This window comes from Dioscorea cayenensis, chromosome 19, assembly GCF_009730915.1.
Source record: "Dioscorea cayenensis subsp. rotundata cultivar TDr96_F1 chromosome 19, TDr96_F1_v2_PseudoChromosome.rev07_lg8_w22 25.fasta, whole genome shotgun sequence".
Lineage (NCBI taxonomy): Eukaryota > Viridiplantae > Streptophyta > Magnoliopsida > Dioscoreales > Dioscoreaceae > Dioscorea > Dioscorea cayenensis.
In genome coordinates this window covers 17,302,902-17,374,990 of record NC_052489.1, presented here as the reverse complement: position 1 = coordinate 17,374,990, position 72,089 = coordinate 17,302,902, and the positions used below count along the sequence as shown (strand labels likewise).

Below are 72,089 nucleotides of genomic sequence, written 5' to 3'. Positions count from 1 at the left end.
CCAAAAACCCTAGATTCACGATCCATACAGGGTGCATATGGCCCCCATACTGGGTAGTATAGAAATCTGGGCAGACACTCCAAATCAATCTGCTGCTACAGTGCATACGACCCCCATACTGGGTAGTATGGTGGTAGTATGAAAATCATGTTTTCTTCTCTTTTCGTCCAAATGATATCTTTTTGATCTCCATGGCTTCCTTATGCCCTACAAAGCAAATAATAGACGATTAAGCGCAAAACGGGCATCAAACCTCACAAAATGCATGCAAAGTGAATACGATATATACATGAAAATATCTACATTTAGACACTTATCAAATATCCCCACACGTAAGCATTGCTTGTCCCCAAGCAAACAACTCATGAGAAACAAAGAGACTGAGAAGTGGCTAAATGCATTACCTCTGGCATCAAGTAAATATAAGACTCCAAAAGCAATTGACAATGATACATAGATGTTGAGTCATAGTCAATAAGCATAATAAAAATATCTTGTTTCACCCCTTATATGTTTGTGTCGTGTAAGTGAATCTTATATCTCATATGCCATGATCTGGTCTAGCCTAAGGACTTCAATCAGTACAGCTCTAGATGCTAATCACTCCACTTACAAAGAATACTAAGTCTTAAACTACTAAGTGCTACTTCAATGGCCAAATAAGATCCTTCTAATTCTATACCTTGAAACTAAGTCCACTTTCTACTCAAAACCTTTGGTAGGTACTCAAAAAGATCACTAGGGTTTTTATTTTCATTTCATCATTCATTTCTTTTTTTTTTTTGAGTCCGACTAACGTAGACTGCATCAACATCATTTTTAAATCTTTCTGGAGGGTGCACATGCTGGTTAGGCACAAGAGCCACCCAACTACTCGATTACAGTCTACATAGACGCATTCATGCTTCAATAGCAGAGGAATACTGACAAAGACTCATTTTTTTTTCTCTCTTTTTTTTTCATTCATTTCATTTTTCATTATTTTTTTTTTCACATTCACCCTAGATCACATCTTCAGAGTACTCTACATGCCCGAAAACTAGGATTAGCTCAACAAAACTTAGAAGTTCTTAAGAGAACATTGAAGGATAGAACTTAGTGTTCTAAGGCCAAGTACTCAAAGTAGTGTGTTATGCATACAAGAGAGTTAGAGTAGTCACATTGGCTATTCCTAGGGCATCGACAAAAAAAATTCAGTGCACATGACAATACTAGGGGTAAAACAGGATTCAATAAAGTATATAAACAAATAACTCACATCAATCATTAATCCAAGCTAAAAGAATTTTACAAGAATGAACAAAGGCAACATAGGTAACACTAGCATGTAGTAAATGATCCTAATACATGAAATACACCCATCCCCACACTTAGTGTTGTACATTGCCCTCAATGTACACTAATCATGAAAAACATGCAAGATGAAGCAATGCAAATAATAAAGGAGGGTGAAAACGAACTCCCTGGTTCAAATTGTGCTCGTCGTGAGTAGGACGTGAGAAAATGTGTGGTGAGCAATACATGTCCCGTCCGACCTCCATTAAAACCAGGAAAGCTCACCAAATTCCCTTAATGCCCTGCAAGGCAAAAAGGGGGCATCATCATTCCACAAAGAATTTAAAGATACAAGCACAAGGGGAAAACTAGAGAGTAGTCAACAAAAACACAAAGATGAAAATAAAAAAGAGTTTGACAATCACAAGTCGGTAGGGTAAGAACCATGCCAACTCATCAAAACACAAAAATACAAAACAAAGCAAACTAAGTAAACGATAGGTGTCCATGCTCAATCTTGTCCTTAGAATTAATTCTCTCATCACAAAATGACATCTTGTTCCATGTGGTCACCCCGTGTGGTGTAAATATCACTCCATGGTTGCTTGCCAATTTCTTCATCCCCAAAATTCCTACAAACCATGAAAAACCCAATCAAGCACGGAGGAATCCAATATGATTCAAAAGATAGTGTAAGAGATGAAGAAACAATGAAAAATATGAAGGATAGTGTCCATACGGCCGTATGGGGCCGTATGGGTACTGTTTATTTCGACAGAACCTCCACAAAAACATGAAAATAGAAAACTTTTGTACATAAATTCAAGGGAGACTTCATCCATAACAATCACACCATCCAAACCAAGCAAAATGCTAAATAAATTCCACACAAAAGCTCCAAGAATTCCCAAGAAATGAATGAGATAAAACTAGGGCATAGAAAAAGCATACCGATGAAATCTTGAGAAAACAAGCTTTAAACTCGAGGAAAACTACTAGATCGATGTCTCAAATGGGTGAGGAGAAGATTTAGGAGGAAAAATGAGGAGATTTGGCCAAGAAATGAGTGAGAAAGAAGAGAGAAAATCGGTGGAGAAAGAGAGAAAAGAAGAGAATGGAAGAAAGAGAGAGAGAGAGAGAGATTAAATGGGGGGGACCCGACCCCATACGGCCCCCATACAACCCAGTATGGGGGCCGTATGGGCCAAATGACCCTCTCGGCCGAGAGGGCATCCCGTAACAGACGGCCCCGTATAGGGGCCGTATGGGGGGCCGTCTGTGATGGCACAGAGCCTCTGTGTCGTCTCAGACGGCCACCATACGGCCCAATAAGGTCGTATACCCATTAAAACCAATAAAAACTTCAAAAACCTGCCACAAATGATGAAAATAAATGATATAGCAAGCTCAAAGACTCCTCCAAAAATGAGTGAATTGAATAAAATGACGATCAAGTGCATGAATTAACACCTAAATATGAGTTTCTCAAGAAGTTGCACAAACATCACAATCAAAACGATGAGAACAATGTGCCAAGTGTGTGAGAATGAACTTATTCAAAAACAAACAAACCTAAGAAATATGAAAATTGAAATGAACTAAGAACTAAAAAATGAAAAATGCAAGCAAACACCACTGAACGCTTGGGTTGCCTCCCAAAAAGCGCTTGTTTAACGTCACGAGTAAATAAGGAGGCTTGAAAATGGTGTGTTCATCCCGACTTGAAGTTGCATAAGAACTACCAAGAAATACGAAACATACCTTCCGGGATGGTGTTAAATTGAAGGCCAAGCATGAGTTACCTTTTGGCCTCCATGAAAAAAGCTTGGGCCGGGAATTGTGCAATTTAAACTTGGGCGGATCCTTAGATGGTTTGAACCTCCTCCCCGCTTCTTCTTTGGTCCCGACAAGAATTCCTTTGAGTACCCCACCACAAAGTTGCTTAGGCCTCCAAGGAAAAAGCTTTGATCGAGAGTTGTTTAAGCTCGGCATGGGTGGGTCATTGGACGGCCTCAACCTCCTGCCCACATTTTCTTCCTCGACTCTTGGAAAGTTGCCTTGGATCATCAAAAGGAGTTGCTTAGACTTCCAAGGGAACAAGTTTGGTTGAGAACTCGTGAAGCTTTGTGTAGGTGGAACAATTGGTGGCTTTAACATCCTATCCACAATTTTTTTCTCAACCATGGTTTGATGAACTTCAAGTGCCCATAACATTTGCTTGGGCCGCCAAGGAAAAATTTTTGCTTTGGAATTGTCCAAGCCTGGCATTGGTGGGTTCAAGGATGACATTGGTTTCCTCCCCACATCTTCAAATATAATTCCCGGAATTTTGTTTTTGCACTTGACTAAAATTAAAGGATGGATGGAAAAATCTATGTTAAGGCAAGTAGCATCTTCACATGTAATCGATTGAGTTTCTTCTACTTCCTTAACATGTTTTCATGACCATGATGCCATCCTCCCCCTTTCCTTCTTCAATTTCACATTGAGGTGAAACCTCTACCATTTGCTCAGAAGGTATTGATGCTACATCATTTGCTTCTTCCACCTCCAACACCTCAATATGAGCATCCACCACAATCTCATTGACTTTCCCTTCATCTCTTGTGCCATTTTCAATTAGGGCTTCTATAGATGGTGGCAATTTGACTGATTCTTTGGAATACTCTCCCATCTTGTTTTCCACACTTTGAAGAGATTGTTGAGCATTAAATTCTTTCGCATTCATAGCTTCAAGTTCGGCATCCGCATACCTCATGAAACTTGCAAAAACAATTTGTGTATTGAATCCCCAACGATTAAGTTGCTTATCGACTGGAGGTTGGTAATGCCATGGTTTTTGAAAAGTGGGTTCCTGTAGCAATCCTTGGTGAGGGTAAAACCATTGTTGAGAATCCATGGCCCTGTGTCAACATGTAAAACTAAAATCAATAAGCTAACAAAGAAAACAATTAAGAAGAAAAATAAATAAATATTGACAAAAGGTGTAAAAGAAACATAGAAAGACAAATATTTACAAAAGAAAAGATAAATGGCTAGAGTAATAATCTAAAAGTTTCCTAGAATTCCTTAAAGTCCCCGGCAACGGCGCCAAAAACTTGATTGCTTCCCCGCAAGTGTACGGGATCGCCAAGTAATACCTCGCGTGAAGACGCGAGGATCGTATTCCACGGGGCTAAGGATCTCCTATTACTCCTTCTTGAGCTATTATCTAGCCTAAGATCTCAAGTGATGGGTTTTACTCTACTAAAAGTAATTAAAGCTAAAACGAGATTATGACTAAATTAGAGAGAACAAGCAATAAGCAAGCAAGAAAATCAATGAGGTGCAAAGGCCTATGGATGAGGATCCCCTTGAGGGGTTATCATGCAACATGGATGATGATCTAAAGTTGCAAGGGTAAAATGGACCATGAGATTCCAAGATTAGAACAACCCCAATTTCTCGGCGATTGAACCCTAATCCCATACAAACATAGATAGGAATTTCTTCCAAATCTACATTCCTACGATTGCATTAAGTACGAGGAAATCTCACTTAGGAATAAACCTACTCTTCTTCGGATTAAACTTACATGGAGGGCTACCAAACACCCAATTTCTCGGCGTGATGATACAAGTATCCCCTTCTAATCCATTCATGATCTAATACATGCGAGCAAGTCACATCTACATGCATCACTCATAAAAGAGCTACGGATTTCTCCTTAGTGTAGCACTTAGCATGAAAACAATGGACTAGATCTCAAAATTACCCAAGCATGGAATTAACAAGTTATCATCCAACATACATGATAAAACCCCCCAAGGTTCACCAACGCCCGGTGGCCTTGGGGTCTAGTGTGTCATCATACCACAACAAGCAATACAAACAAGCAAAACATGGAACAAAAGCATAAATGACACTCCCTAGATGAAATGGTGAAGGAGGAGGTGAAGAATGTGCCGAATGACGCTTTCCATGCCAAAGGAGTGACAAATGACTCTTTCTCTAGCTGTGGGTCTCCTTCCTTCAAATCGTGGTAGATCTCCCCTTGAATGATGCTGCCTTCTTGCCTTGAAAGTCTTGGACCTTGTGCTTGAATGATCTTCTAGCTTCCTTGTCCTTCTTCTCCTTCCCAAGGTTGCCCAAAATCTCCCAAGTGATCTCCCCAAAGTCGGCCAAGAAAAGGTCCAGCCAAAAAGTCCTCTTTTCTGCACTAAAAGTTGGTATTTATACCCCCCCCCGAGGCATACGGGTCATATGGGTGTCGTACGGGGTGCATACGACCCCCATACTGGGTAGTATGGAAATCTGGGCAGACACTCCAAATCAATCTGCTGCTACAGTGCATATGGCCCCCATACTGGGTAGTATGGCGGTAGTATGAAAATCCTATTTTCTTCTCTTTTTGCCCAAATGATATCTTCTTGTTCTCCATGGCTTCCTTATGCCCTATAAAGCAAATAATAGACGATTAAGCGCAAAACGGGCATCAAACCTCACAAAATGCATGCAAAGTGAATACGATATATACATGAAAAAATCTACATTTAGACACTTATCACTTGATTGTATGAATACCCCCCTCGAGTAACACAAGGGTTGAGAGTTCTTCTTTGTAACTCTTGTGAGTGAGTGACACACCATTAGAGTTAGACAAAGCTTGATTAGAGAGAGTTGACAGGTTGAATCGAGAGATAGCGGAGCGTCCCCTTTCCCCTCCGGTGTGATCTATCCTACCTCCATGTTCCAAGAGTTCTTTGCGGCTATAGTAGAGTGAATGGGCTAAGGGATGACCTTCCGCTGGGGCTTAGTTGCGAGTGCAACAGAGTGAAGCGTTGAAATGATTTTAGCATCTAGGGCTTAATTGTAGCTAGGGATCTTTTACCTGGACCAAAGGGTTAGGTCTATACATAGGAATAGGGTTTATCATTTGGAATCCCTAGAGCTCATTGCAATTCTATACGAGTAAGAGGTGTTGAGATTGTTCGATTTCTCCTCCGGGACATATATAGAGTTAGGCAAGGTTGACCTTAGATTTGGGACTATGCAATTAAGGATTTCCACGACTCACTATTGCATTAATTAGGAAGCATAATAGAGGTTTCTTGCACTTGAAATGATTGTCCTAGGTAAAACAATATCCGGGTACCCCATCTTTATCGATTGCTTTACCTTCTCCTTTACTTGTGCTCTTTTTCTTGTTATTTTTACTCTTGAGAATTGAATCTTCTCACACATATCACTATTCATCTTCCACATTAGTTAAGAAACAATTTAAGTGTCTTTATTCCCTATTCTCTGTGGATATGATACCCACTCATCTGGGATTATTACTTCGACACCAGTGCACTTGCATTGTACACGCATATACGGACGTGTCAAGTTTTTGGCTCCATTGCCAGGGCGTAGGCGTTTAGAGATATTTTGCATTTTGTTTTTCTTAGCTATTCATTTATTCATTCTATTTCATATTTCCTTATTCTATCATCGTTCTGATTTTGTTTCCTTTCTTTTGGTGCAGCTCCAGGTTATGACCCGAGGGAACCCCTCCATACTGATTGAAGGATATCCCGAGCTTAAACGTACACTTAGAAGAAAAGGGAAAGAACCTGTGCAAGAACAGTCCAATCTAGGTAATTTGGAAGTAGAAGAATTTGTAAACATGGCAGAATAGAATGAGCAGCAGCAGACATTATCTGATTATACCAGACCTTCGGTATTGGGGACACAATCGAGCATTGTGCATCCCTTGATTATAGCTCAGAACTTCAAGCTGAAGCCGGCATTCATCCATATGTTGCAGCAATCCGCGCAGTTCAATGGTTTGGCGGATGAGGATCCAAACAGTCATATAGAGAACTTTCTCGAGGTGTGTGATATGCTGAAGATAAATGGGGTAACAGATGATGCCATCAAGTTGAGGGCCTTCCCATTTTCCTTGAAAGCGAAAGCGAAGTAGTGGCTACACTCATTACCTAGAGCATCAATTACCACATGGAAAGAGATGGTAGAAACTTTTCTTGGCCGTTATTTCCCTCCCGAAAAATCTGCAAAGCTTAGGAATGAGATCTCATCCTTTGTACAATTGGAATTGGAGTTTCTATTTGAGAAGTGGGAAAGGTTCAAGGAGCTCCTGAGAAAGTGCCCGCAACATGGATTCCCGGAGTGGATGATTCTTCAGACCTTTTATAATGGTCTGAATCCGAGTACAAGGCAACTCTTGGATGCAGCAGCAGGAGGTACCTTAAGTAGCAAGACCCCCAGTGAGGCCCATCAATTAATTGAAGAAATGGGGTTAAACAGCTACCAATGGAATGCCAGGGAAAAGAAAAAGGAGGCCGGTCTCCATGAGATAGATGCAGTGACTTTGTTGGCGGCTCAAGTGGAATCATTGAGTAAGAAGTTAGATATTCTAACTTCGATCAGAGTAGCGGCCGTGATTACTTTTACCGGGTGTGGTGGAGGACATGCTCCCTCCGATTGCCCAATATCTATTGGTGATGCATCTTCGGTTGAGAACGTCGATTTTGTAAGTAATAGCATCAGGACTCAAAGGAACCCATACATCAACACCTACAATACAGGTTGGAAGAATCATCCCAATTTCTCGTGGAGTAACCAAGGTCCACAAAAGGCCATGGGGCCACCGAGTTTCCAACAACAAGGCCCAAATGTGGAAAACAGAGTTTCAGAATTGGAGACCCGAATGACCGATTTGGAAAAGGCCTTAACTAGGTTTGTGCAATCGTCAAATACAAGGTTTGAATCAGTTGAGGCTATACTTCGCAACCATACCGCCTCCTTACATAATCTTGAAAATCAAGTGGGGCAGATTGCGAAGTCCTTATCGGAAAGGCCACATAGAAGTTTTCCGAGCAATACCGAGACTAACCCTAGAGAGCATGTGAAGGCGATCACTTTGAGAAGTGGTCGTGAGGTCGACGGTAGGCTTCCGAGTGAGAAGACAAATGAACACGCACCCGAGGTTATAGAGGTTGAAGAGGGAAAAGCAAAGAGAAGAAGATGGCACCTCCACCTTTTAAGCCAAGGATCCATTATCCCTCTAGATTGAAGAATGATCAAGGGGATGAACAGTACAAGAAGTTCCTGAGTTTGTTTTAGCAACTCCACATCAATATTCCTTTTGTTGAGGTATTGGCCCAAATGCCTAAGTATGCCAAATTCTTGAAGGACTTGTTGACTAACAAGAGGAAGTTAGAGGAGAGTGCTTCAATGATCTTAGATGCGTCTTGCTCGGCGGTCATGCAAAAGAACATGCCGAACAAGAAGAAAGACCCGGGAAGCTTCATCATTCTGTGTAATATCGGCAATTTAGGTGAAAAAATGGCATTGGTGGATTCAGGGGCTAGCATCAACATCATGCCATACACCTTCTTCCAAAAGCTAGGCTTGGGTAAGCCTAGACCTACTCAGATAACTTTGCAACTTGCGGACTGAACGGTGAGACATCCGAGAGGCATTATCGAGGACGTGCTTGTAAGGTAGATAAGTACATTTTTCCGGTTGACTTCGTAGTGCTAGACGTCGATGAGGATGCGGATGTACCCTTGATACTTGGGAGGCCGTTTTTGCGGGCTTCCAAGGCATTGATTGACATGGATGGCGGAGAGCTAACTTTGAGAGTTGGAGATGACAAGCTCACATACCGCCTTGCTGAAGCCATACGGCATTCTCTTGATTTCGATGATACTTTGTATTTTCTAGACGCTACTGATGAGATTGTTGATGAATACATGTAGGAGATGTTCAATCCGGATCCATACAAAGGCTTGTTCGACCAAAAGAAGGACAATGAAGAAGTAATGATGCATGGTTCAATGGAAAAAGTACCATCTACCCTGGGGATCTTGAATAAGGTGCTCCGAAAATTGAAGAGGGCTAGGAGACGCCACAGGAAACACTCCAAGGCTGTTGGAGACATGCGTGAACCGAACAGTTTGGGTGAACCATTTCAAGGCGGTCTCAAGCCTGACAATTCACCCTCTATCCTTAAGAGATTTTGCTCATCATGTTTCCAAACCATGGGTAAGAGGGTAACTTTCATCTATGAGCCCCCATGAGGTAAGACAAGGTACATCAAGCGAAGTGACGTTACACAAGCACTTCTTGGGAGGCAACCCAAGTGTTTACTGTTTTCTTAATTTGGTAGTTTAGTGTTGCATGAATAAAGTGTTGAGTGTTGGTGTCTTGATTTTCATATACTTGTGCTATGACTTTATTGTGGGTTTTCAAGTTCATTGTGTGTTTTCATGTGAATTTGGCAAAGTTTTGGTCATTTGAGCTATTTCTCATGTTTTTTCACTGGTATAAATTGCATATTGGGGCAGGCTCTGAGTGTGTAAGCATGTTTAGAAATTTTCTGCAGAGCCTGCAGGGTTTTCTAAGGATCCAGAGAAAACACACATGTGTGTGTAATTAACACACGCCCGTGGTTTTGTATTGCGAGCTCATCCAGAGAAGGCACAGGGGCATGGACTCGCCCCTGTGAACGACCATGTAATCCTCGCACGCCCGCGGGTAATTTCTGCACGGGCGTGTGAAGTCCTGTAGAGATTGGCAGACTTTCCCAAAAGCACACAGGAGCGTGGACTCGCCCCTGTGGCCGACCTTGTGAAAATCGCACGGGCGTGGGTAATTTCCACTCGCCCTTGTGAATCTCTACAGAGGAGCTCTCCCCATCCCGAGAAGACACAGGGGCGTGCACTTGCCCCTGTGAGTTGGGCTTGTGAATGCCCACACCCGTGTGGAATTTTCACACAGGCGTGCGGAACACTTAGCAATTTTTCTTGGATGTCCAGAGCAGCCACAGGGGCGTATGGCTGCCCCTGTGGGTCGAGCGCACGGGCGTGGTATTTCTCCCATGCCCGTGTATTTGCATTCAAAGGCAGCGAGTGTTTTCCCTAGAGCACACAGGGGCATGCACCTGCCCCTATGAAGCTTTCCTGTGGGGATACACGCCCGTGTGGATGCGCAGAATTCCAAGAGACGTGAGTTTTTCTTTAAAAATCTTTGTGGATTACCTTTTTCTTCATCTCCAATCACCAAAAAACCACTCTTAATCAACTTCTCTGCCCTTTACCATTGTTTTGGAGAATATTTTTTCACATTACGTGCGGATTTTCGGAATACTATCATCTGTTTTATCAGTAACCCTTCTTATCCTCTTTTCTTCACAAATCCTAGTATTTATTAAATTGAGAATCTTGAGTTCTGCCAATCTGTTTGGGAAGTCCTTAGGGGCTGTTTTAAGTTGAATTTTTGGAGAATTGATGCACAACCGTGCGGTTTTCACACCTACAGATCCACACGGGCATGGGTAATTTCTACAGGCCCGTGTGTATTTCTGCAGTATGCTATTTCTGAGTATTATTTTATCATTCCTTCCTCATTTATCGCAGGAATGACACCGCACTCGAGGAGGCAAGAAGGCAAGCGTCCTAGGGAGCCTTCACCCGAGCTAGCACATATTGTATTTCCGAATCCTGAACATCAAGCTCATTTCGAGCGGCTATTGGAGCTTAGGTTTGGCCAATCCCGGTTTATAGAGCTGAGTGTGCTAAGTGGGGTCCAGCCGGGTGATGAGTTAATCAGGGATTTGGAGGCGCTGATTGCCGTAGAAGGCTGGCAGAGGTTATTGTTTATACGAGAGCCAGTTTTTAGGCTGCTGATATTGGAGGTGCTAGTGTCTTTAGAGTTTGTGGATGACATACAGTTTAGAGTGTTCGCTCGTTAATTTGCTATGAGTATTTCTAAGTTTTTAGTTCGCATAGGCTTGTACCATGAGGCATATATAGAAACTGAGGAGTATGGACATCTACCAATAGATTACTTTGGCACCTTGAGTCCACAGCAGGCTTACCATGTTTTATGCGGACAGGGACAGCATAAACTGGGAATATCCAAGGCCACATGTTTGTCTCGACTGAGCTACAGATATTTATTCGATGTCATTAGTAGATCTGTGGATGGTCGAGGTGATAACACTAGTACTCTAAGCCGACAGAGTCTGCTTTATCTATATTCTATAGCTAGATCCGTGCCTATTCATCTGGGGCACATTGTGGCAAATTACATGCTGTACCAGGGCCAAAACGAGAGAGTAGGAGTATTATTTGTTGGTCTCTACATTACTAGACTTATTCTGGGGATGGGTTTCGGTGATGCTCTTCAGTATACCGATCAGACAGTTATCTCCTCTCTGCTTGGACTCGATACTCTCAGGATGATGGGAGTGGTGCGCAGATATGGGCCTGGAGCTTACATTTTAGCCACCACCACCAATGAGAGCGCCAGTGGCATTAGGGATGCAGCAGAGGGTTCTGCACAGATGGCGACCGAGACCTAAGGTGGCCCAGGTACCCTTTCAGGAGCCTATGATCATATTGAGAAGCTTGAGAGCACTATGAGTGTATTGTAGTCTGAGATCATCGAGATGCGGTCGATACAGTCAGGATAGTATGTCGATATGATGGCCCATTTTGACTTCTTACGATAGCTATTGAGAGGCAGACCACCACCTCCACCTGCACCCTTTGATCTTGCACCAGCAGCAGCATAGGATCTAGAGTGCGACATCGACACTTGATTTTATTTTCCTCGTCTTTTATTTCCGTATTTTATTTTGGACTTGTATACTCATAAAGAACTCTCCTTCTGAGTTTATTTTCATTTTGTATCTCGAGTTGTATTCATTATATTATATTTTATATTCTCGAGTTATTTTTATTTTTATTGAGGTTCACTGAACCCTCTTGTGTATGCGTGCAGATGGTCTTGTCATCATGGAAATTGAGGATTAGTCGTAGATACGGCCAATGTGTTTTACACTTGGACATGTGAGCTTCAAGATCCATTGGAACAACAATCCCAAGGACTTAGCTCCATCAAATGCAACACTAGGAGTCGGGGGTATTGTTTTTGATTGCTTCTCCCACATCTGAATCTAATTGAGTTACATTATGAATGAGCTTGCATGTGTACATTGGGGACAATGTACAACTTAAGTGTGGGGGGAAAGTTTCATAGCGTACGCATCTCTTTTATACTAGTTTTGATTGATATACATGCTCACATAGCCAATGGCGGTTCACCTTATTTGCATTGATTGAATTCTTGAGTTTAGGAAAAAAATTTAACATTGAATGTTTTCATGTTCTAGTTTTTGCTTGAATTTCTAGGAATTGTTACCCGATTGACACTTGTTACACTCTTCACCCTTTGAACCCTGTTGGAAACTCATGGTTGATGTATAAGGGACTAGTTTTAGTTGTTTATTATGTTAATTCTGAAAAAAAAAATTTGAAAATGAAAAAACCAAAAAAAAAAAATTGAAAAGAGAGAACAAAATAGTTTTGTCGTTTAGTTGTGCTTGTTAGGTGAAAAGAGCTACCACCTATGATGTATGAAGCTACTCTCATAAGTCTGATACTAGTTATGCCCTAATGAGAGAAAGAGCTATCTCATGGGATGTGTGAAAGCTACCAGCCCAATAGAAAGAGCTACCACCTCGAAAGTGTGAAAGCCACCTTAGCGGCTGCTTTGGAAAGGGCTACCTTAGAGGATGTGTGAAGCTACTACCCTTTTTGAATTTTTGTCACCTTTTGTAGATAAATAAGTCCCTTATACGTAGAACTTTAAGGAGTATACTTTGGGTCAACTTGAGTGAGTTCACACACTTACACGATTTCGGGTTTGTAGCCTTTTTGATACAAGTTTTTAGATAGAGCAGTGATTTTTCGTATTTAGTGTTGAAATTTCCCGTACTTATAGAATGCACTCTTTGTATGCTTTGGTGAAAATAAGGCCAAGGACTTCCAATATTTCCTTCGTCTATGCTTTAATGTTTTAATTTTTTCTTGAGGACAAGCAAAAGCTTAAGTGTGTGGGAGTTTGATAAGTGCTTGTGTGATAAAAATAGGAAGTGTTCCTTCCTTGTTTTGAGCATTACGTTTCTTGTGTTTTAATACTAATATGTGTGTATTTATGTTACTTTCATGCAGGTAGGGTTGTGAGGCCAAATATGAAAGAAAGAAGCTAATGTGGGTCATAAATGCACCAATTTGGAGGAAATCTTGCTAAGGTTCAAACGCGAAGACATAGGTCGGGTTCGAGATGAGGGAATGTGTGCCAACCTCCTCGTATTCAACCTAGTACAACTATTTGGAGGGGCACAAGGGCAGTCACATTCAAGTATTCTGACTTGTGCATATAGAACAAGATCTCCATCAACATGTATGTTATTGAAGAAGCAAAGCGATCCACAACGTAAACATGTGCCCGTTTGTGTTACCTTGATGAAAGCATGGACTCGGGAGTATTTCGGGGTGGTACTATAGTAAGGTACTGTAGCAAAAAGTGTAGCAAGAATACTATACCAGCATTGTTCACAGCCAGCCGAGAAAAATGGAAAACAGAGAATCCACTCCACACGCCCGTGTGAAAAATCCACAGGGGCGCTCACACGGGCGTGTGAAATTCCGATTCCATCCCTTTAAAAGTCAATTTCAGCCCCGATTTCAGTATTCTTTTCTCCACCTTTTCCCAAACTTGAGAGAGGGCTGCGGCTAGGGTTTTGAGAGGTATTGGCTAGGGCTTTTGAGAGGTTCTATGGCTTTGACATCATGCGCCGTTTGGAAGAAGGTTAGTGAGAGAGTTTTCATTGGCACTGATCCGGCGAGGTGTATCCTAGGCCGGACAAAGGGACCCTTGCGATGAGTAGAGGACTCTCCACAAGACCATCGCCACGACTAACGAGGGAGTTTTCTATGGATGCTTTGTTTTTACATTCGATTTCATTTATTGTATCTAGCTCCGTGGAGAGCTAAATCCCTAGTGGGTACTTGGATATTTGTGAACCATAGGATGTATTTGTTTCATTGAATCTCTTTATTATGCTTTCAATTAGTTGATGTTTATTGTGAGTTCCAATCTCGCATGCTTGATTGTATGAATACCTACCTAGAGTGACACTAGAGTTGAGAGTTCTTCTTGGTAACTCTTATGAGTGAGTGACACACCATGAGAGTTAGACAAAGCTAGATTGGAGAGGGTTGAGAGGGTGAGTCGAGAGGTAGTGGAGCGTCCCCTTTCTCCTTCGGTGTGATCTATCCTACCTCCACGTTCCAAGAGTTCTTTGCGGCTATAGTAGAGTGAATGGGCTAACGGATGACCTTCTGCTGGGGATTAATTGCGAGTGCAACGGAGTGAAGCGTTGAAGTGATTTTAGCATCTAGGGCTTAATTGTGGCTAGGGATCTTTCACCTAGAACAAAGGGTTAGGTCTATATATAGGAATAGGGTTTATCATTTGGAATCCCTAGATCTCATTGCAATTCTATACGCTTCGAGGTGTTGAGATTGTTCGATTTCTCCTCCGGGACATGTATAGAGTTAGGCATGGTTGACCTTAGATTTGGGACTATGCAATTAAGGATTTCATTGACTCACTATTGCATTAATTAGGATGCATAATAGAGGTTTCTTGCACTTGAAATGGTTGTCCTAGGCGGAACAATATCCGGGTACCCCATCTTTATCGATTGCCTTACCTTCTCCTTTACTTGTGCTCTCTTTCTTGTTGCTTTTACTCTTGAGAATTGAATCTTGTCACACATATCACTATTCATCTTCCACATTAGTTAAGAAACAATTTAAGTGTCTTTATTCCCTATTCTCTGTGGATATGATACCCACTCATCTGGGATTATTACTTCGACACCCGTGCACTTGTGGTGTACACACATATGCGAATGTGTCAGCCACCTTAGCGGCCGCTTTAGAAACGGCTACCGTAGAGGATGTGTGAAGCTACTACCGTCTCTTTTCTATGTTTTATGTATAAATAAGTATCTTATGCTTAGAATTTTGAGAAGTATACGTTAGGTCGACTTGAGTGAGTCTATACACACATACACGATTTCGGGTTTGTTGTCCTTTTTTATTCAAGTTTTTAGCTAGAGAATTGATTTTTCGTATTTAGTGTTGAAATTTCCCTTACTTGTAGAATGCTTCCCTTGCATACTTTGGTGAACCTAAGGCCAAGCACTTTCAATATTTCCTTCTTCTATGCTTCAATGTTTTATTTTTACTTGAGGACAAGCAAAAGCTTAAGTGTGTGGGATTTTGATAAGTGCTTGTGTATTAGTAATACGAAGTATTCTTTTCTTATGAAGATCATTACTTTTCTCAGATTTTATCGCTACTATATGTGTATTTGTTTTCTTTTGTGCATGTAGGGTTGTATAGACAAGTATGGAAAAAAGAACCCAAAGTAGATTGTGTTTGCACTCTGTTGATGGAATCTTGGAGTGAACAAACGTGAAGACACAAGTTGTGCTCAAAGACATGTGAGTGTGTGCCAATCTCCGTTATGGTTAAGGAAATATGAAAATTAGAGGCGCACAAAGGAAGTCACACTCATGTGTTCCAACTTGTGTAAAGCTAGCGAGATTATCGTCAAATGTGTTTTTATTTGAAGATGCAACACGATCTATAGTATGGACGTGTGCCGGTTTATGTTTCATCGATGAAAAGTGTAAATTCGGGAGTATTTTGGGCTTGTAAAATGAATTTCTACAATTTACTGTATCAGTACTGTATCAATTTAATGTATCAGTTACTGTATCAATTTCTGCAATTCTGTAGCAATTTACTGTATCAATTACTATTCACAGACCGCTGAAAAATGAATTTCTGCAGATTCACATGGCCGTGTGGAAATTCCACATACCGTGTGAATGCCCGATTCCAGCCCTATGTAAGTCACGATTTCAGCCCAATTTAGGAATCCTTCTTTCCATCCTTTGGCATATCTTTTCTTACCTTTGGAGGCGCCCGTGGCTAGGATTTGGAGAGGCTTTGGCTAGGCTTTTGGATAGGTTTACGGCCTTCGACACTGCATTTACTTTGGAAGAGAGTTATTGGGGAAGCTTTCATCGGATTACATATTTTTGGAGAGGCTTTCGCTAGCTTTTGCGTATGCTTTGGTTGGGCTTGACGAGGGGACCTTTGGAGAAGACGCAGCCACTCCACAAGACCATAGACACGAACACCAAGGGGATTTTAATCATGGATTACATATTTTTACTTTTAATTTCATTATTGATTGTATTTTTCTCCGTTGAGAGCTAAACCCCAAGTGGGTACTTGGGCTTGTAAACCCTAGGATGATATTGTTTATTTAACCTCTTATTATGCTTTCATTAATTGATGTTTTAATTGAGTTCCAATCTTGAATGCTTGCTGACTTGATTTTCCCTTAGAGTGACCCTAGGGTTGCCAATCCATTTTGGCAATCCTTGTGGATGAGTGACACGCCATGAGAATTAGACAGTGCTAGGTTGGAGAGGGTTGAGAGGCTTAGTAACACGTCCGTATATGTGTGTAAACTGCAAGTACACGGGTGTCGAAGTAATAATCCCAGATGAGTGGGTATCGTATCGATGGAGAGTAGGGGATAAAGACACTTAAGTTGTTTCTTAACTAATGTGGAAAATGAATAGTGATAAGTGTGGCAAAATATAAAATAACAAAAAAACAACAAGATAGAGGGCACAAGTAAAGGAGAAGGTAAGGCAATCGATAAAGATGGGGTACCCAGATATTGATCCCCCTAGGACAATCATTTCAAGTGCAAGAACCCTCTATTATACTTCCTAATTGATGCAACAATGAGTCGTGGAAATCCTTAATTACATGATCCCAAATCTAAGGTCAACTATACATAACTCAATACATGTCCCGGAGGAGAGATTTAATAACCTCTCAACCTTACACTCGCATAGATTGCAATGAGCTCTAGGGATTCCAAGTGATAAACCCTATTCCTATGTATTGACCTAACCCTTTGGTCCAGGTGGAAGATCCCTAACAACAATTAAGCCCTAGGTGCTAAAATCACTTCAGCGCTTCACTCTATTGCACTCGCAACAAAGCCCCAATGAAAGGTCATCCCTTAGCCCATTCACTCTACTATGGCCGCAAAGAACTCTTGGAATGTGGAGGTAGGATAGATCACATCGGAGGAGAAAGGGGATGCTCCACTACCCCTCGACTCACCCTCTCAACCCTCTCCAATATAGCTTTGTCTAACTCTCATGGTGTGTCACTCACTCACAAGAGTTACCAAGAAGAACTCTCAACCCTAGTGTCACTCTGGGGAGTATTTATACAATCAAGTATCCAAGATTGGAACTCACAATAACATCAATTAATTGAAAGCATAATAAAGAGATTCAATGAAATGAATACATCCTAGCGTTCACAAATACCCAAGTACCCAGTAGGGGTTTAACTCTACATGGAGCTAGATACAATCAATAAAATCGAATCTAAAAACAAAGCATCCATGGAAAAACGCCTCGTTAGTCGTGGTGATGGTCTCGTGGAGAGTCCTCTACTCATCGCAAGGGTCCCTTTGTCCGGCCAAAGATACACCTCGCTGGATCGGTGCTAACGAAAGCTCTCCCACTAACCTTCTTCCAAACGGCGCACGATGTCAGAGCCATAGAACCTCTCCAAAGCCCTAGCTAATACCTCTCAAAACCTTAGCCACCGCCCTCTCTCAAGTTGGTGAACAGATGGAGAAAAGAATGCTGAAATCGGCTTTTAAAGGGCTGGAATCGGGAATCCACATGCCCATGTGGGCGCCCCTGTGGATTTTTCACATGGGCATGTGGAATTTCCACACTCCTGTATGGATTCTTTTTTTTCCTGTTTTCTCGGCCGGCTGTAAATAGTGATACTGTAGTATTTTTGCTACAGTGTTTTCTACAATACCCTACTACAATACTGGCCTGAAATACTCCCGAATCCTTACTTTCATCGAGGTAACACAAACGGGCACACATTTACGTCGTGGATCGCCTTGCTTCTTTATTAACGGACATGTTTATGGAGATCTTGTTCTATATGCACAAGTCGGAATGCTTGAATGTGACTGCCCTTGTGCCCCTCCAAATAGTTGTGCTAACTTGAGTACGAGGAGGTTGGCACACATTCCTGTATCTGGAACCCGACCTATGTCTTTGCATTTGACCATTAGCAAGATTTCCTCCAAATTAGTGCATTACGACCCACATTGGCTTCTTTCTCTCATAATTGGCTTCACAACCCTACATGCATAAAAGTAACATAAATAAACCAATATTAGTGTTAAAACCTGAGAAAAATAATGCTCAACATAAGGAAAGAACGCTTTGCATTCCTATCGCACAAGCACTTATCAAACTCCCCCACACTTAAGCTTTTGCTTGTCCTCAAGCAAAAATTAAAACATTATGTGCATGGATGAAGGAAATATTGGAAGTGCTTAGCCTTAGGTTCACCAAAGCATACAAAGAGGACATTCTACAAGTAAAGGAAATTTCCACACTAAATACGAAAAATCAATGCTCTAGCTAAAAACTTGAATAAAAAAGGACAACAAACCCGAAATTGTGTAAGTGTGTGAACTCACTCAAAACAACCCAAAGTATACTCCTCACTATTCTAAGTACAAGGGACTTATTTATCTACAAAAAGTAACAAAAATTTCAAAAATGGTAGTAGCTTCACACATCCTCTAAGGTAGCCCAATCCAACGGGGCCGATAAGGTGGCTTTCACACTTTCGAAGTGGTAGCTCTTTCTACCGGAGTGGTAGCTTTCACTCATCCTATGAGATAGCTCTTTCTCTCATTAAGGCATAACTAGTATCCGACTTATGAGGGTAGCTTCATACTTCATAGGTGGTAGCTTTTTCCACCCAACAAGCACAAATAAACAATAAAACTATTTTGTTCCTTCTTTTCATTTTTTCCATTTTTTTCAGAATTAACACAAGAAACAACTATAACTAGTCCCTTATACATCAAACATGAGTTTCCAAAAGAGTTCAAAGAGTGAGTATTGCAGCAAGTGTCAATCGGGTGAAAATTCCTAGAAATTCAAGCAAAAACTAGAGCATGAAAAACATTCAATGTTAAAAAAAATCTCCTAAACTCAAGAACACAATCAATGCAACTAAGCTGAACCGCCATTGGTTATGTGAGCATGTATATTAATCAAAACTACTATAAAAGAGATGCGTGCACTATGAAACTCAATCTCACACTTAAGTTGTACATTGTCCCCAATGTACACATGCAAGCTCATTCATAATGTAAATCAATTAAATTCAGATGTGGGAGATGCAATCAAAACAATACTCCCCTGAGTTCTAGTGTTGTATTTGATGGAGCTAAGTCCTTGGGAGTGTTGTTCCAACGGGTTGTGAAGCTCACACGACCAAGTGCCAGAACACCTTGGTCGTGCCCATGACAAAATCTCAATTCAAATGATGACAAGACCATCTGTACGCATACACGAGGGGGTTTAGTGAAGCTCAAAAAAACAAACATAACTAGAGTATATAAAAGATAAGACAATGAATACAACTCGAGATACAAAATAAAAATAAACTCAGAAGGAAGGTCCTTTCTAAGTATACAAGTCCAAAATAAAATGTGGAAGTAAAAGACGAGGAAAATAAAATCAAGTGTCGATGTCATCCTCTGGCTCTGCTGCTACTACTGCTGGTGATGAAGTACATGGTGGGTCAACTGGTGCTTGAATAGGGGATAGAGGTGCCAAAGATGCTGGGGGAGTTCTCGGCCGCAAGACAAATGACGAGCCGACGTCCCGCTCTAAGATCTAATGTAATGTGTCGAAACGTGCCATGAACTCCATATACTGTGCAGCCTGCGTAGCCCTAATATCGGCAATCTCTACTCGGGCCTCTGTTACCTCTATCCGTATCACCACCACATCGCTCTCGAGCCCCTCAAAATGATCCTGGGCAGAAGATGGTGAAAACATGCACATGGGGGGTGGGTCCTCTGTCACCGGAGGTCCCTCGGTTTCCATAGGTGCTAACTGAGGCTCGGGGGTAGGCTGGAAAGCCTCAGCATCATCACCCTCCTCCTCGGCTATCTCTAGGGCCGGTAGAACCAGAGCATAAACACCTGTCCGAACCCTACGGACCATGCCCATTAATCTCATCATCTCCAGGCTCAGTTACGCAGGTATACTCGTCTTCTCGGCACCGCGAATCGCTCCTAGGAGACCCATACCCAGAGCTAATCTCGTAATGTATGGACCCGAGAAGATCGCACCCAATCTGGGATACTAGCCCTGATATCGAATGTTGACACGTCCGAATATGCGTATGAACCGCAAGTACATGGGTGTCGAAGTAATAAAATACCCGGTGAGTCAGGTAGTCGAATCCACAGGGAACAGGGCTACTAGTACTAACTTCTTCTCTGCTTTCTAGCCTAATGATAAATGGAAAGGTGTGGTGATCTAATGTGCGAAGAAATGAATACCGGAGACGAATATGCAAGGGTGAAATGGATGGAGATCTCAATCAGTAAAAGTGGGGTATTCAGGCAATGCTCCCCCTAGGATTCAGGTATTAGGTACCGGATAAGAAAAGTGTTTCTATGATGAGTAAGTTAAGTCATGGAAATCCAAAAATAATCAGATCCTGCCTCCAGATCACCGATACTAGTCCCCTACAAGGTCCCGGTGGAGAAATCGCTCAATCTCAACACCTCACACCACATATGACCGCAAAGCACTCTAGGGATTCCCAGAGGTGTATCCGATTCCTAAAGATTGATCCAACCCTAATTACCGGTGAAGGATCCTAACCCCCTATAAGGTCCCGGTGGAGAAATCTCTCAATCTCACACCTCACACCAAAAATGGTTGCATAGAGCTTGGGGAACGGAGATAGAATACACCAATCGGAGGAGAAAGGGGATGCTCCCTATCTCATGACTCACCCTCTTAACCCTCTTCAATCTTGAGATTCTAACCCTAATAGGGACCTATTTCTCACCAAGGTAACAAATCATGCAAACCAAATAACCAAAAGATCAATAAGGTAAGCAAGCATTAGACAATCAAGATTAAAACTTAATCAAACTCGGATTAAATAGAAACACTAAGCAAATCCACAAAAGATGAGAATCCTAGGGTTCATAAGCCCAAATACCCTCTAGGGTCTTAGTTCTCCATGGAGCAACATACAAAACACACCATCAATGAATGAAAGTACAGTAAAACCATAGAAATAAATCCCCTTATATATGAACTGATTGTCTTGATGGAGAGCTTCGACGTCTTGAAGGACCCACTCCAAAGCTAGGTTCACCGGTGGCTTCCTTGATGCTATGACGGAGGAAGAATCGATTAAAGTTGGTGACGAAGCACCTCTAAAGCCGCAAAGACCTCCTCTCCAAACCCTAGCCGTCTCACCCTTCAAGAGCCGCACAAAAGATGAGAAAGAATAGGGCAAAACGGCTATTTATAGGCCTTAGATCGCGTCTTTCACATGCACCCACACGCCCATGTGAATTTTTCATGCGCCCGTGTGGGCTGTAGGAATTTCCACGCGGGCGCGTGGAATTTCCACGAGGGAGCGTGAACAGTAATTTTGCTGTAGTACTTTTCGCAAAACGCGGTCCAAACACTCTTCTCTTGAGGCCACATGTCCGGGCACACGTCCATGTGGCAGGCTATAAAACTTCTCTTTATCGACGTATCTTTGAGAGTTATTGCAATCTTCACAAAGAGAAGGAACATGAAGATGTGGCTGCCTTTGTGCCCTTCCAACTAGTGAATTGACTTGAATCTTCTTGAAAGTTGGCACACATCTCCATGTTTATGAACTCCTCTCGTGTCTTGGTCCTTGAATTGAACAAGAACTCCCAACATTGTGTCTTTATAGGCTATATTTGCTTCCTTTTTACTCTTCAAGGCATTCACAACCTATATGCATAAAAGAACACTAAATACACAATATGAGATATAAACCATGGTAAAAATGATGTTCAATGCATGTAAAACATATATAAAAATATGTCTACTCAAACACTTATCAAATGTACTCAGCGACGATGTGCCCTAGATGGATCGGTATGCGCTGCATCATCGAATATAAATACCGAAGCTCCTGCCGACTCAGAACGCAAGTGCTATCACCACGGCCACCCACCTACTCATGATGGCATGTAATTATCTGTACGCAGGTTGGGAAAGGCACGTGGCCTTGGACACCCCCGACTCGTACTAGCCTTGACCACATAATGCTCTGTAAGCTCTCACGGGGACAAAGCTCTACGATAATCAGTCGGTAACTGAGAATACTCCTCAATATCTGTGAATGCCTCCTCGTATAAGCCAAGACAGACTGAAAACTGCATAATACTTATGCTCTGGTGATGTCCAAGTGCTCTGAACTGAATGCCGTCTAGGCTATCGAATCTCGAATAGGATCTGACGAACTAAAATGACAACATGACCTCCAGTGTAAGCTCACGGATGGCTGGCTCTCTAATCGACAACAACTGCCTCCAACCACCCACCGACACGAGATCCTCAACCTCATCGGCGAACTCGTCTCCCTGCTATAAATCTCTCAGTATGCCCGTATCTAGGAATCGAGTCTATCTGAACTAAAGTCTCAACAAACACTCGAAACAGGCCTGATGCTCGGGTATAGTAAACCTCATACCTTTGGACTCAGGAGATGACTCACGCGGCTGCTTATCAGCTTCCTTCTTTGACCTGCCTACCATAATCTACAAAATTTGAAAGAAAACCGATCAAGCAAGTCAATTAAGCAATGCTACAGAAATCCACACGGTCGTGTGGAATTTCCGCACGCCCGTGTGGATCCACGGCGCATGAAAAAGGCACAGTCATGCCTCAAAAATAAAAAAAATACACTGTTAAATCGCTTTTAACTTCGCTCTAAACATGCATACTCATTCTAATTATAGAAATGAAGCATTATTCACCAGTTTCATCGATTAAAATCAAGAATTTCTGAAGAGAACAAAAGATAGGGCTTACCGACGGATTTAAGTGGAAAACCTTGAAGTGGCCGGAAAAACCACGCAAAAATCACTACAAATACTGTAGTGTGAATTCGAGAAGAAGTGTGAGGGTACTCTCAGGTGAAGAGAGAGTGTGGGAATAAGAAGAAACAATGATTCTTTAAAAGGACTCTCACCTCTTGGCGTTCTGTACATCCGCACGGGCGTTCGGAAATTACCCACGCCCGTGCATCTCCACAGGAAAGCCTCACACGGGCAGATGCACGCCCCTGTGCGATCTCGGGAAAAACACTGACTGCCTCTGAATGCTCTCGCACGGGTGTGCGAAAAATACCCACGCCTGTGCGCCCGACCCACAGAGGCAGCCGCACGCCCTTGTAGCTGCTTTGGACATCTGAGAAAAATTGCTAAGTGTTCCGCACGCCCGTGCGGAAATTCCACACAGGCGTGGACATTGACAGGCCCACCTCACAGGGGCAGGCGCACGCCCCTTTGTCTTCTCGAGATGGAGAGAGTTTCTCTGCAGAGATTCGTACGGGCGTGCGGAAATTACCCATGCCCGTGCGATTTTCACAAGGTCACCCACAGGGTCGAGTCCACGCCCCTGTGTGCTCTCGGGATAATCTACGAATCTCTACAGGAATTCACACGCCCGTGCGGAAATTACCCACGGGCTTGCGAGAATCACATGGTCATTCACAGGGGCGAGTCCACGCCCCTATGCCTTCTCTGGATGAGCTCGCAATGCAAATTCATGGGCATTCAAAAATTCCACACACCCATATGTTTTCTCTGAATGCCTTAGAAAATTCTGCTGGCTCTATAGAAAAATTTATGAACATGTTTACACACTCAGAGCCTTCCCTAATATGCAAATTTTACCAGTGAAAAATATGAGAAATAGCTCAAACGACCCAACTTCGCCAAATCCACATGAAAACACACGATGACATTTCAAAACCCACAATAAAATCACAGCACAAGTATATAAAAAAATCAAGACACCAACACTCAACACTTTATTCATACACACACTAAACTACTATACTACGAAAATAGTAAACACTTTGGTTGTTTTCCAAGAAGCGCTTGTTTAATGTCACTTAGCTTAACGTACCTCGTCTTACCTAACGGGGGTTCATATATGAAAGGTGCCCTCTTACCCATGGCTTGGAATCACGATGAGCAAAATCTCTTGAGGGTAGAGGGTGAATTATCAGGCTTGGGACCACCTAACAATGGTTCATCCAACTTCTTCGGTTCACGCACATCTCCAACAACCTTGGAGCGTTTCTAGTGGCATCTCCTAGCCGTTTTCATCTTCCAGAGTACCTTCTTCAAGATCCCTGGGGTAGATGGTACTTCTTCCGTCGAACCAAGCATCATTACTTCTTCATTATCCTCCTCTTGGTCAAACAGATCCTTATACAGGTCTGGATTGAACATTTCCTGCATGTATTCATCAACAATCTCATCAGTAGTGTCTATAAAATACAAAGTATCATCGAAATCAAGAGAATGCCACATGGCTTCTGCAAGGTGGTATGTGAGCTTGTCATCTTCAACTCTCAAAGTTAGCTCTCTGCCATCCATGTCAATCAATGCCTTGGAAGTCCCCAAGAACGGCCTTCCAAGTATGAAGGGTACATCCGCATCCTCATCGACATCTAGCACCACAAAGTCTACAGGAAATATATACTTGTCTACCTTGACAAGCACATCTTCGATGATACCCCACGGATGTCTCACCGTTCGGTCCGCCAATTGCAAACTTATCCGTGTGGGTCTAGGCTCGCCCAAGCCTAACTATTGAAAGAAGGTGTAAGGCATGACGTTGATACTAGCTCCTGAGTCCGCCAATGTCATTTCTTCACCTAGATTTCCAATATTACACGGAATGATGAAGCTTCCTGGGTCTTTCTTCTTGTTCGGCATGTTCTTTTGTAAAACCGGCGAGCAAGACGCATCTAAAATCACTAAAGAACTCTCCTCTAACTTCCTTTTGTTGGTCAACAAGTCTTTGAAGAATTTTGCATACTTAGGCATTTGAGCCAATGCCTCAACAAAAGGAATATTAGATGTGGAGTTGTTTGAATAAACTCAGGAACTTCTTGTACTATTCATCCCCTTGGTCATTCTTCAATCTAGAGGGATAAGGGATTCTTGGCTTCAAAGGTGGGGGTGCCATCTCCTTCTCTTTGCTTGCTCCCTTCTCAACCTCTATAATCTCGGGTGCTTGTTTATTTGGCTTCTCACTCGGAAGCTTACCCTCAACCTTACGACCACTTCTCAAAGTGATCACCTTCACATGCTCTCTAGGGTTGGTCTCGGTGTTACTCGGCAAGCTTCGTTGTGATCTTTCCAATAAGGACTTCACAATCTGCCCTACTTGATTTTCAAGATTATGCAAAGAAGCGGTGTGGTTGCAAAGTGTAGCCTCAACTGATTGAAACCATGTATTAGATGATTGTATAAACCTAGTTAAGGCCTTCTAAAAATCATTCATTCAGGTCTCTAAACCTGAAACTCGGTTCTCCATGTTTGGCGCTTGCTGCTGTTGTTAGAAACCCGGTGGCTCTATGGCCTTTTGTGGTCCTTGGTTGCTCCACGAGAAATTAGGATGACTCTTCCAACCCAAATTGTAGGTATTGTTATATGGGTTTCCTTGATTCCTCATGCCATTACCCACAAAATTGACATTCTCAATCGAAGATGCATCACCAATAGAGATCGGACAATCGGAGGGAGCATGTCCTCCACCACACCTGGTGCAAGTAGTCATGGCCGCCACTCTATTCAAAGTTAGGAGATCTAACTTCTTACTCAATGATTCCACTTGAGCCGCTAATGAGGTTACTGCATCTATCCCATGGAGACCGCCCACCTTTTTCTTCTCCCTAGCATTTCATTGGAAGTTGTTTAACCCCATTTCTTCAATTAGTTGGCAGGCCTCATCGGGGGTCTTGCTACCTAAGTTATCTCCTGCTGCCACATCCAAGAGTTTCCTTGTACTTAGATTTAAACCGTTGTAAAAGGTCTGAACAATTATCCACTCCGGGAATCCTTGTTACGGTCACTTTCTCAAGAGCTCCTTGAACCTTTCCCACGTCTCAAATAGAGACTCCAATTCCAACTGTACAAAGGAGGAGATATCATTCCTAAGCTTTGCGGATTTTCTAGGAGGGAAATATAGGGCAAGAAAAGCTTCTACCATCTCCTCCAATGTGGTAATCGAGGCTCTAGGTAATGAGTGTAGCCATTGCTTCGCTCTCCCCTTTAAGGAAAATGGGAAGGCTCTAAGCTTGATAGCATCATCCGTCACCCCATTTATCTTCAGCATATCACACACCTCGAGAAAGTTCTCTATATGACTGTTTGGATCCTCATCGGCCAAACTATTGAACTGTGTGGATTGCTGCAACATGTGGATGAATGCCGGCTTCTGCTCAAAGTTCTAAGCTGTAATCGGGGGACACACAATCCTCGATTGTGTCCCCAACATTGAAGGTCTGGCATAATTGGATAATGTCCGCTGTTGGTCATTCTGTTCTGCCATGTTTTCAGATTCTTCTACTCCCAAATCAGCTAGATTAGATTATTCTTGCACAGGTTCTTTCCTTTTTCTTCTCAGTGTACGTTTAAGCTTGGGATCTCCTTCAATCAGTATTGAGGGGTTCCCTCTGGTCATCACCTGGAGCTGCACCTAAAAAAAAAAAGAAAAAGAAATCAGAACGATAATAGAATAAGAAAATATGAAATAGAATGAATAAATGAATAGCTAAGAAATCAAAGTGCAAAGTATCTCTAAACGCCTACTCCCAGGCAACGGCGCCAAAAACTTGACACATCCGTATATGCGTGTAAACCGCAAGTGCACGGGTGTCGAAGTAATAATCCTAGATGAGTAGGTATTGTATCCACAGAGAGTAAGGGATAAAGACACTTAAGTTGTTTCTTAACTAATGTGGAAGATGAATAGTGATAAGTGTGACAAAATATAAAATAATGAAAATAAAAACAACAAGATAGAGGACACAAGTAAAGGAGAAGGTAAGGCAATCGATAAAGATGGGGTACCCGGATATTGACCCGCCTAGGATAATCGTTTCAAGTGCAATAACCCTGTATTATACATCCTAATTGATGCAACAATGAGTCGTGGAAATCCTTAATTACATGATCCCAAATCTAAGGTCAACCATGCCTAACCTTATACATGTAGCGGAGGAGAGATTGAATAACCTCTTAACCTCGCACTTGCATAGAATTGCAATGAGCACTAGGGATTCCAAGTGATAAACCCTATTCCTATGCATTAACCTAACCCTTTGGTCCAGGTGGAAGATCCCTAGCCACAATTAAGCTCTAGGTGCTAAAATCACTTCAGTGCTTCACTCCATTGCACTCGCAACTAAGCCCCATCGGAAGGTCATCCCTTAGCCCATTCACTCTACTATCGCCGTAAAGAACTCTTAGAACGTGGAGGTACGATAGATCACACCGGAGGGAAAAAGGGACGCTCCGCTGCCTCTCGACTCACCCTCTCAACCCTCTCCAATCTAGCTTTGTCTAACTCTCACGGTGTGTCACTCACTCACAAGAGTTACCAAGAAGAACTCTCAACCCTAGTGTCACTCTAGGGGAGTATTCATACAATCAAGTCTCCAATATTTGAACTCACAATAAACATCAATTAATTGAAAGCATAATAAAGAGATTCAATGAAACGAATACATCCTAGGGTTCACAAATACCCAAGTACCCACTAGGGGTTTAGCTCTCCATGGAGCTACATACAATCAATGAAATCGAATGTAAAAACAAAGTGTCCATAGAAAATCCCCTCATTAGTCATGGCGATGGTCTCGTGGAGAGTCCGCTACTCGTCGCAAGGGTCCCTCTGTCCAGCCTAGGATACACCTCGCCGGATCGGTGCTGACAAAAGCTCTCCCACTAACCTTCTTCCAAACGGCGCTCGACGTCGGAGCTGTAGAACCTCTCCAAAGCCCTAGCCAATACCTCTCAAAACCCTAGCCGTCGCCTTCTCTCAAGTTGGTGAAAAGATGCAGAAAAGAATGCTAAAATCGGATTTTAAAGGGCTGGAATTGGGAATCCACACGCCCATTGACACGTCCGAATATGCGTGTAAACCGCAAGTGTACGGGTGTCGAAGTAATAATTACCCCGGTGAGTGGGTAGTCGAATCCACAGGGAACGGAAGTATTAGTAATAACCACTTCTCAATTATCTAGTCGGAATCAATTAATATGATGAAGTGAACTAATTGCAAGCAAAGCAAACGAGTATGCAAGAAATAAAGTAGAAGAGTCTCAATCACTAAGGATGAGGTATTCGGGCAATGATCCCCCTAAGATCTTCCTTGAAGCTCAAGATTCACTAAATGCTTTAGAATCGAGTCTAATGAGTCGAGGTAATCCAACGATAACCAATCCTTGTCTCCAAGCAAAAGGCACTAGTCCCCTACAAGGTCCCGGTGGAGAAATCGACCAATCTCAACACTTCACACCCTATATGACCGCATTATGCTATAAGGAAACCTAAGAGTGAAACCGATTCCGAAATGTAGATCCAACCCTAATTCCCGGCGAAGGATCCTAACCCCCTACAAGGTCCCGGCGGAGAAATCGAGCAATCTCACGCCTCACACCAAATATGGTTGCAAAGAGAATATGGAATACGGAGATAGGAAACACTCAATCGAAGGGGAAAGGGGACACTCCTCCATCTCAAGGCTCACCCTCTCAACCCTCTTTAATCTTGGAAATCTAACTCTAATGGAGACCTCTCACATCAAAGTATTAAATCATGCAATGTAAATCAACCACAAGGATTAACAACACTAGCAAGCAATTAAATCACAAGATTAAAACTCAAGACAACTCGGATTAACTAGAAGCATTAAGAGAATCAATTCAAAATATAAATCTTGGGGTTCACATGCCCAAATACCCACTAGGGTTTAGCCCTCCATGGGCCTAGTTACAAAACAATAATGGATACAATGAAAAGCAATAAAACCCATAGAGAAAACCCCCTCGAATTCGCGCGGATTGGCCTTGATTGGTAGTTCTACGTCTTGAAGGGTTCCTCTCCGAAGCTAGGTCGCCAATGGCTCCCCAAGATGCTATGACGTCGAAGGAACCTATCAAAGTTGGTGAAGAACTCCCTCTCAATTGGCGAAGACCTTCTCCTCAAACCCTAGCCGCCTCTCTCTCAATGTCTATGCTCAAAGCTCCGCAAAAAGTCCCTTTAGAATCGGCCAAAAGGTGTATTTATAGCCTCACAACGCGTCTGTCACGTGCCCCCACGCGCCCGCGTGGGCTGCAGGAATTTCCATGCGGTCGCGCGGAATTTCCACAGTAATTCTGCTACAGTAATTCTGCTACAGCACTTTTACTACAGTGATTTCCACAAACGCGATGATAAACAATCTCCTCTTAAGGCCACACGATCGGGCACACGATCATATGGTAGGCTATACGGCTTTTCCTTCATCAATGCGTCTTGAAAGGTCTTGAAATCTTTACAAGAGGAGGAATGTGGAGACATGGCTGCCTTTGTGCCCTTCCATTAATAACTTGGCTTGCAAAACTATGGAAGTTGGCACACATCTCCTCATACACGAACTCCTCTTGTGTCTTCCAACTTGATTTGTACAAGAACTCCCAATATTATGCCATGATAGCCTATCTTCGCTCCCTTTTGAAATCCTAATGCCTTCACAACCTATATGCATAAAAGAACACCCAATACACGAAATGAGACATAAACTGAATAAAATATGATGCTCAATGTATGTAAAACATGCATAAAAACATGTTCACTCAAGCACTTATCACCCATGTGGGCGCCCTTGTGGATTTTTCACACGGTCATATGGAATTTCCACACGCCCGTGTGGATTCTCTTTTTTCCTATTTTCTCGGGTGTCTGTAAACAATGCTTCTACAGTATTTTTGCTACAATATTCTCTACAATACCCTACTACAGTACTAGCCTGAAATACTCCCGAATCCATACTTTCATCAAGGTAACGCAAACGGTCATACATTTATGTCATGGATCGCCTTGCTTCTTTAATAACAGACATGTTGGTGGAGATCTTGTTCTATATGCACAAGTCAAAATGTTTGAATGTGACTGCCCTTGTACCCCTCCAAATAGTTATGCTAACTTGAGTACGAGGAGGTTGGCACACATTCCTGCATCTGGAACCCGACCTATGTCTTCCTCACGTTTGAACCTTAGCAAGATTTCCTCCAAATTAGTGCATTATGACCCACATTGGCTTCTTTCTCTCATAATCGGCTTCACAACTCTACCTACATAAAAGTAACATAAATACACCCATATTAGCATTAAAACCCGAGAAAATTAATGCTCAACATAAGGAAAGAACGCTTCGCATTCCTATCGCACAAGCACTTATCAGTTAGTCGAGAGGTAGCGGAACGTCTCCTTTCCCCTCCGGTGTGATTTATCCTACTTCTACATTACAAGAGTTTTTTGTGATCACAATAGAGTGAAGTGATGATAAGTGCTTGTGTGATAAGAATACGAATTGTTCTTTCCTTATGATGAGCATTACTTTTATCTGGTTTTAATGCTAATATGTGTGTATTTATGTTACTTTCATGCATATAGGGTTGTCAAGCCAAATCTTATAGAAAGAAGCCAATGTAGATAGTGAGTGTACCATTTGGAGGAAAGGAAATCTTGAGAAGGTTCAAACGTGAAAACATAAGTCGGGTTCAAGATGCTAGAATGTGTGCCAACCTCCTTGTATTCAAGCTAGCACAATGATTAGGAGGGGCACAGAGGCATTCACATTCTAAGTATTCCAGCTTGTGAATGTGTAACAAGATCTCCACCAACATGGCCGTTCATTGAAGAAGCAAAGCGATCTATGACGTAAACGTGTGCCCGTTTACATTACCTCAATGAAAGCATGGTTTCGGAGTGTTTCGGAACGATACTGTAGTAGGGAAACGTAGGAAAAATACTGTAGCATGTACTGTTCACGGCCGGCCGAAGGAGTTATCCAAGAAGCCACAAGGGCGTGTGGAAATTCCACATGCCCGGGCGTTAATTCCACACAGGCCGTGTGAAATATTCACATGGGAATGTGGATTTCCGATTCCAGCCCTATTTAAGATCAATTTCAGCCCCGATTTCAGGATTCTTTTCTCCATCTTTTACCAAATTTGAGAGAAGGCTGCGGCTAGGGTTTTGAGAGGTATTGGCTAGGGATTGGTAGAGGTTCTACGGCTCCGACATCGCTCTCCATTTCGAAGAAGGGTAGTGGGAGAGCTTTCGTCAGCATGGATCCGGCGAGCTGTATCCTAGGCCGGACAAAGGGACCCTTGGACGAGTAGAGGACTCTCCACAAGACCATCGTCACGACCATTGAGGGGGTTTTATATGGCTTTTTCGTTTTTACATTTGATTTCATTGATTGTAATTAGCTCCATCGAGAGCTAAACTCCCTAGAGGGTACTTGGATTGTGAACCCTAGGAAATAATTGTTTCTTTGAAACTTTTTATTATGCTTCAATTAATTGATGTTTTTATTGAGTTCCAATCTTGAATGCATTGATTGTATGAATACTCCCTTAGAGTAACACTAGGGTTGAGAGTTCTTGTTGGTAACCTTTGTGAGTGAGTGACACACCACGAGAGTTAGACAAAGCTAGGTTGGAGAGGGTTGAAAGGGTGAGTCGAGAGGTAGCGGAGCATCCCCTTTTCCCTCCGGTGTGGTTTATTTTACCTCCAATTCCTCGAGTTCTTTGCGGTCATAGTAGTGTGAATGGGCTAAGGGATGACCTTCTACTGGGGCTTAGTTGCAAGTACAATGGAGTGAAGCGTTGAAGTGATTTTAGCATCTAGGGCTTAATTGTGACTAGGGACTTTCCGCCTGGACCAAAGGGTTAAGTCTAAATATAGAAGAGGATTTATCACTTCGAATCCCTAGAACTCATTGCAATTCTATACGAGATTGTTCAATTTCTTCTCAAGCGCATGTATAGGGTTAGGCATGGTTGACCTTAGATTTGGGACCATGTATTAAAGGATCTCCACAACTCATTAATACATTAGTTAGGAAGCATATTAGAGGGTTTTTACACTTGAAACGATTGTCCTAGGTGGATCAATATCCGAGTACCCCATTTATATCGATTGCCTTATCTGTCCTTTACTTGCTCTCTCTCTCTCTCTCTTGTCTCTCTTAGTTTTGTTTGCATTACATCTTGTCAGATAAATCACTATTCATACTTCGCTAGTTAAGAAACAATTTAAGTATTTTTTTTAATCCCTACTCCCTGTGGATACGATACTGATAAGTGCTTGTGCGATATGAATGCGAAGTGTTCATTCCTTATGTTGAGCATTACTTTTCTCGGGTTTTTACAATAATATGTGTGTTTTTATGTTACTTTCATGCAGGTAGGGTTGTGAGGCCGAGTATGAAGGAAATAAGCCAATGTGGATCGTAATGCACCGATCTTGGAGGAAATCTTGCTAAGGTTCAAACGCGAAGACATAGGTCGGGTGTGAGATGCTAGAGTGTGTGCCAACCTCCTCGTATTCTTGTTGGCACATCCATTTGGAGGGGCACAAGGGCAGTCACACTCGAGCATTCCGACTTATGCACATAGAACAAGAGCTCCACCAACTTGTCTATGATTGAAGAAGCAAGTGATCCACGACATGAACGTGTGCCCGTTTGCGTTACCCCGATGAAAGTATGGATTCGGGAAGCAAGTGATCCACGACGTGAACTTGTGCCCGTGTGCCCGTTTGCGTATCCTATACCGGATGAAGGAATCCTTGGACGACGAGTAGAGGACTCTCCACAAGACCATCGACATGACCATCAAGGGGGTTTTTCTATGGATTCATTGCTTTTACATTCTATTTCTTTGATTTTACTTAGCTCCATGGAGTGCTAAACCACTAGTGGGTACTTGGGTATTTATGAACCCTAGGATGTATTCGTTTCATTGAATCTCTTTATTATGCTTTCAATTAATTGATGTTTATTCTGAGTTCCAACCTTGAATGCTTGATTGTATGAACATTTCCCCTATAGTGACACAAGGGTTGAGAGTTCTTATTGGTAACTGATAAGTGCTTGTGTGATATGAATGCGAAGCATTCTTTCCTTATGTTGAGCATTACTTTTCTCGGGTTTTTACACTAATATGTGTGTTTTTATGTTACTTTTATGCAGGTAGGGTTGTGAGGACGAGTATGAAGGAAATAGGCCAATGTGGATCATAATGCACCAATTTTGGAGGAAATCTTGCTAAGGTTCAAACGCGAAGACATAGGTCGATGTGAGATGCTAGAGTTTGGTATTTAAACGTGAAGACATAGGTCGCCCGATTCTAGCCCTATTTAAAGCTGATTCAGCCTCGATTTTGGTATTCTTTTCTCCATCTTTTCCCCAACTTTCGAAAGGGCTTCGGCTAGGGTTTCGAGGGGTATTGGCTAGGTTTTTGGATAGGTTCTACGGCTCTGACATCGCGCGTCATTTGGAAGAAGGTTATTGGGAGAGCTTTCATCGACACCGATCCGGCGAGGTATGTCCTAGGCCGGGCAAAGGATCCCTTGCGACAAGTAGAGGACTCTCCACAAGCCCATCGACACGACCATCGAGGGGGTTTCTTTATAGATTCATTGCTTTTACATTCTATTTCTTTGATTGTAATTAGCTCCATGGAGAGCTAAACCCCTAGTGGGTACTCGGGTATTGTGAACCCTAGGATGTATTTGTTTCTTTGAACCTCTTTATTATGCTTTCAATAAATTGATGTTTATTGTGAGTTCCAACCTTGAATGCTTCATTGTATGAACATTTACCCTAGAGTGACACTATTATTGAGAGTTCTTGTTGGTAACCTTGTGAGTGAGTGACACACCACAAGCGTTAGACAAAGCTAGGTTGGAGAGGGTTGAGAGGGTGAGTCGAGAGGTACAGGAGCATCCCCTTTCCCCTCCGGTGTGATATATTCTACCTCTGTTCCTCAAGTTCTTTGCGGCCATAATAGAGTGAATGGTCTAAGGGATGAACTTCCGCTGGGGCTTAGTTGCACGTGCAACGGAGTGAAGCGTTGAGGTGATCTTAGTATCTAGGGCTCAATTATGGTTAGGGACCTTTCACCTGGACCAAAGGGTTAGGTCTATAATTAGGAAGAGATTTATCACGTGGAATCCCTAGAGTTCATTGCAACTCTATGCGAGTGTGAGGTGTTGAGATTGTTCGATTTCTCCTCCGGGGCATGTATAGAGTTAGGCATAGTTGACCTTAGATTTGGGACTATGTAATTAAGGATTTCCACGACTCACCATTGCATTGATTAGGAGGCATAATAGAGGGTTCTTGCAATTGAAATAATTATCCTAGGCGGAGCATTATCCGGGTACTCCATCTCTATCGATTGTCTTACCCCCCCTTCTTTACTTTTGCTCTCTTTCTTGTTGCTTTTATTGTTGAGAATTGAATCATTATCACACTCCTTATCATTGATCTTTCACATAGCTAAGAATTGAATTAAGTATTTTTATTACCTACTCCCTGTGGATTCGATACCCGCTCACCCGGGATTATTACTTCGACAAACCCGTGCACTTGCGGGATATACGCAAGGGGACCTTGTCAAGTTTTTGGCGCCGTTGCCGGGGATCAGGTATTTAGAGATACTTTGCACTTTGTTTTCTTAGCTATTTCACCATACATTCTGTTTCATATCTTCTCATTCTATCATTGTTCTGATGTTTCCTTATTATTTTTTTTATATAGGAAATGATTAACATGTTTGAATCATTTGGCACTATCACGAGAATGGTTGAACACGTGGAGCAGAAAGTTCAAACGATTGCATGGCATGACATACTGTGTCCTTCTCACCATGAGCAGTGTACAACTCAACAACCAGTAGAAGAATCGGTTGAAGAGTACATCACCAGGATTCAAGGACAAAACAGTGAATTAGATAATGTGATAAAGCAGTTTGAGGAATCCATGTCGGCGTCAATGAGTGAACAGTTGGAGGAAAGTGTAGAAAGAATACTTGCTCAATTTGATTCTTCCTATCAACATCAGAGGCAGGAACTCTTTTCAGTTGGGGTTGCTATTTCAAAAGTAGAACTATGTGGAATGGACATGTTGATATCTGTTGCAGATTGTAAAGAGATATGTACTCAGTTAAAAGAGGAGGAGAATAACTGCAAACATGAGGCAAATGTTTTCAAGGAGATTGATGAATTGAAAGAGGGCGGTTTGCACCCATCAATTGTTGAACCACCAGAACTTGAGCTTAAAACTCTTCCAGCACATTTGGAATATGCATTCTTAATGGAGGACTCTAAACTCCCTGTGATTGTAGCTTCAAACTTGTCTATGGAGCAGAAGGATAAGCTTGTTAGCATGTTGAAAGCACAAATCAGCTATTGCATGGAAGATCTCCGATATTAGGGGTATAAACCCATCATTCTGCACTCATAAGATCCTAATGGAGGATAACTACAAATCTGTGATCCAACCTCAGGGAAGATTGAACCCGAATATGAAAGAAGTTGTTAAGGCGCAAGTAATAAAACTTTTGGATGCGGGAATCATCTATCCCATATCAGATAGCAAGTGGGCGAGCCTAACCCAAGTTGTCCTGAAAAAGGGAGGAATGATAGTGGTGAAGAATGAAAAGAATGAGTTAATCCCCACTAGGACAGTTACAAGTTGGCGAGTTTGCATTGACTATAGGAGACTGAATGACGTCACTCGGAAAGATCACTTTCCTTTGCCATTTATTGACCAAATGTTGGAATGACTAGCGGGATATCAATTCTACTGTTTCCTTGATGGCATGTCGGGATACTTTCAAATTCTAATAGCCCCAGAAGATCAGGAGAAAACCACATTTACTTGCCCTTATGGTACCTTTGCTTATAGAAGAATGCCTTTCGGGCTGTATAACGCCCCTGTAACATTTCAGCGCTGCATGACGGCTATTTTTGACGATTTTCTCAAAAATATTATGGGCATTTTCATGGATGATTTTTCAGTGTTTGGGGACTCTTTCGATGCTTGCTTAAACAATTTGGAAAGAGTATTAGTGAGATGTGAAGAGGCGAATCTCGTCCTTAACTGGGAGAAGTGTCACTTTATGGTGCAAGAAGGCATTGTCCTTGGACATAAGATTTCCCAGGCAGTAATGGAGGTGGATAAGGCGAAGATTGAGATAATTGACAGGCTTCTTCCACCTACGAATGTAAAGGGGATCCATAGTTTCTTTGGTCATGCAGATTTTTACAGAAGGTTTATTAAGGACTTTTCGAAAATCTCCCAACCGTTGACCAAACTTCTGGAGAAGGATACCCCTTTTGACTTCGGAAATGACTGTCTGAATGCATTCAATGTGTTGAAAGAGAAGTTAGTGCAAGCACCAATCCTGACAACACCGAAGTGGGATGAGCCGTTCGAAGTAATGTGTGATGCTAGTGATTATGCAGTGGGAGCGGTTTTGGGTCAGAGAAGAAATAAGCAATTTCAACCGATTTATTATGCTAGCAAAACTCTCACAAGTGCACAAGAGATTTACACCACTACTGAAAAGGAATTATTAGCAGTAGTGTATGCTTTTGATAAATTCAGACCATATCTCATCCTATCTAATGTCACCATGTTCACAGATCATTCTGCACTCCGTTATCTCATGAACAATGCAGATGCGAAGCCAAGATTGATTCGGTGGATATTGTTATCGCAAGAATTCGATATGGAAATCAAAGATAAAAAGGGGACAGAGAATGTGGTTGCCAACCATCTGTCGAGACTAGAAGGTTGTGAGCGGCAAGAACCGGTAAACAAGGAAATTAATGATTTTTTCCCTGAAGAGCACTTGTATGCGGTACAGGAATTAGAATCAAAAGATGTTCCATGGTTCACAGATTTTACGAATTATCTATCAGGACGGGTACTGAAGGGGGGTCTAAGCTTTCAGCAGAAGAAGAAATTTTTCAGTGACCTTAAGAACTTTTTCTGGGAAGATCCTTACTTGTTCCGTATTTGTGCAGATCAGGTGGTTCGAAGGTGCCTATCTAGAGAGGAAGGTTGGAACATCATTACGCATGTCACTCAGGCCCAGTGGGGGGCATTATGCTTCAAGTTGAACTGCAGAGAAGGTTTTAGCCGCTGGGTTGTATTGCCCAACCTTATTCCAAGATGTTCATCAGCTTGTTTTACGATGTGATAGTTGTCAAAGGGCTGGAAATTTATCGCGAAGGGACGAGATGCCTCAAAATCCCATGTAATTCTTCGAGGTACTTGATGTTTGGGGAATTGATTTTATGGGACCATTTCCAAAGTCCAATGGAAATCAATACATTCTGGTGGCAGTTGACTATGTTTCCAAGTGGGTGGAAGCCCAAGCTCTTCCAACTAATGATACACGAACTGTGGTGAAGTTTTTGAAGAAGCTATTTACCCGCTTTGGAACTCCAAGGATCATTATAAGCGATCGGGGAACCCATTTCTATAATACACAACTGGCGAAAATGTTAAAATGCTATGGGGTTCATCATCGTCTAGCTGCTCCTTATCATCCTCAAACAAGTGGGCAAGTGGAGGTCACAAATAGAGAGCTCAAGAGAATATTAACCAAATTAGTGGAACAAGGGAAACGAGACTGGTCTGAAAGATTGGATGACACACTTTGGGCTCGTAGAACAGCATATAAAACTCCAATAAGGACCACTCCCTATAATTTAGTGTATGAAAAATCTTGTTATTTACTGGTGGAATTAGAGCACAAAGCATATTAGGCAATTAAAGTGATGAATTTCGATTTGCGCAAATCTGGAGAGCAACGAATGTTACATCTCAACGAGTTAGACGAATGGAGGATGAAGGCATATGAGAATGCAAGGATATACAAGGAGAGAATTTGGAAGTGGCATGACAAGCATATTAAGATGCTAAAGGACTTCAAAGCAGGCGATCGGGTATTACTGTTTAACTCTCGTTTACGTTTATTTCCGGGGAAACTCAAATCGAGGTGGTCTGGTCCGTATATCATAACCGAAGTTTCACCCAATGGAGCCATTGAGATTAACCATCCGGAGAAGGGCACATTCAAAGTGAATGGACATAGGCTGAAACCATACTATGGCAGAGAGATTTGCAGTGACAATAGAGAAGTATTCTTCCTCCATGAACTCCCATGAGGTAAGGCAAGGTACGTCAAGCTTAGTGACGTTAAACAAGCGCTTCTTGGGAGGCAACCCAAGTGTTTACTGTTTTCTTAGCTTTTAGTTTAGTTGTTTGCATTAATTATTTGTTATGTGTTGGTGTTTTAATCTATTAGATGTTTGTGCTGAGATTTCCTTGTGAACTTTGAGTTTTTTTTTTTAATCGTGTGTTTTCATGTAGAATTGGTGAAATTTGGTCGTGTGAGCTCTATTTCGTGTTTTTCACTGGTAAAATTTGCATAATAGGGCAGGCTCTGAGTGTGTAAACATGTTTAGAAATTTTCTGCAGAGTCTGCAGATTTTTCAAAGTCATCCAGAGAAAACACACGGGCGTGTGGAATTTCCACACGCCCGTGGGTGTATACTGCGAGCTCATCCCGAGAAGGCACAGGGACGTGTGGCTGCCCCTGTGAACGACCATGCGACTGTCACACGCTCGTGGGTAATTTCTGCACGGGCGTGTGAATTCCTGTAGAGTTGGGCAGATTTTCCCGAGAGCACACAGGGGCGTGGACTCGCCCCTGTGAGCGACCTTGTGAACCACGCACGGGCGTGGGTAATTTCCGCACGCCCGTGTGAAACCCTGCAGAGGAGTTCTCTCCATCCCGAGAAAACACAGGGGCGTGCAGTTGCCCCTGTGAATTGGGCATGTGAATGTCCACGCCCGTGGGGATTTTCCACACGGGCGTGTATAACACTTGGTATTTTTCTCGGATAACCAGAGAAGTCACAGGGGCGTGCGTCTTCTCCTGTGGGTCGGACGCACGGGCGTGGGTATTTTCTACACGCCCGTGCACGAGCGGTCAGTGTCAAATGTGTGCTTTCCCAAGAGAGCACAGGGACGTGTGTACGCCCCTGTGGTGCTCTTGAAGTGAGGCGCACGGGCGTGGGGAATTTCCACATGCCCGTGTGGATGCACAGAATTCCAAGAGATGTGATTTTTTCCTTAAAACCCTTGTGATCCGTCTCATTCTTCATCTCCAGTCGCCAGAGAACAAATTCTTATCATCTGTTCGACTGTTCATCGTTGTTTTGGGAGGATTTTGCTTCATATATCATACCGATTTTCAAAGTCTTCAGAGTTTTCACAATATTTCTTCGGTAACCTTTTCATCCTCTTTTCTTCGCCAACTCTTGTTTTTCACAGATTAAATATCTTTGATTGCGAATTTCCATGCATGGTATATGTTTAAGAAGTGTTTAGAATTGGTTTTAAATCAAATTTTGAGAGTTGTTGTGCACCCGTGCGGGAGCTTCAACACCATGCAGATCCACACGGGCGTGGGTAATTTCCACAAGCCCGTGTGGAATTCTGCAGTATATTGCTTTTGAGATTCTTTGATTGTTTTCTTCTTTTGTACTACAGATATGTCTCCTCGCATGAAGAAAAATGAAGTGAAGCATCTCAGACTCACACCACCCGAGCCATTACACATGGAATTCTCAAACCCCGAGCATCAAGCTCGATTCGAGAGACTTTCAGCACTCGGGTTTGGGCAGACTTTTTTCGTACATTTGCAAGTGCTGAAAGATATTCAGCAGGGTGATGAGGTGACTAATGAAATTAAGGATATGCTAGTGGTGGGAAGCTGGAGGAGGCTGCTGATGATCAGTAAGCCAGCTTTCCGCGCATTGACGCTAGAGGTTTTAGCGTCTTTTGAGTTTTATTTAATGCACAGGAGATTTGATACCATGGAGGCGATACAGTTTTGAGCATTCGGGCATCCATTCTCCTTGAGTGTCACTGAGTTCGCAATTCGGACAGGCCTGTACGATTTCGCTTATACAGGTACAGTGGAGTATGGACGATTACCAGCAGATTTTCCAGTATCTGTGACTCCATATCATGCGTATAGGATTTTGTGTGGCCACGGGGAGTATGAACCGGGGTTGTCGAAGGCCTCTAGCTTATCCCGGTTCAGCTACAGATATGTATACGCAGTTATCAGCAGGTCCGTGACAGGTCGAGCAGATAACACAGCTACTTTGACCAAGCTGGATTTGCTCTTTTTGTACTCCATGGCCCGCAATGTACCACTTCACTTGGGATGCATACTGGCGGATATTCCGCAGTACCAGGGTCATTCGATGAGAGTGAGTTTATTGTTTGTTGGCCCCTATATCACCAGACTTATTTTGGGAATGGGTTTGGGAGACGCCTTACGTGGTGCTGAGAGGACAGTTGTGCCTACCCCTCTTGCGTTTGATACTATCAGGATGATGGGGTTGGTACGGAGGTTTGGGCCAGGAGTCTATATTCTTGCTACAGCTACCGCAGAGACCACCAGGAGCGAGGGAGATACTGCGAGGGGTGTCCAGCAGATTCCCACACCTTCTGTAGCACCGGGTATTCGAGCTTATGTTCGTATTGAGAGGCTGGAGACTGATGTGAGAGCGATTCGGACTGAGGTAGCGGAGCTCCAGGCTATGCAGTCGGCTTTCTACGAGATCTACTGAGATCCAGACCTTCAGTTCCTCTAGCACCTCCATCCTCTACCCCGGCACCGGTAGACCAACTATGTGCTTCACCAGCAGCTGCAGCAGCACCGGCGCCTGAGAGCAACACTGACACTTGATTTTCCCTTCCTTTACTTTCTTGCATTTTATTTTATTTTATTTTTCCTGTTTTTAGAGTTTTCACTCAGAAAGAATTCTCCTTCTGAGTTTATTTTCATTTTGCATCATCGAGTTGTATTCATTGCTTTATCTTTTATATACACTCGATTTATTTTGCCTTTATTGAGCTTCACTGAACCCCCTCGTGTATGCGTGCAGATGGTTTGTCTTCTTGGGAATTGAGACTTAGTCATTGGCACGGCGAAGGTACTGCGGTACTTGGCCGTGTGAGCTTCACAACCCGTTGGAACACTACTCCCAACGAACTAGCTTCATCAAACGCCACACTAGGAGTCAGGGGAGTATTGTTTTGATTGCTTCTCCCACATTTGCTTTTGAATGATTTATATTTTGAGTGAGCTTGCATGTGTATATTGGGGACAATGTACAACTTAAGTGTGGGGGGGAGTTTCATAGTGCACACATCTTTTCTATTGCTCTTGATTGTTATATGTTCAGATAGCCAATGGGGGTTCACCTTAGTTGCAATGATTGTATTTTTGAGTTTAGGAGAATTTCTAACATTGAATGTTTTCATGCTTTAGTTCTTGCTAGAATTTCTAGGAATTTTTGCCCGATTTATACTTAGTGCACTACTCAATCTTTGAACTCTATTGGAAACTCATGTTCGATGTTAAAGGGACTAGTTAGGTTTATTTTCTTGTGCTAAATTTTTAAAAAAAAAAACAAAAACAAAAACAAAACAAAAAAAAAATGGAAAATGAAAAGAAAGAACAAAATAGTTTTATTGTTTATTTGTGCTTGTTGGGTGGAAAGAGCTACCACCTATGTAGTATGAACCTACTCTCATAAGTCGGATACTAGCTATGACCTAATGAGAGAAAGAGCTATCTCATAGGATAAGTGAAAGCTACCACTCCGGTATAAAGAGCTACCACCTCGAAAGTGTGAAAGCCACCTTAGCGGCCGCTTTGGAAAGGGCTACCTTAGAGGATGTGTGAAGCTACTACCATCTTTGAAATTGTTTCACTTTTGTAGATAAATAAGTCCCTTGTACTTAGAATTTTGAGGAGTATACCTTGGGTTGTTTTGAGTGAGTTCACACACGTACACGATTTCGGGTTTGTTGTCCTTTTTTATTCAAGTTTTTAGCTAGAGCTTTGATTTTTTGTTTTTAATGTTGAAATTTCCCTTACTTGTAGAATGCTCTCTTTGTATACTTTGGTGAACCTAAGGCCAAGCACTTTCAATATTTTCTTCATCGATGCACAGAATGTTTAATTTTTGCTTGAGGACAAGCAAAAGCTTAAGTGTGGGGGAGTTTGATAAGTGCTTGTGTGATATGAATGGGAAGCATTCTTTCCTTATGTTGAGCATTACTTTTCTTGGGTTTTTATACTAATATGTGTGTTTTTATGTTATTTTTATGCAGGTAGGGTTGTGAGGCCGAGTATGAAGGAAATAGGCCAATGTAGATCATAATGCACCGATTTTGGAGGAAATCTTGCTAAGGTTCAAACGCGAAGACATAGGTCGATTTGAGATGCTAGAGTGTGTGCCAACCTCCTCATATTCGAGTTGGCACATCCATTTGGAGGGGCACAAAGGCAGTCACACTCGAGCATTCCGACTTATGCATATAGAACAAGAGTTTCACCAACGTGTACACCATTGAAGAAGCAAGTAACTGTAGCAACATTGTAGTATGTACTGTAGCAGCACTGTTCACAGCCGGCCGAGAAACCAGACAAATAGAGAATCCATACGGGCATGTGGAAATTATCCACGCCCGTGTGGAAATTCTGCATGGGCGCGTGGAGCATCCACGCCCGTGTAGTCACCCGATTCCAGCCCTATTTAAAGCCGATTCAGCCCTGATTTTGGTATTCTTTTCTCCATCTTTTCCCCAACTTGCGAGAGGGCTTCGGCTAGGGTTTCGAGTGTATTGGCTAGGTTTTTGGAGAGATTCTACAGCTCCGACATCGCACGTCGTTTGGAAGAAGATTATTGGGAGAGATTTCGTCGGCACCGATCCGGCGAGGTGTGTCCTAGGCCGGACAAAGGATCCCTTGCGACGAGTAGAGGACTCTCCACAAGACCATCGACACGACCATCGAGGGGGTTTCTTTATGGATTCATTGCTTTTACATTCTATTTCTTTGATTGTAATTAGCTCCATGGAGAGCTAAACCCCTAGTGGGTACTCGGGTATTGTGAACCCTAGGATGTATTTGTTTCTTTGAACCTCTTTATTATGCTTTCAATAACTTGATGTTTATTGTGAGTTCCAACCTTGAATGCTTCATTGTATGAACATTTCCCCTAGAGTGACACTAGGGTCGAGAGTTCTTGTTGGTAACCTTATGAGCGAGTGACACACCACAAGCGTTAGACAAAGCTAGGTTGGGGAGAGGGTTGAGAGGGTGAGTCGAGAGGTACAGGAGCGTCCTCTTTCCCCTACGGTGTGATAGATTCTACCTCCGTTCCTCGAGTTCTTTGCGGCAATAATAGAGTGAATGGTCTAAGGGATGAACTTCCGCTGGGTCTTAGTTGCACGTGCAACGGAGTGAAGCATTGAGGGGATCTTAGTATCTAGGGCTCAATTGTGGTTAGGCACCTTTCACCTGGACCAAAGGGTTAGGTCTATAATTAGGAAGAGATTTATCACTTGGAATCCCTAGAGTTCATTGCAACTCTTTGTGAGTGTGAGATGTTGAGATTGTTCGATTTCTCCTCCGGGACATGTATAGAGTTAGGAATAGTTGACCTTAGATTTGGAACTATGTAATTAAGGATTTCCACGACTCACCATTGCATTGATTAGGAGGCATAATAGAGGGTTCTTGCACTTGAAACAATTATCATAGGCGGAGCATTATCCGGGTACCCCATCTCTATTGATTGCCTTACCCCCCTTCTTTACTTTTGCTCTCTTTCTTGTTGCTTTTATTGTTGAGAATTGAATCATTATCACACTCCTTATCATTGATCTTTTACATAGCTAAGAATTGAATTATGTATTTTTATTCCCTACTCCCTTTGAATTTGATACCTGCTCACCCGGGATTATTACTTCGACAAACCCGTGCACTTGCGGGATATACGCAAGGGGACCTTGTCAATAACCTTGTGAGTGAGTAACACACTACGAGCGTTAGACAAAGCTAGGTTGTAGAGGGTTGAGAGGGTGAGTCGAGAGGTACAGGAGCGTCCCCTTTCCCCTCCAATGTAATAGATTCTACCTCCGTTCCTCGAGTTTTTTGCGGCCATAATAAAGTGAATGGTCTAAGGGATGACCCTCCGCTGGGGCTTAATTGCGAGTGTAAAGGGGTAAAGCATTGAGGTGATCTTAGTATCTAAGGCTTAATCTTGGTTAGGGACCTTCCACCTGGACCAAAGTGTTAGGTCTATAATTAGGAAGAGATTTATCACTTGGAATCCCTAGAGCTTATTGCAACTCTATGCGAGTGCGAGGTACTGAGATTGTTCGATTTCTCCTCCGGGACATGTATGGAGTTAGGCATAGTTGACCTTAGATTTGGGACTATGTAATGAAGGATTTCCATGACTCACTATTACATCGATTAGGAAGCATAATAGAGGGTTCTTGCACTTGAAGCGATCGTCCTAGGCGGAGCATTATCCGAGTACCCCATCTTTATCGATTGCCTTACCTTCTCCTTTACTCGTGCTCTCTTATTTGTTGCTTTTACCTTTGAGAATTGAATCATTGTCACACTTATCACTATTGATCTTTCACATAGCTAAGAAGCAAATTAAGTGTTTTTATTCCCTACTCCTTCTGGATTCGATACCCGCTCATCCGGGATTATTACTTTGACAAACCCGTGCACTTGTGGGATATACGCAAGGGGACCTTGTCAAGTTTTTTGTCGCCGTTGCCGGGGAGTAGGCGTTTAGAGATACTTTGCACTTTGTTTTCTTAGCTATTTCACCATACATTCTATTTCCTATCTTCTTATTCTATCATCGTTCTGATTTGTTTTTCTTTCTTTTTGGGTGCAGCTCCAGGTTATGACCCGAGGAAATCCCTCAGTATTGGTTGAAGGAGATCCTGAGCTTGAATGTGCACTTAGAAAAAAAGGGAAATAGCCTGTGCAAGAACAGTCTAATTTAGCTGATTTGGAAGTGGAAGGATCTGAAAACATGGCAGAACAGAACGAGCAACAACGAACATTATAAGATTATGCCAGACCTTCAGTGTTGGGGACACAATCGAGTATCGTGCATCCCCCGATTACAGCTCAGAACTTTGAGTTGAAGCCGGCATTCATCCACATGTTGCAGCACTCCGCACAGTTCAATGGTTTGGCCGATGAGGATCCAAACAGTCATATAGAGAGTTTTCTCGAGGTGTGTGATATGCTGAAGATAAACGGAGTGACGGATAATGCCATCAACTTGAGAGCCTTCCCATTTTCCCTAAAGGGGAAAGCGAAGCAGTGGCTACACTCATTACCTAGAGCATCGATCACCACATGGGAGGAGATGGTAGAAGCTTTTCTTGCCCGTTATTTCCCTCCCGAAAAATCTGCAAAGCTTAGGAATGAGATCTCATCCTTTGTTCAGTTGGAATTGGAGTCTCTATTTGAGACATGGGAAAGGTTCAAGAGCTCCTCAGAAAGTGCCCGCAACACGGATTCCCGGAGTGGATGATTGTTCAAAACTTTTATAATGGTTTGAACCCGAGTACAAGGTAACTCTTGGATGCGGCAGCAGGAGGTACCTTAGGTAGCAAGACTCCCAATGAAGCTCGGCAGTTAATTGAAGAAATGGGGTTAAACAGCTACCAATGGAACGCTAGGGAGAAGAAAAAAATGGCCGGTCTCCATGAAATAGATGCGGTAACTTCATTGGCGGTTCAAGTGGAGAGTTTGAGTAAGTAGTTAGATCTTCTAACTTCAAATAGAGTGGCGCCCGTGACTAATTGCAACGGGTGTGATGGAGGACATGCTCCCTCCGATTGCCCGATTTCTATTGGTGATGTTTCTTCGGTGGAGAACATTGATTTTGTAGGTAATGGCATGAGACCTCAAGGAAACCCATATAGCAATACCTACAATTCGGGTTGGAAGAATCATCCCAATTTCTCATAGAGTAATCAGGGTCCACAAAAAGGCCATGGGGCCACCGGGTTTCCAATAACAACAACAAGCCCCTCAAGTGGAAAATAGAGTCTCAGGTTTGGAAACCCGAATGACTGACTTAGAGAAGCACTTGGCTAGATTTGTTCAATCTGCAAATACAAGGTTTGAATTAGTCCAAGCTACACTTCGCAACCACACCACCTCTTTGCATAACCTTGAAAATCAGGTAGGGCAAATTGCGAAGTCTCTCTCCGAAAGGCCACATGGAAGCTTGCCGAGCAATACAGAGACCAACCCTAGAGAGCATGTGAAGGCGATCACTTTGAGAAGTGGTCATGAGGTTGAAGGTAGGCGTCCGAGTAAGAAGCTAAAAGAACACGCACCCGAGCTTATAGAGGTAGAAGAGGGGACAAGCAAAGAGAAAGAGGTGGCAACCCAACCTTTCAAGCCAAGAATCCCTTATCCCTCTATATTGAAAAATGACCAAGGGGATGAACAGTACAAGAAGTTCCTGAGTTTGTTCAAGCAACTCCACATCAATATTCCTTTTGTTGAGGCATTGGCCCAAATGCCTAAGTATGCGAAGTTCTTGAAAGACTTGTTGACCAACAAAAGGAAATTGGAGGAGAGTGCTTCAGTGATTTTAGATGCTTCATGCTCGGCGGTATTGCAAAAGAACATTCCGAACAAGAAGAAAGACCCGGGAAGCTTCATCATTCCGTGTAATATTGGCAATTTAGGTGAGGAAATGGCATTGGCGGACTCAGGGGCTAGTATCAACGTCATGCCATACACTTTCTTTCAAAAGCTAGGCTTGGGCGAACATAGGTCTACTCGGATGACCTTGCAACTAGTGGACCGAATAGTGCGGCATCCGAAAGTCATCATTGAAGACGTGCTTGTCAAGGTGGACAAGTACATTTTTTCGGTTGACTTTGTAGTGCTAGATGTCGATGAGGATGCGGATGTACCCTTGATACTTGGGAGACCATTCTTGCAGACTTCCAAGGCATTGATTGACATGGACGGCGGAGAGCTCATATTGAGAGTTGGAGATGACAAGCTCACATACCGCCTTGCTGAAGCCATGCGGCATTCTCTTGATTTCGATAATACTTTATATTTTCTAGACACTACTGATGAGATTGTTGATGAATACATGCAGGAGATGTTCAATCCGGATCCGTATGAAGGTTTGTTCGACCAAGAGGAGGATTATGAAGAAGTAATGATGCTTGGTTCGACAGAAGAAGTACCATCTACCCCGGGGATCTTGAAGAAAGTGCTCCGGAAAATGAAGAGGGCTAGGAGACATCACTGGAAACACTCCAAGGCTATTGGAGACGTACGTGAACCGAAGAAGTTGGATACTAGGCAGGCTCTGAGTGTGTGACCATGTTTTTTTCATTAGAGACGTACGTCATTTGAGCTTTATTCCATGTTTTTTTCATTGGTAAAACTTGCATACTAGGCAGGCTCTGAGTGTGTGACCATGTTCAGAAATTTTCTGCAGAGCCTGCTGGTTTTTCTAAGGCATCCAGTGAAGACACACGGGCGTGTGGAATTTCCGCACACCCGTGGATTTGTATTGCGAGCTCATCAAGAGAAAGCACAGGGGCGTGTGACTGCCACTTTGAACGAGCATGCGACTGTCACACAGGGGTGTGGACTCGCCCCAGTGGGCGACCTTGTGAATTACACACGGGCGAGGGTAATTTCCACACGCCCGTGCGAAATACTGCAAAGGAGTTCTCTCCATACCGAGAAAACACAGGGGCATGTGGGTGCCGCTGTGAGTTGGGCATGTGAATGTCCACGCCCGTGCGGAATTTCCGCATGGGCATGTAGAACACTTCTTATTTTTCTCGGATGTCCAGGGAAGCCACAGGGGCATGCGGCTGCCCCTGTGGGTCGCGGGCATGGGCGTGGGTATTTTCCACACGCCCGTGCGAGAGCAATCAGAATCGAAGGAGTGTTTTCCCGAGAGCGCACAGGGGCGTGTGTTCGCCCCTGTGGCTCCCTTGTAATGAGGCGCACGGGCGTGGGCAATTTCCGCACGCCCGTGTGAATGCATAGAATTCCAAGAGACGCGATTTTTTCCTTAAAAACCTTATGAACCGTCTCATTCCTCATCTCCAGTCACCTGAAAACTACTTTTGATCATCTTCTCGACCGATCACCATGGTTTAGGAGGATTTTTCGTCGCACATCTTGCCGATTTTTAGAGTTTTCGTATTTATTTCATCGGTAATTTTCTTTGCCAACTCTTGTTTTCATGGATTAAATGTCTTCATGAGCACGAATTTTCATTTAAAAATGCATGGTGCATGTCTAGAAAGCATCTAGACGTGGTTTTAAGTTGAATTCTTGAGAATTGTTGTGTACCCATGCGGGTTTTTCACGCCCTGCAGGTCCACACGGGCGTGGGTGATTTCCACAAGCCCGTGTGGAATTCTGCAGTATACTATTTTTGAGCTTCTTTGATCGTTTTCCTTTTTTTGTACTCCAGATATGGCACCTCGAGTGAGGGAGAATGAAGTTAAGTGTCTCAGAGTCACCCCACCCGAGCCAATACACATGGATTTCTCAAATCCCGAGCATCAGACTCGATTTGAGAAACTTTCAACACTTGGTTTGGGTCAGACTCATTTTGTGGATTTGCAAGTGCTAAGAAATATTCAGCGGGGTGATCAGTTAGCTGATGAGATTGATGAGATGCTAGCAGTAGGAAGCTGGAGGAGACTACTGACGATCTGTGAGCCAGCTTACCGCGCATTGACGCTTGAGGTTTTAGCGTCTTTTGAGTTTCATCTGATGCATGGGAGATTTGATACTATGGAGGTGATACAGTTTCAGGCATTCGGACATCGATTTTCCATGAGTGTCACTGAGTTTTCAATTTGGATGGGCATGTACGATGTCGCATATACAGGTACAGTGGAGTATGGACAGTTGCCTGTGGATTTTCCAGTATCAGTGACTCCACATCATGTGTATAGGATTCTGTGTGGCCATGGGGAGTATGAACCTGGGATGTCAAAGGCCACTAGCCTATCCTGGTTGAGCTACAAGTATTTGCACGCAGTTATCAGTAGGTCTGTGTCAGGTCGAGCCGATAACACAGCTGCTCTGACCAGGCAGGATTTGCTCTTTTTATACTCCATGGCCCGCAATGTACCGATTCACCTGGGGCATATTAGCAGATATTCTGAAGTACCAGGGTCAGTCTTCAAGAGTGGGTTTATTATTTGCTGGCCCTTACATCACTAGGCTCATTTTGGGAATGGGTTTGATGGATGATTTATGTGGTGCTGAGAGGACATTTGTGCCTACCCCTCTTGCGTTTTAGACGATAAGGATGATGGGGTTGGTACGGAGATGTGGGCCAAGGGTCTATAGTATTTCTACAGCTACCCAGAGACCGCCAGGAGCGGAGGAGATACTGCAAACGGTTCCCGACAGATTCCTGAACCCCTCGCAGCACAGGGTCCTCGAGCTTATGATCGTATTGAGAGGCTCGAGAGCGATGTGGGTGAGATTTGGACCAAGATAGCGGAGCTCCCAGCTACCCAGGTAGTGCAGTATGCTGAGATATTAGACCATTTCGACATGATACAGCGGCTACTGATCGGCAGGCCGCTGGTTCCCCCACCACCTACTCCGGTATCTCCTTCACCACTTCCGCTAGCATCCTTCGATTTAGCACCACCACCAGCAGCACCGGATCCCGAGGGCGACACCGACACTTAACTCTACCTTATTTTCCTTTATGCATTTTATTTTTAGACTTGTTCACTCAGAAAGGATTTCCCTTCTGAGTTTAGTTTCATTTTGCATCTCGAGTAATATTCATTGTCTATCTTTTATATATACTCGAGATATTTTGTTTTTATTGAACTTCACTGAACCCTCTCGTGTATGCGTGCAGATGGTCTTGTCATCATGGGAATTGAGACTTAGTCATGGGCACGGCCATAGTGTTTTGGCACTTGGCCTTGTGAGCTTCACAACCCGTCGGAACAATACTCCCAAGGACTTAGCTCCATCAAACGTGACACTAGGATTCAGGGGAGTCTTATTTTGATTGCTTCCCCCACATTTGCACTTCATTTATATATTTTGAGTGAGCTTGCATGTGTACATTGGGGACAATGTACAACTTAAGTGTGGGGGGGAGTTTCATAGTGCACACATCCTTTTTATTGTTCTTGATTGATATACATGCTCACATAGCCAATGGCGATTCACCTTAGTTACAATGATTGTATTCTTGAGTTTAGGAAAAAATTTTAACATTGAATGTTTTCATGCTCTAGTTGTTGCTTGAATTTCTAGGAATTTTTACCCGATTTACACTTAGTGCACTACTCATTCTTTAAACTCTATTGGAAACTCATGTTCGATGTTAAAGGGACTAGTTATAGTTGTTTCTTGTGTTAAATTCTGAAAAAAAAAAATACAAAATAGTTTTATTGTTTATTTGTGCTTGTTGGATGGAAAGAGCTACCACCTATGAAGTATGAAGCTACTCTCATAAATCGGATAATAGCTATGCCCTAATGAGAGAAAGAGCTATCTCATAGGATGAGTGAAAGCTACCAGTCCGGTAGGAAGAGCTACCACCTCGAAAGTGTGAAAGCCACCTTAGCGGCCGCTTTGGAAAAGGCTACCTTAGAGGATGTGTGAAGCTACTACCATCTTTGAAATTGTTGTGACTTTTGTAGATAAATAAGTCCCTTGTACTTAGAACTTTGAGGAGTATACCTTGGGTTGTTTTGAGTGAGTTCACACACGTACACGATTTCGGGTTTGTTGTCCTTTTTTATTCAAGTTTTTAGCTAGAGCTTTGATTTTTTGTATTTAATGTTGAAATTTCCCTTACTTGTAGAATTCTCTCTCTGTACACCTTGGTGAACCTAAGGCGAAGCACTTCCAATATTTCCTTCATCTATGCACAGAATGTTTAATTTTTGCTCGAGGACAAGCAAAAGCTTAACTGTGGGGGAGTTTGATAAGTGCTTGTGCGATATGAATGCAAAGCGTTCATTCCTTATATTGAGCATTACTTTTCTCCAGTTTTTACACTAATATGTGTGTTTTTATGTTACTTTCGTGCAGGTAGGGTTGTGAGGCCGAGTATGAAGGAAAGAAGCCAATGTGGATCGTAATGCACCGATTTTGGAGGAAATCTTGCTAAGGTTCAAACGCGAAGACATAGGTCGGGTGTGAGATGCTAGAGTGTGTGCCAACCTCCTCGTATTCTAGTTGGCGCATCCATTTGGAGGGGCACAAGGGCAGTCACACTCGAGCATTCCGACTTATGCACATAGAACAAGAGCTCCACCAACTTGACTATCATTGAAGAAGCAAGTGATCTACGACGTGAACGTGTGCCCGTTTGCGTTACCCCGATGAAAGTATGGATTCGGAAAGCTATTCAGGATGGATACTGTGGCAGAGCACTATAGCCCCGATTTCAGCATTCTCTTCTCCATCTTTTTCCCAACTTGAGAGAGGGCTTCGGCTAGGGTTTTGAGGGGTATTGGCTAGAGTTTTGGAGAGGTTCTAAGGCTCCGACATCATCATTCCTTAGGAAGAAGGCTGGTAGGAGAGCTTCCGTCGAGGCGCATCCTATATCGGACGAGGGAATCCTTGGATGACGAGTAGAGGACTCTCCACAAGACCATCGACATGACCATCAAGGGGGTTTTTTCTATGGATTCATTGCTTTTACATTCTATTTCTTTCATTGTACTTAGCTCCATGGAGAGCTAAACCCCTAGTGGGTACTTGGGTATTTGTGAACCCTAGGATGTATTCGTTTTAATGAATCTCTTTCTTATGCTTTCAATTAATTGATGTTTATTGTGAGTTCCAACCTTGAATGCTTGATTGTATGAACATTTCCACTAGAGTGACACTAGGATTGAGAGTTCTTGTTGGTAACCTTGTGAGTGAGTGACACACCACGAGCGTTAGACAAAGATAGGTTGGAGAGGGTTGAGAGGGTGAGTCAAGAGGTATAGGAGCATCCCTTTTCCCCTACGACGTGATAGATTCTATCTCCGTTCCTCGAGTTCTTTGAGGCCATAATAGAGTGAATGGTCTAAGGGATGACCCTCCGCTAGGGCTTAGTTGCGAGTGCAACGGAGTGAAGCGTTGAGGTGATCTTAGTATCTAGGGCTTAACCGTGGTTAGGGACCTTCCACCTGGACCAAAGGGTTAGGTATATAATTAGGAAGAGATTTATCACTTGGAATCCCTAGATCTCATTGCAACTCTATGCGAGTGTGAGGTGTTGAGATTGTTCGATTTCCCCTCCGGGACATGTATGGAGTTAGGTATAGTTGACCTTAGATTTGGGACTATGTAATGAAGGATTTCCATGACTCACTATTTCATCGATTAAGAAGCATAATAGAGGGTTCTTGCACTTGAAGCGATCGTCCTAGGCGGAGCATTATCCGAGTACCTCATCTTTATCGATTGCCTTACCTTCTCCTTTACTCGTGGTCTCTTACTTGTTGCTTTTACCTTTGAGAATTGAATCATTGTCACACTTATCACTATTGATCTTTCACATAGCTAAGAAGTGAATTAAGTGTTTTTATTCCCTACTCTCTGTGGATTCGATACCCGCTCATCCGGGATTATTACTTCCACAAACCCATGCACATGCAGGATATACGCAAGGGGACCTTGTCAGATACCCACTCACCTGTAGTTTTATTACATCGACAAACCCATGTACTTGCGGGACGCATGAAAGGGGTATTGTCAAGTTTTTGGTGTCGTTGCCGGGGAATAGCCGTTTAGAGATACTCTGCACTTTGTTTTCTTAACTATTCATTTATTCATTCTATTTCACATCTTCTCTTCTATCATCATTCTGATCTGTCTTCTTTTTCCTTGATTACAAAAAAAATGATTGACATACCCGAGTTACTCGACACTATCATGGGAATGGTTGAAAATGTGAAGCAGAAATTTCAAGTGTTTGCAATACAGGACACACCATGCTACTTTTTGCAAGAGCCAGATACTATTCAATATTTTGTAGAAGAATCAGTTGAAGAGTACTTTGCCAGAATTCAAGAGCGAGACTGCAACCTAAATAGTATGCTAGATCAGTTGAGAGATCTGTATTGGCATGGATGAGCGATCACTTAGAATAAAGTTTGGAGAAAGTCCTCGACCAGTTTGACTCGTCTTATCATGAACAAAGGCAAGAACTTTTCTCTGTGGGTGTGTCATTATCGGTAGGGAAGATTTGTAGATTGAATGCATCAAAAGTCATTGAAGACCATACAGAAATACATTCACAAGTGGAAGAAGGGAATAATGAATTCGAGCAGGAAACGAACAAGTTTGAGGAAATAGACAGGTTAAAGGAGAGTAGGTTGCGCTCATCAATTGATGAACCACTAACCCTAGAGCTTAAGACCTTGCCAGCACACTTGGAGTATGCCTTCTTGATGGAAGAATCTAAATTTCCGGTGATTGTAGCTTCGAACTTGTTAGCATGTTGAAAAAGCATAAGTCGGCTATTGCTTTGAAGATTTCAGACATCAAGGGCATAAATTCGTCCTTTTTCACCCATAAAATCTTAATGGAAGATGACTACAAATTTGTAATCCAACCACAGCGAAGACTAAATCCAAACATGAAGGAAGTCGTCAAAGCAGAAGTAGTGAGGCTCCTAGATGCAGGGATTATTTACCCCATATCTGCTAGTTCATGGGTGAGTCTCAAGTGGTTCCTAAAAAAGGGGGGATGACAGTTGTGATGAATGAAAAGAATGAGTTGATTCTGACCAGGACAGTTACAGGGTGGCGAGTTTGCATCGATTATAGAAGATTAAATGACGCCACTCGAAAAGATCATTTCCCTTTGCCATTTATCGATCAGATGTTGGAACGTTTAGCAGGGCATCAATTTTATTATTTCCTTGATGGCATGTCGGGATACTTTCAAATCCCTATATCTCCAGAAAATCATTAGAAGACCATATTTACTTGTCCTTACGGTACTTTTGGTTACAGAAGAATGCCTTTTTGGTTGTGTAATGCACCAGCCACATTCCAACGCTGCATGACAGCCATTTTTGATGATCTGCTGAAAGACATTATGGAGCTATTCATGGATGATTTTTCGGTATTTGGAGACTCTTTTGACAAATGTTTAAAGAATTTGGAGAGAGTGCTAGTAAGATGTGAAGAAACGAACCTCATCCTCAATTGGGAGAAATGTCACTTTATGGTCCAAGAAGGCATTGTCCTTGGACATAAGATTTCCCAAGCAGGATTGGAGGTGGATAAGGCAAAGATAGAGGTGATCGAAAAGCTTCCTCCATCTACAAATGTGAAAGGGGTCGGCAGTTTCTTGGGGTATGCAGGGTTTTACAGAAGGTTTATCAAGGACTTTTTGAAGATCACACAACCATTGACTAAACTCTTAGAAAAAGATTCTCTTTTCGACTTTGGGGATGATTGCCTATGTGCATTCAATTTGTTAAAGAAAAGATTAGTGCAAGCACCAATTCTTAAAATACCAGATTGGAATGGACCCTTTGAGCTCATGTGTGATGCAAGTGATTATGCTGTGGGAGAAAGTTTGCGACAAAGGAAAGACAATCAGTTCCATCCGATTTATTATGCTAGCAAGACTCTCACAAGTGCTCAGGAGAATTATACAACTACCGAAAAGGAATTATTAGCGGTGGTGTTCGCAATTGACAAGTTCAGACCGTAGCTCATTCTATCGAGGGTAACAGTATTCACAAATCATTCAGCACTCCGTTACCTCATGAAAAAAGCTAATGCGAAGCCGAGGTTGATTCAGTGGGTTTTATTGTTACAAGAATTCGATATGGAAATAAAGACAAGAGGGGAATTGAAAATGTGCTTACGGATCATCTTTTAAGATTAGAAGGGTATGAGGGGCAAGAACCGGCAAGCAAGGAGATCAATGATTTTTTCCCTGAAGAACATTTATATGCAATACAGGATTCAGAGTCAGAGGGTACTCCATGGTTCACAGATTTTGCAAACTATTTATCAGGAAAGGTACTGAAGCAAGGCCTTAGTTTTCAGCAAAAGAAAAAGTTTTTCAGTGATTTAAAGAACTACTTTTGGGATGACCCTTACTTGTTCCGTATTTGTGCAGACCATGTGGTTCGACGATGTGTATCTAGGGATGAGGGTTGGAGCATTATTACACATTGTCATTCGGGTCCTGTTGGGGCACTATACTTCGAGCAAGACCGCTTAGAAAGTTCTGGCTGCCGGGTTTTATTGGCGGACTTTATTCCAGGACACCCATCAGTTTGTTCTTCGATGTGACAGTTGTCAGAGGGCTAAAAACTTATCGCGAAGAGATGAGATGCCTCAAAGTCTGATGCAATTTTGTGAGGTGTTTGATGTGTGGGGAATTGACTTCATAGACCATTTCCGAAGTCTAATGGTAATCAATACATCTTAGTGGCAGTTGATTATGTTTCTAAATGGGTGGAAGCTCAAGCCCTTCCAACCAATGATGCTAGAATGGTAGTTAAATTTCTGAAGAGGTTGCTTGCTCGTTTTGGAACCCCACGAATCATAATAAGTGATCGAGGGACTCATTTTTGCAATTCACAACTCTCGAAAGTGTTGAAGCGCTATGGGGTGCAGCATCGTCTTGCCACCCCCTATCATCCACAAACGAGTGGACAAGTGGAAGTCACAAACAAGGAACTCAAGAAGATTTTAACCAAGTCTGTGGAACAAGGAAAGCGAGATTGGTCGAAATGGTTAGACGACACACTCTGGGCTCATCGAACAGCATACAAAATGCTAATAAGGACCACTCCCTATAATTTCGTTTATGGAAAATCCTGTCACCTGCTTGTGCAGTTAGAGCATAGATCATAGAGCATATTGGGCAATCAAGGCCATGAATTTTGACCTGCACAAGTCAGGGGAACAAAGAATACTACATCTTAATGAGTTAGATGAATGGAGGATGAAAGCATATGAGAATTCCAGGATTTATAAGGAAAGAATTCAGAAATGGCATGACAAGCATATTAAAAATCCGAAGGAGTTCAAAGTGGGTGATTAGGTGTTGCTATTCAATTCTCGTCTACAATTATTTCCGGGGAAGCTCAAGGCTAGATGGTTTGTCCCTTATACGATGATCGAAGTTTCACCTCATGGGGCTGTTGAGATTACCCATCCAGAGAAGGGTACATTTAAGGTAAACGGATACAGGCTGAAACTGTACTATGGAGGAGAGGTAAGTAATACCGACAAGGAAGTATTCTTCCTTCATGAGCCCCGTGAGGTAAGGAAGAGGTACGTCAAGCTTAGTGATGTAAAACAAGCACTTCTTGGGAGGCAACCCAAGTGTTACTGTTTTCTTAGTTAAGTAGTATTGTTTTTGTGTGAATAACTTGTTGAGTGTTGGTGTCTTGATCTTTAGATGCGTCTGCTATATATTATTGTGGATTTTGATGTCATCATGCGTATTCATGTGGATTTGGTGAAGTTTAAGTTGCTTGAGCTTGTTTTTGATGTTTTCCGCTAGTATATTGTGCATAAAAGGGCAAGCTCTGAATGTGTAATCATGTTTAGGAAGTTTCTGCAGAGTCTGCAGAGTTTTCTAAGTCATCTAGAGAAAAACACACTAGCATGTGAAATTTCCGCACGCCCGTGGAATTGTATTCCAAGCTCATACAGAGAAGGAACAGGGGCGTGGACTCGCCCCTGTGAGCGACCTTGCAATTTTTGCACGCCTGTGGGTAACTTCCGCACAGGCGTGTGTTTTCCTGCAGAGACTTGGCGATTTATCCCGAGAGCACACAGGGGCGTGGACTCATCCCTGTGAGCAAACTGGTGAACAATGCATGGGCGTGGGTATTTTCTGCGCACCCGTGTGGATCTCTGCAAACAAGCTCTCTCCATCCCGAGAAGACACAGGGGCATGCGGCTAGCCCTCTGAGTTTGGCCTGTGAATGCCCACGCTCGTGCGAAATTTCTGCACGGGCGTGCGAAATACTTAGAGATTCTTCTCGGTTGGACAGAGAAGCCACAGGGGCACACAGGCGTGGATAATTTCTGCACGCCCGTGCGATTGTGTATAGAGAGGATGAGTGTTTTCCCAGAGCGCGCAGGGGCGTGTGTCCGCCCCTGTGAATCTCTCGTGTGAAGACATACGGGTGTGTGTAATTTTGACACGCCCGTGTGCATGTGTAGGCATCATAAAGCTGTGTCCCTTCTTTATAAATCTTATAAGCTCTCTCCTTAGCACACCTTCCATCACTTGAAAACACTCTCCCGCATTCTCCCGACCTCCCAGCATTGATTTTGAGTTAATACTTTGTGATTCCCGCCGATTTCAAAGGTTATTAGTCTCATCCCATCAGTAAACCCTTGTTTTATCTAGAGGACACCCTTATTTGATTTTATTCGATTCTCTTCAATTAAACTAGTAAATGTACCTCAGTTTCATGCTAAAATGGTTATGATATGTTAATAATGAGCTCTAGAAGTATGGGAGAGGTGTATTCATAGGTTTTCATCACAGGGGCTGTGTGGTTTGCACGCCTCGTGAATCTACACTGGCGTGTGGAATTGAGCTACTAGCAAAGCTTAAGTTCGGTCAGACACGTATCCCAGATATGAGCTCACTTAGGGAAGTACAGTGAGCAAACAACATGGCCGATGAGGTCAAGAAATTACTATCTGTGGGAAGTTGGCACAAGCTATTGATTATTCATGACCCCGCTATCCGCCTGCTCATATTGGAGGTACTCGCCTCATTTGAGTTTGACCGCTCTTATGCAGATTTTGATAGCGTCGATACCATTCAATTCAGAGCTTTTGGGCAATATCATAGAGCCTCATACAGTTTTCCTTTCGACTTGGGTTATATGATGAGGAGTTCACCAAGACGGAGGAGTATGATGAGTTGTCGACTGACTATTGTGGAAGTTTGACTCCCCAGAAGGCTTACAGAATACTATGTGGTCAGGGTCGGTATGAGCCAGGAGTGTCCAAGGCTACGTGTCTTTCTAGACCTAGTTACAGATATCTTCACGCTATCTTGAGTAGATCAGTGAACAGACACGGCGACAGTACGGGAGTCCTCAGCAAGAAGGACCTTTTATATTTATACTCTATGGTGCTGGATGATCTGATTCATTTGGGACACATTTTAGCAGAATATCTGAGGTATCAGGGACATTATCCTAGGCTTGGTGTCATTTCTCAGGTCCATACATCACTAGACTCATCCTTGGGATGGGCCTACGAGATACGATTAGAGGGGCTGAGAAAACGATAATACTAGCACCTCTCGGGTTAGAGACAATGAGGCTCATGGGTATGATCAGGAAATATCGGGATGGTGTTTATATGTTGAACATGCCCCACTAGAGCCATTTGTGTCTGATGAAGCCACAGCAAAGGGGTTTCAGCCAGCTTTAGAGCCATAACAAGAGCGAGAACAGACAGAGGCGACCCTTCCAGTGTATGAGCCCCCACCAGTGCGGGTTTTCTCTCCGACTCGAGGCCATGATCGTTTTGAGAGGTTCAAGAGTGCTGTAGGGATATTGCAGCAGGATGTGGCTGAGATTCGTGCCATACAGATCGCGAACCACACAGAGTTCATGGCACGGTTTGACGTCATACAGCATTTGCTGGAGCGAGACATGAGATTACCATTTGAGATGCGACTCCGCCCCTCTCAGGCACCTCCTGCATCATCCTCACCAGATCCACCAGTGTCGTTCGACTATCCAGCAGGGAAGCCCGAGCGCGGCACTGACACTTGATTTTGTTTTTCATTTATTTACTTTTTACATTTCCTTTTGGACTTGTATACTCAAAAAGGACTTTCCTTCTGAGTTTATATTTTCATTTTGTTGTCTCGAGTTATATTCATTTCTCTATCCTTTATATACTCGAGCTATTTTTGTTTTATTGAGCTTCACTGAACCCCCTCGTGTATGCATGTAGATGGTCTTGTCATCATGGGAATTGAGAACTTGTCATAAATGCGGCCAAGGTGCTTCGGTACTTGGCCGTGTGTGCTTCACAACCCGTTGGAACACTACTCCCAATGAATTGGCTGCATCAAATGCAACACTAGGAGTCAGAGGAGTATTTTTTCGATTGCTTCTCCCACATTTATTCTTGATTTATATACATCATGAGTGAGCTTGCATGTGTACATTGGGGACATTGTACAACTTAAGTGTGTGTGGGGGGGGGGGAGTTTCATAGTGCACACATCTCTTTTATATTAGTCTTGATTGTTATACATGCTCACATAGCCAATGGCGGTTCACCTTAGTTGCAATGATTGTATTCTTGTGTTTAGGAGGAGAATTTTTAACATTGAATGTTTTCATGCTCTAGTTTTTGCTTGAATTTGTAGGAATTTTTGCCAGATCGACACTTGTTGCACTACTCACTCTTTAAACTCTTTTGGAAACTCACATTCGATGTTAAAGTGTCTAATTATTGTTATTCCTTTTGTTATTTGTGAAAAAAAAGGAAAAAGGAAAAATTAAAAGAAAGAACAAAATAGTTTTGTTGTTTAGTTGTGCTTGTTGGGTGGAAAGAGCTACCACCTATGATGTATGAAGCTACTCTCATAAGTCGGATACTAGTTATGCCCTAATGAGAGAAAGAGCAATCCCATGGGATGTGTGAAAGCTACCACCCCGGTAGAAAGAGCTACCACCTCAAAAATCTGAAAGCCACCTTAGCAGCCTCTTTGGAAAGGGCTATCTTAGAGGATTTGTGAAGCTACTACCCTTTTTGAATTTTTGTTACCTTTTGAAGATAAATAAGTCCCTTATATGTAGAACTTTGGGAGTATAGTTTGGGTTGACTTGAGTGAGTTCACACACTTACACGATTTCGGGTTTGTTGTCCTTTTTTATTCAAGTTTTTTGCTAGAGAATTGATTTTTCATATTTAGTGTTAAAATCTCCCTAAATTGTAGAATGCTCTCTTTGCATGCTTTGGTGAACCTAAGGCTACGCACTTCCAATATTTCCTTCATCTATGCATACAATGTTTTAATTTTTGCTTGAGGATAAGCAAAAGCTTAAGTGTGGGGGAGTTTGATAAGTGCTTGTGTTATAAGAATATGAAGTGTTCTTTCCTTATGATAAGCATTACTTTTATCAGGTTTTAATGCTAATATGTCTGCATTTATGTTACTTTCATGCATATAGGGTTGTGAAGCCGAATCTCATAGAAAGAAGCCAATGTAGATCTTGAGTGCACCATTTGGAGGAAATCTTGAGAAGGTTCAAACGCGAAGACATAAGATGGGTTTAAGATGCTAGAATTTGTGCCAACCTCCCTATATTCAAGCCAGCACAATGATTTGGAGGGGCAAAGAGGCAGTCACATTCTAAGTATTCTGGCTTGTGCATGTGTAACAAGATCTCCACCAACACGGCCGTTCATTGAAGAAGCAAAGCGATCTATGACATAAACGTGTGCCCGGGAGTGTTTCAGACCGGTACGATAGCATGGCACTGTAGTAACACTGTAGTAAAATACTTTAACATGTACTGTTCACGACCGGCAGAAGAAGACGTTCTCCAGAGAAGCCACAAGGGTGTGTGGAAATTCCACATGCCCGTGCGTTAATTCCACACGGGCCATGTGAAATATTGACAAGGTCCCCTTGCGTATATCCCGCAAGTGCACAGGTTTGTCGAAGTAATAATCCCGGATGAGCGGGTATTGAATCCACAGGGAGTAGGGAATAAAAACACTTAATTCGCTTCTTAGCTATGTGAAAGATCATTAGTGATAAGTGTGACAATGATTCAATTCTCAAAGGTAAAAGCAACAAGTAAGAGAGCACGAGTAAAGTAGGAGATAAGGCAATCTATAAAGATGGGGTACTCGGATAATGCTCCACCTAGGATAATTGTTTCAAGTGCAAGAACCCTCTATTATGCTTCCTAATCAATACAATGGTGAGTCGTGGAAATCCTTAATTACATAGTCCCAAATCTAAGGTCAACTATGCCTAACTCTATACATGTCCCGGAGGAGAGATTAGATAACCTCTCAACCTCGCACTCGCATAGAGTTTCAATGAGCTCTACGGATTCCAAGTGATAAATCTCTTCCTAATTATAGACCTAACCCTTTGGTCCAGGTGGAAGGTCCCTAACCACGATTAAGCCCTAGATACTAAGATCACCTCAATGCTTCACTCCGTTGCACGCGCAACTAAGCCCCAGCGGAAGTTCATCCCTTAGACCATTCACTCTATTATGGCCACAAAGAACTCGAGGAACGGAGGTAGAATCTATCATGTCGGAGGGGAAAAGGGGCACTCCTGTACCTCTCAACTCACCCTCTCAACCCTTCCAACCTAGCTTTGTCTAACGCTCGCAGTGTGTCACTCACTCGCAAGGTTACCAACGAGAACTCTCAACCCTAGTGTCACTCTAGGGGAAATGTTCATACAATCAAGCATTCAAGGTTGGAACTTACAATAAACATCAATTAATTGAAAGCATAATAAAGAGATTCAATGAAACAAATATATCCTAGGGTTCACAAATACCCAAGTACCCACTAGGAGTTTAGCTCTCTATGGAGCTAAATACAATCAAAGAAATAGAATGTAAAAGTAATGAATCCATAGAGAAATCCCCTCGATGGTCGTGTTGATGGTCTTGTGGAGAGTCCTCTACTCGTCGTCCAAGGATTCCCTCGTCCAGTATAGGATACGCCTCGATAGAAGCTCCCCTACCAACCTTCTTCCTAAGGAATGACGATGTCGGAGCCGTAGAACCTCTCCAAAAACCTAGCCAATACCCCTCAAAACCCTAGCCGAAGCCCTCTCTCAAGTTGGGGAAAAGATGGAGAAGAGAATGTTGAAATCAGGGATGAATCGGCTTTAAATAGGGCTGGAATCGAGTGACTTCACGGGCCTGTGGATTTTTCACAAGCCCATGCCGAATTTCCACACGGGTGTGGATAATTTCCACACGCCCGTGTGGATTCTATGAATTCCTATTTTCTCGGCCGGCTGTGAACAGTGTTGCTACAGTGCTATGCTACAGTATCCATCCTGAATAGCTTCCCGAATCCATACTTTTATCGGGGTAACGCAAACGGGCACACATTCACGTCTTGGATCACTTGCTTCTTCAATGATAGACAAGTTGGTGGAGCTCTTGTTCTATGTGCATAAGTCAGAATGCTCGAGTGTGACTGCCCTTGTGCCCCTCCAAATGGATGTGCCAACTAGAATACGAGGAGGTTGGCACACACTCTAGCATCTCACACCACACCTATGTCTTCGCGTTTGAACCTTAGCAAGATTTCCTCCAAAATCGGTGCATTGTGATCCACATTGGCTTCTTTCCTTCATAATCGGCCTCACAACCCCACATGCACGAAAGTAACATAAAAACACATATATTAGTATAAAAACCCGAGAAAAGTAATGCTCAATGACACGCGTCCGAATATGCGTGTAAACTACAAGTGCATGGGTGTCGAAGTAATAATTACCCCGGTGAGTGGGTAGTCGAATCCACAGGGAACAGGGCTACTAGTACTAACTTCTTATCTGCTTTCTAGTCTAATGATAAATGAAAAGGTGTGGTGATCTAATGTGTGAAGAAATGAATACCGGAGACGAATATGCAAGGGTGAAATGGAGGGAGATCTCAATTAGTAAAAGTGGGGTATTCGGGCAATGCTCTCCCTAGGATTCAGGTATTAGGTACCGAATAAGCAAAGTGTTTCTATGAAGAATAAGTTAAGTCGTGGAAATCCAAATATAATCGGATCTGGCCTCCCGATCACCAATACTAGTCCTCTACGAGGTCCCGATGGAGAAATCGCTCAATCTCAACACCTCACACCACATATGACGGCAAAGCACTCTAGGGATTCCAAGAGGTGTATCCGATTCCTAAACATTGATCCAACCCTAATTTCCGACGAAGGATCCTAACCCCCTACAAGGTCCAGGCGGAGAAATCTCTCAATCTCACGCCTCACACCAAATATGGTTGCATAGAGCTTAGGGAACAGAGATAGAATACACCAATCGGAGGGGAAAGGAAATGCTCACTATCTCATGACTTGCCCTCTCAACCCTCTTCAATCTTGAGATTCTAACCCTAATGGAGACCTCTCTCTCACAAAGGTAACAAATCATGCAAACCAAATAACCAAAAGATCAATAAGGCAAGCAAGCATTAGACAATCAAGATTAAAACTTAATCAAACTCGAATTAAATAGAAACACTAAGCAAATCCACAAAAGATGAGAATCCTAAGGTTCACATGCCCAAATACCCTCTAGGGTTTTAGCTCTCCTTGGAGAAACATACAAAATACACCATCAGTGAATAAAAGTACATTAAAACCATAGAAATAAACCCCCTTATATATGAACTGATGGCCTTGATGGAGAGCTTCGACGTCTTGAAGGACTTACTCCGAAGCTAGGTTCACCGGTGGCTTCCTTGAAGCTATGACAGAGGAGGAATCGATCAAAGTTGGTGATGAAGCACCTCCAAAGCCGCAAATGCCTCCTCTCCAAACCCTATCCGTCTCACCCCTCAAGAGCCGCACAAAAGATGAGAAAGAATAGGGCAAAATGGCTATTTATAGGCCTTAGATTGCGTCTGTCACATGCTCTCATGCACCCGTGTGGATTTTCCACGCGCCTGCTTGGGCTACAGGAATTTCCACGCCGGGGCGCGGAATTTTCACACGGCCGCGTGAACAGTAATTTTACTATAGTACTGCTAGGCTATAGGAATTGCTACAGTACTTTTCACAAAACGCGGTCCAAACACTCTTCTCTTGAGCCCACATGTCCGGGCACACGTCCATGTGGTAGGCTATAAAACTTTTCTTCATTGACGTATCTTTGAGAGGTCTTGCAATCTTCACAAAGAGAAGGAACATGAAGATGTGGCTGCCTTTGTGCCCTTCCAACTAGTGAATTGACTTGAATCTTCTTGGAAGTTGGCACACATCTCCACGTTTATGAACTCCTCTCATGTCTTGGTCCTTGAATTGAACAAGAACTCCCAACAATATGTCTTTATAGTCCATCTTTGCTTCCTTTTTACTCTTCAAGGCATTCACAACCTATATGCATAAAAGAACACCAAATACACAATATGAGACATAAACCATGGTAAAAATGATGCTCAATGCATGTAAAACATATATAAAAATATGTCTACTCAAGCACTTATCACTCAACATAAGGAATGAATGCTTCACATTCATATCGCACAAGCACTTATCAAATATTCACATGGGCGTGTGGATTCCCGATTCCAGCCCTATTTCAGGTCGATTTCAGCCACGATTTCAGGATTCTTTTCTCCATCTTTTCCCCAACTTGAGAGAGGGCTGCGGTTAGGATTTTGAGAGGTATTGGCTTGGGATTAGGAGAGGTTCTATGGCTCTGACATCGTGCTCCGTTTAAAGAAGGTTAGTGGGAGAGCTTTCGTCAGCATCGATCCGGCAAGGTGTATCCTAGGCCGGACAAAGGGACCCTTCGACAAGTAGAGGACTCTCCACAAGACCATCATCACGACCATCGAGGGGGTTTTCTATGAATTATTTGTTTTTACATTTGATTTCATTGATTGTAATTAGCTCCATGGAGAGCTAAATCCCCTAGTGGGTACTTGTATTGTGAACCCTAGGATGTAATTGTTTCTTTGAACCTTTTTATTATGCTTCCATTAATTGATGTTTTTATTGAGTTCCAATCTTGAATGCATTGATTGTATGAATACTCCCTTAGAGTGACACTAGGGTTGAGAGTTCTTGTTGGTAACCCTTGTGAGTGAGTGGCACACCACGAGAGTTAGACAAAGCTAGATTGGAGAGGGTTGAGAGGGTGAGTCGAGAGGTAGCGGAGCGTCCCCTTTCCTCTCCGGTGTGATTTATTCTACCTCTAATTCCTCGAGTTCTTTGCAGTCATAGTAGAGTGAATGGGATAAGGGATGACCTTCAGCTGGGGCTTAGTTGTGAGTGCAATGGAGTGAAGCGTTGAAGTGATTTTAGCATTTAGGGCTTAATTGTGACAAGGGACTTTCCGCCTGGACCAAAGGGTTAAGTCTAAATATAGCAAGAGGATTTATCACATGGAATCCCTAGAACTCATTGCAATTCTATACGAGTGCGAGGTTGAGAGATTGTACAATTTCTCCTCCGGGACATGTATAGGGTTAGCCATGGTTGACCTTAGATTTGGGACCATGTATTAAAAGATCTCCACGACTCATTAATATATTAGCTAGGAAGCATATTAGAGGGTTTTTGCACTTGAAACGATTGTCCTAGGCAGATCAATATCCGAGTAACCCATTTATATCGATTGCCTTATCTCTCCTTTACTTGTTCTCTCTCTTATCTCTCTTACTTTTGTTTGCATTACATCTTATCACACAAATAACTATTCATTTTTCACTAGTTAAGAAACAATTTAAGTTTTTTTTTACTCCCTACTCCCTATGGATACGATACCCACTCACCTGTGGTTTTATTACTTTGATAAACCCGTGCACTTGCAGGACACACACAATGCGCGTTGTCAAGTGCTAAGAGACGAACTCCGTTGGGGCTTAGTTGCGCAAGCAACAGAGTGAAGCATTAAAGTAATCCTTAGTATCTGCAGCTTAATTTTGACTAGGGGTCTTTCGCCTGGACCAAAGCGTTAGATCTATTTTAAGGAATAGGGTTTATCACTTGGAATCCCTAGAGCCTAAAGCAACCTAGCACAGTGTGAGGTGTCGAGACTAAGAGATTTCTCCACTGGGACATAGTGTAGGGTTAGTCACGGTTGACCTTAAGTTTGTGGCCTTCTGTTTAAGGATCTCCATGACTCATTAGACATTAATTAGGAAACATAATGATTGGTCTTGCACTTGAAACAGTAGTCCTAGGGTGAGCAATGTCTGAACACCCCATTTATCGTCGATTGCCTCTCCTATCTTTTATTTGCGGCTCATTCTTCTTTTATCATTTCTATTTGCATTTATTCTTATTCACATCACTATTAATTCATTTCCTTCTGGTTAAATAGCAATCTTTGTGTTTCTAATCACTATTCCCTGTGGATTCGACTACCCACTCACCAGGGTGTTATTACTTCGACAAACCCATGCACTTGCGATACACACGCAAAAGGGCGTTGTCAGCCATTAACTTGATAGCATAATCTGAGAGCATCCTCTGCTGCTCATTCTATTTTACCATATTATCGAACCCTTCACCTTCTATCTCAACTATATTTGACTGTTCTTACACAGGTTCTTTTCCTTTTCTATGAATTCTCCTTCCAAAGTTCATATCTTCTTTAACTAAAGTCAAAGGTTTTCCTCGGGTTATAACCTGGATCTATAACCAAAGAAAGAAAATAAAATCAAAATGATGGAAGAATAAGAAAGTGTAAAATAGAATAAGTGATGAATAGCTAAAATTGCAAAGTGCAAAAATGCTTCCAAATTGCCTATTCCCTGATAATGGAGCCAAAAACTTGACACACCACTTGTGTGTGTGTACAGCAAGTGCACGGGCTATCAAAGTAATAAAATAACCACGTGAGTGGGTAGTCGTATCCACAGGGAATAGTGCTGAGAAACACAAGAATTGCTATTTAACTATAGTGAAGATGATTCAAGAGTTTTGTGAATAATATCAATGCAAATAAAAAATAAAGAAAAGAAGAAAAAGACGCAACGGAATAGTAGGAGAGGCAATCGATAAAAAATGGGGCACCCGGACATTGCTCACCTTAGGACTATTATTTCAAGTACAATACCAATCATTACGTCTCCTAAATGATGCTTAATGAGTCATGGACATCTTAAAACACACGGTCCTAGACCTAAGGTCAACCGTGACTAACACTACACTATGTCCCGACGGAAAATACTCTTGACGCCTTACACTGTGCAAGATTTCTTAAAGCTCTAGGGACTCCAAATGATAAACTGTATTCCCTAATATAGATCTAACCCTTTGGTCTGAGCGAAAGACCCATAGTCACAATTAGGCGCTAGCACTAACGATTACTTCAACACTTCACTTTGTTGCTTGCGCAACTAAGCCCTAGCAGAGTTCGTCTCTTAGCACATCACTCTATTGTGACCGCAAAGAACTCTTGGAACGTGGAGGCAGGATAAATCACACCAAAAGCAAAAGGGGACTTTCCGCTATCTCTCGACTCACCCTCTCAACCCTCTCCAACTAAGCTTTGTCTAATCCTAATGAAGTGTCACTCATTCACAAGGATTACCAATAAAGCTTCTCAACCCTAATGTCATTCTTAGAGAAAATCAAATCAACAAGCATTCAAGGTTGGAACTCAATTAAAACATCAATTAGAGAAATATAATAAACAATCAATGAAACAAAATCATCCTAGGGTTTACAAGTCCAAGACCCCACTAGGAGTATAGCTCTCCATGGAGCAAGATACAATCAATAATGAAATCAAAAGTAAAAGCATGCTATCCATAGATAAAACCCCCTTGTAGTCCATATCGAAAGTCTTGTGGAGTTGCTTCGTCTTCTCCAAGGGTTTCCTCGTCAAGCGTAGGGAACACCTCTCCGAATAGATGCTGAAGGAAGCTCCCTCAATAACTATCTTCCAAAGGAATGTGATTTTGAAGGCCATAGAACTACTGCAAAGACCTAGCCAAAGCCTCTCCAAACCCTAGCCGCGAGCACCTCCATAGATGGGAAAAAGATAGGAAGAGAATCCCTTAAAACGTCTGAAATCGAGGTTTTATAGGGGTTGGAATCGGGCATCCACACGGGCGTGTGAAATTTCCACATGCCCATATGAATTTGCAGAATTCTATTTCCTGTGAGCTGTAAACAGTAATTGCTACAGTGATTTGCTGCAGTGATCCACCAAAATATTCCCGAATCCACACTATTCATTGAGGCCACAAGAATGGGCACACAACCATGCGGTAGATCGCGTTGTGTCTTTAATGAAATAACATTGATGAAGATCTTGCTAGTATTGCACAAGTTAGAATACATGAGTGTGACTATCTTTGTGTCTCTCCAATTTGTATGTTCGCTAGAGCAAAAATGGAGGTTGGCACACACTTACATGTCTTTGAGCACAACTTGTGTCTTCATGTTTGTTCACTCCAAGATTTTATCAACAAATGCATCCACGATCTACTTTTGGTTTTTTTCTTCTATAATTGTCTCCACAAACCTAAATGCACAAAAAAAACATGTATACACACGAATAAGTGATAAAATCTGAGAAACATAATCCTCAATGTAAGAAAAGAATATTTCATATTACTTATACACAAGCACTTATTAGGGGACGTGAGATATAGTATGTATATAAAATAAAAGAAAACAAAGAAAAAAAAAGAGAGAATAAAAAGAAGTATATGACAGTATTCCTCTGCTAATAAAGCATGAATGCATCTATATAGACATATAATCAAATAAGTTGGATGGCTCTTGTGCCTAATCAGAATGTGCATCCTCCAAAAAGATTTTTGTGCAATCTACGTTAGTCGGACTCAAAAAAAAACATATATACGCATAAAATAAAATAAAATATCTCTATTGATCTCCTGGAACCTGTTGTACTGGCACTTAAAGGCTAGAGTTATGTTTAGGAACTAAAGGACTCTTAACCGACTATTAATGGTGTCTTTAGCATTTCTAACACCAATTATCATCGTGTGTGGAGTGAATGGACATCTTGGGGTAATCCAGGGTGTGGAGGATGAGGTTGGAAGTTTACACACATTCACATGAGTGATTTAGGTGAAACAAGACTATTTTTCTACTTACTTACCTGTAGAGTAACTCACTATCTTGATTTCTTTTCATTTGTGCTTGTGGAGTTTTTTACTTTTGAGCTTGAGGTCATACATATAGCCATTTTATCTTCTTTCCCCTATTCTTCATGATTGTTTGCTTGGGGACAAGCAAATGCTTAGGTGTGGGGATGTTTGATAAACGCCTAAATATATGTACTCTATACATATATTCATTGTACTATTTATGAATAAATTGATGAATCAATGTTGTTTTTATGGTTTAATTGGTCCAATCCATGTTACAAGCCTCAAAGATGGTCAAGTGAGCTCGACGACTCAATTAAGAAAGAAATAGACACTGAAAACAACATTTTAGAGCCCCGGGTACTATAACAATACTGTAGCAGACATTGTAGCATGATGGAGTTAAGAAACAGCGAAGTCTCAAGTCTTGTTGACATCCATTCAGACGCCAGTGAAGACACCCGCAAACTGGCTAGAGAATGTGCAGTACTATAGGACTCCATAAAAATTTCTGCGGAAATCCCGAGACTCTTATGGGTTCCTTCACGCCCATGAACTAAACCATAAAGCTAACCTGAGAATGGTTTTAAAAGAGGTTTTTATGGCTTTTTGGGCAATGATCTCCTCCTACCTTAGAGCTCTCATCTCCACCTCTAGATCTGGGGTAAGAGAAGCTGGAAGAAGACATGAGTTGTGCTTAAAGACACATGATAGTGTACCAACCTCCATTATGCTCAAGCAAATACATGGTCTAGAGGGGTATAAAGGCAGTCACATTCAATTGTTCTGACTTATACAAGGTTAGCAAGATCATCATCAAGGTGATTTTTATTGCAAACACAGCACGATATAAAGCATGGATGTGTGCCCATTCACAGATCGCAAAAATTGATTTCCTAGAGATTCACACAGGCATGTCAAAATTCCACACGCCCGTGTGGATGCCCGAGTCTAGCCTATTTAAATCCGTGATTTAAGCCGTTTTAAGGAATCTTTCCCCAATCTTTTGCCCATCTTCTTCTCATCTTTTGAGGTGCTCGCGACTAGGATTTGGAGAGGCTTTGGCAAGGTTTTTGGAGTGGTTCTATGACCTTCATCACCACGTTCCTTCAGAAGATAGTTATTGGGGGAGCGTTCGTCAGCATCAACTCGGCGAGATGTGCCCTAAGCTTGACGAGGGAACCTTTAGAGAAGATGAGGCTACTCCACAAGACCATCGATACAGAATATAAGGGGGTTTTACTCATGGATTACATGTTTTTACTCTTAATTTCATTATTGATTGTATCTTTCTCCATGGAGAGCTAAACCCCTAGTGGGCGCTTGGACTTGTAAATCCTAGGATGATTTTGTTTTATTGACCTTTTATTATGTTTTCTTTAATTGATGTTCTTATTGAGTTCCAATCTTGAATGCTTGTTAAGTTGATTTTCCCTGAAAGTGACACTGGGGTTGAGAATCCATCTTAGTAATCTTTGTGGATTTTTGACACACCATGAGGGTTAGATAAAGCAAGATTGGAGAGGGTCGAGAGGGTGAGTCGAGAGGTAGCGGAACGTCCCCTTTCCACTCCGGTGTGGTTTATCCTACATCCATGTTCCATGAGTTCTTTGCAGTCACAATAGAGTGAAGTGCTAATAGAGGAACTCCGCTTGGAATTAGTTGCGCAAGCAACAGAGTGAAGCATTGAAGTAATCCTTAGTGTTAGGGCTTAATTGTGACTAGGGGTCTTTTGTCTGGACCAAAGGGTTAGGTCTATATTAGGGAATAGGGTTTATCACTTGGAGTCCCTAGAGCTTTCAGTAACCTTACATGGTGTGAAGTGTTGAGATTGAGCGATTTCTCCTTCGAGGCATAGTGTTGGGTTAGTGACAATTGACCTTTGGTTTGGAACCATGCGTTTAAGGATTTCCACGACTCATTGGACATCAGTGGGAGACATAATAATCGGTCTTGCACTTGAAGCAATAGCCCTAGGATGAGCAATGTCTGGGTGCCCCATTTTCTATCAATTGTCTTTCTTCTCATTTTACTGTGTCTCTCTTTCTTGTTTTCTTTCTTTCTTTTCTTTTCACATTCATATTGTTCACACCACTATTGATTCATCTTCACCATAGTTAAATAGCAAATCTTGTGTTTTTGATCATTTTTTCCAGTGGATACGACTACCCACTCACTAGGGTACTTTTATTACTTCAACAACCCATGCACTTGCGGTGTGTGTCAGTTAGCATGAACAACTAAACCCCAAGGTCACCGAATGTCGGTGAACCTTTTGGTGAACTTGTGTAGTTGAATGTTTTGATTCACTTTCATTATAATTGATATGTTTGAGATTCAAGCTTGGTGTATTTTGATGCATTGGTATACATGAGAACTCTGTATGTCATTTTCTAGATTGTACTTGGTAGTGTGACCAAAGCCCTTGTACTAGACTCACCTAGCTTGAAGGGGATCCCTAGACAAATACGCCATGACCATCGGGTATTCTGTACCCCTCCGAACATTAGGGTTGGAACTAGTTTGAGTATCAGCTCTAATTAGAGAATTCCCTACATTTATTGTGATTGTAGGAGGATTTGGTCAGAAGAAATTTAGTATCAATACTCATATTGGACTAGGGGTCAATTGCCTTGACCATCGGATTGACCTATCTTTTGAATCTCTAGGTCCAAACCACCAGTTTCATGGTAATAATAGCATCCTTCTCACTTTAGTAGCCCTAGGGGAATCTGCATCCGTGACAATTTTCACCCCTTGATTTTCACCCTCTTTTGGCTCGATTATAAACTCTTTTCTTGAGTTCTTTTTATTTCTATTGTAGTTTAGAGCTCCCTCGAACCTGTAGACTAAACAACTCGCAAAGAGAAAGTAAGGATATCTCCTTTAGCCTTTGGAATATGATCATCTTGTGCTTGCGTGAGAGGTATTACTACATAACCCCGTGCACTTACAAGTGTTCACATCCATCAAAGCTAGATGTAGGCTAACTTTAGCAAAATTCAGCCCCAATTTTTGAGCACTGATTGCATGGCTATGCACATCATCAAGGATTTCATGGAGAAAGATTATGTTTTAATCAGGGAAGCTTCTCTTTTCTAATATTTCTTTGCTCTCTAATGCCATGTGAGTTGATGAGAATTCTAAAGCTAGCA

General features: G+C 42.4%; 3 non-coding genes across 3 annotated transcripts; 1 reads left to right on the top strand and 2 right to left on the bottom strand.

The window, feature by feature from the left end:
* Positions 1-7,312: 7,312 nt before the first annotated feature.
* LOC120250739 lies at positions 7,313-7,419 on the bottom strand. The gene has a single exon (XR_005533078.1). It is a non-coding gene; the product is annotated as a small nucleolar RNA R71 (small nucleolar RNA).
* An 18,782-nt stretch (positions 7,420-26,201) lies between these two features.
* Positions 26,202-26,308, top strand: LOC120250907. Its single transcript, XR_005533237.1, has one exon. It is a non-coding gene; the product is annotated as a small nucleolar RNA R71 (small nucleolar RNA).
* A 19,238-nt stretch (positions 26,309-45,546) lies between these two features.
* Positions 45,547-45,652, bottom strand: LOC120250785. Its single transcript, XR_005533122.1, has one exon. It is a non-coding gene; the product is annotated as a small nucleolar RNA R71 (small nucleolar RNA).
* Between the last annotated feature and the right edge of the window lie 26,437 nt (positions 45,653-72,089).